The sequence below is a fragment of the Salvelinus namaycush genome, chromosome 9 (assembly GCF_016432855.1).
Source record: "Salvelinus namaycush isolate Seneca chromosome 9, SaNama_1.0, whole genome shotgun sequence".
NCBI lineage: Eukaryota > Metazoa > Chordata > Actinopteri > Salmoniformes > Salmonidae > Salvelinus > Salvelinus namaycush.
Window position 1 is genome coordinate 17,771,856 of NC_052315.1, and position 72,089 is coordinate 17,843,944.

At 42.6% G+C, this 72,089-nt stretch overlaps 1 protein-coding gene across 1 annotated transcript; it reads right to left on the reverse strand.

Annotated features, from left to right (window-relative positions):
- Nucleotides 1-17,680: 17,680 nt before the first annotated feature.
- On the reverse strand, nt 17,681-53,454 carry LOC120053173 (neurturin-like). Its single transcript, XM_039000336.1, has 3 exons — nt 53,362-53,454; nt 26,318-26,579; nt 17,681-18,099 (listed from the first exon to the last, which is right to left on the reverse strand). Exons 1-3 carry the CDS (start codon nt 53,452-53,454, stop codon nt 17,681-17,683), a joined length of 774 nt encoding a protein of 257 aa, XP_038856264.1.
- Nucleotides 53,455-72,089: the final 18,635 nt, after the last annotated feature.

Here is a 72,089-nt window from a genome sequence, read left to right on the forward strand (position 1 = left end):
CAGTCCATGAGAAGGAGATGCACTGCAGTACTTAATGCAGCTGGTGACCACACCAGATACTGACTGTTACTTTTGATTTTGACACCCCTTTGTTCAGGGACACATTATTCCATTTCTGTTAGTCACATGTCTGTGGAACTTGTTCAGTTTATGTCTCAGTTGTTGAATCTCGTTATCTTCATAAAAATATTTACACATGTTAAGTTTGCTGACAATTAACGCAGTTGACAGTGAGAGGACATTTCTTTTTTTGCTGAGTTTCTGTAGGCTACATTTGTCCTAGCGCTAACTGAGAAAAGATTGACGTAACACAGTGGTCATATTTTTCTAACTCTCGGCTGACAAACTACAATATGAATTAGCTAATAGCAATTACTATTATAATTAATCAAATCACGGGTGAGCTCACCACAGATCGAAATAATTGAGTAAAACACTTTCCAGAAATTGAAAGTAATCCGAAGATGGGTAGGTTCTGCGCGCCGCCATGCTTTTTTCTCACAGAAACCAAAGATAATACAGAAGACAAGATGAGTTTGGTCTGTTTATAGTATGCATGCTGAAGGGGGTGTGTCGTCTACCATCGTTCACATCCCACCATTCACTTCTGGAAGTTGAGTGAACCCTTACTCACCTCATTTTGTTATAGCATCTTTGGTCCGACAGACGATTACGTGACACCCAGAATGCATTGTATGTCAACATGGCTCCACACATAGCTGGAATTAGCTTAGCTCATCATAGTCAGTACAACCTTCAAAAAAATATTTTACACACATAATTTGTGCCCATTACAATCTATGCAAGAATTGTAATGCATGATGTGTCAATAGTACTTGAAAATGTGACTAAAACAGTAAGTATATAAATTATTACCACACAAAACATTTTCTGATAGTGATTTATTGATAAAAGTGGCTCGTGCCGGCAGTCAATCATGTAACCTCTCACTCCCACTCTGAGCCGTTCAGTGTTGTTGTTTATGTATGTAGCTAGTGAGCTAAGCTGTAGCATTAGCTATGTCTTTCAAAAGGAGACAACTCACAAATGCGGAAATTCTGGAGATTTTTTAAATGCTGACAATGAGTCTGAGTATGAAAGTCAGGAATCGGATTCTGATAGTGAGGAGCTGCCCCCAACCTTGCAGCCATTGAATTTGAGGACTCCTTGTCCACTGACGAAGTCCCAGGTCCCTTTGAAGATGCTGGTGGTGATGGAGGCAGACCGACACTGGATGAAGTACAGGAGTTCTGTGGTAGCTGGAAGGCCGCTAGCCATTTCACCCCTCCTGGCCCTGCTGTTTGCTTTGATGAGTCCCAGTCTAGAGTGCAACGCCCCTTGCCATTTCCATCTGAGGCAGAGTGCTTCAAGTTGTTTCTGACAGAGGAGCTGGTGGGAGACATGGTAGAGGAGACCAATCGCTATGCCTTGGAGCTACAGCAGAGCAGAGAGCCAAGAGTGAGGGGGAAACTCTAAATGGGTGACAACAACAATTAGTGAAATGTATACCTTCCTGGTGACAGTCCTTCGCATGGGGATAGTAAAGAAGAACTCCCTAAGAGAATACTGGAGCACAGATCCTATGTTTGCAACTCCCTTCTTTTCCACCCTCTTTTCCCAAGACCGCTTCCTAGTTCTGCTGCGATGCCTGCATTTCGTCAACAATGCTACTGCCATCCTAAATGACCCGTTATGCAAAATAAGAAATGTTCTTACCAGCCTGACATCAGCATTTGGTCAGGTCTTTGTGCCATACAAGGACCTATGCATTGATGAGTCCCTGATGTTATGGAAAGGTAGGCTGGCGTTCCGTCAATATATTCCCCCCAAAAGACACAGGTTTGGGGTCAAGTTCTTTGTCATGTGCGACGTGAAGACAGGATTTGTCCAGGACATTATAGTTTACACAGAGTCCACCACTGACATCCAACATTATGAGGGGCTTGGGGTGTCCGGGTCCGTGGTGATGACCATGCTGGCTCCTCATCTCAGCAAGGGACAAACTTTGTATGTGGACAATTGTTACAGCAGTTCCACACTCTTCCAGCATCTGCTCTCCAACAGCACAGGGGCCTGTGGCACAGTCAGGTCGACCAGGAAGGGGATGACGGCATTCGGATGCAGGAAGATGCAGAGAGGGGGGTGGAGTTCCAGGAGAACGGTCAACAGCTGGCAGTAAAGTGGCATGACAAACGAGAAGTCTTTGTCCTCTCCACTGTCTATACAGCAACCATGTCCGCCACAGGGAAGGTGGACCACCTGACGGGAGAGAGAAAAATCAAACCAGACTATGTGCTTGACTACAACCTCAAAATGGGGGCAGTGGATAAGGTGGACATGATAAACAGCTTTGTGGAATGCACTCGGAAAACGAGTGGTATAAGAAGATATTTTTCCATCTTATCAACACTGCTGCCCTCAATGGCCACATAGTTCACTGCCAAATAACAGGTGAGATGATTACTGAACAAGGTATTTTTTATAACTGGATGTACAGTTCAAATACAGAAACTATTATAACGTAATAAGGCACTTACTTTGATAGAAATGCAGCCTGGATTTGAACCAGGGGGTCTGTAGGGACATCTCTAGCACTGAGATGCAGTGTCTTAGACCGCTGCGCCATTTGAGAGTCATAAGGCCAGTATAGCGGCAAAATACAACACAAGCTAATACTTCTCTGACGCAAGTAGCATTGTTGTACAGAGCTAATAGAAGAATATAGCTAGCTACATAAACACGATTAAATATAACACCATAAAGGTTTAGGAAATGACGTTACCTCACGTGTCCGCAGTTAAGGAATATACACAAATATATTATGCTCCATAAATACAGTGAGCTACAGTAGAAACAACATAACACAACATACAGAAACTATTTTAACGTAATAAGGCACTTACTTTGATAGAAACGTATACATTTCCAAAGTTATTATTGGTAATGTAACGGTTGTCGTCGGTGGAAGGAGAGGACCAAAGCGCAGCGTGGTTAGTGTTCATCTTATGTAATAATAATCCAAAACTGAACACTTCAAATTACAAAACAACAAAGTGAAAACCGAAACAGTTCTGTCTGGTGCAGACACACAAAGACTGAAAACAACCACCCACAAAACCCAACAGAAAACAGGCTACCTAAATATGGTTCCCAATCAGGGACAACGATTGACAGCTGCCTCTGTTTGAGAACCATATCAGGCCAAACACAGAAATAGAAAATCATAGAAAAACTAACATAGACAACGCACCCAACTCACGCCCTGACCATACTAAAACAAAAGACAAAACAAAGGAACTAAGGTCAGAACGTGACAGGTAATGAAAACAAAAATGACTGTGATGCGGGCAACAGAAGGAAAATGTGAACACGTGTGTGCAGATACTGTTCTGACGGGAGATGCGAAAATGTCTGCAGACTTGAACTGCACAAACAATTGGGAAGTGCTTGGGGAAGTTTGTCTGGGTCAGAAATGTTTAAAAAATGAATTGTCCGCAAAAGTAAAATATAACTACTTTTATGTGAATGAGGAGGCGGAACACACCTCAATTCAAACTGTTCTTAGAAAATAAAAACTTGTTAGAAAATCATTTGAAATTGACAACTTGAAAACAGACTATAAATAAAAACAGGCTGCGTGCCTTGGTTTGAGGGCAGCACGGATTAAATGTACTGTTGCGTAACAATCACATTCTGGAATGGAGAGAACATTATAACGTCACGTGCATAAAAAAACTCATGCTGGGGACGACCGTTAGAGATACTTGGAACTCACATATGAAAAGGTTAAGGCACATGAAAGTTCACATGTTCCAGAAGGCATTTCTGCCCAAAAAACGCATTTTGATAAATAAAAAAACATTATGTTCAAATGACTCTCGTGTGAAGTAGTGACCCGCGACATAAGCCTAGTTTCCTGAAACGGGTCACCAAATAATTTATTCAAACACACTGTTTTGGTTTTCTACAGTAGCTTCAACAGCACTCTGCAGGGTAGCACCATGGTGTAGCCGGAGGACAGATAGTTTCCGTTCTCCTCTGGGTACATTGACTTCAATACAAAACCTAGGAGGCTCGTGGTTCTCACCCCCTTCCATAGACTTACACAGTAATTATGACAACTTCCAGAGGCCTCCTCCAACCTAACTGAACTCTTGCAGCATGAACTGACATGTTGTCTACTCAATCAAAGGATCAGATAATTAATCTAGTACTGAACTCATAAGCTACAGATAGCTAGCACTGCAGTGCATAAAATGTGGTGAGTAGTTGACTCAAAGAGAGAGAAAGACAATAGTTGAACATGTTTTAACTAAATTAATTTCTTCAAAAATGAAGGAGAAGCAAGTGAGAGAGAGAGCTATCTATATTTTTTTGTATTTGTGTTTCACTTTCACTTACTTAGCTAGCCAATGCAGCTAGCTAGTTTAGCCTACTCAATGACCTGGCTCAAACAGAGAGGGATGCTATGTTAGCTTGCTGGCTATGACTATCCAACACTGGAACTTTTCCTAGTCAAGGTAAGCTTTTGGTTTTATAAAGTTTTGCGACTGGAGCCCGCTGGTGTAACTGATAAACTGCTTGTTGACTGTACTCTGTACTGCATGATTGTAGCGGGTTTACTAACGCGTTAGTTATAGTAGCTATGTTAATTATGACTTTAGCTAATATGGTAACAATGATGTAGGCTGTGTGTAGCGGGTAGCGGTTATATGAAGTTTTGGCTTCAAAGGTTTTTTCGCCTGGTCACAGACAGCTGAAGTCCCCAAGTAAAGATAAAAGGTGAGAGGAGGAGAGCGGGTAGAGACGATAAGGAATTATACAACAATCAAAGGGACCATGCTGTTTGTATGTGGCTGCTATGAAAGTGAACTGTGCTTACACGTATGATCAGGGGCGTATTCATTCCGCCAATTCTGTTGAAAACAAAACGGGTATAAACAAACCTGAATGTGTCTAATAGAAACTCTCATTTGCAAAGCGGTATTGAATGTGTCAATGTTATTTCTTTACAAATAAAGTGTATTTATAATGTATTTCAAGTATACTTTTACAAATGAACTTGATTGACCAAGGCATCTTCTCAGACAATGTTAACATACTATTTACAAAGCAGTTGTTATCAAGGCACAAGGCGAGACCCAAATGCAGACACAGGAGGCAGATGGTTGGAGTCTTAAAATGTTTATTAATCCAAAGGGGTAGGCAAGAGAATGGTCGTGGACAGGCAAAAAGGTCAAAACCAGATCAGAGTCCAGGAGGTACAAAGTAGCAGACAGGCTCGTGGTCAAGGCAGGCAGAATGGTCAGTCAGGCGTGTACAAAGTCCAGAAACAGGCAAGGGTCAAAACCGGGAGGACTAGAAAAAGGAGAATACAAAAAGCAGGAGAACGGGAAAAACACTGGTTGACTTGGAAACATACAAGACGAACTGGCACAGAGAGACAGGAAATACAGGGATAAATACACTGGGGAAAACAAGCGACACCTGGAGGGGGTGGAGACAATAACGAGGACAGATGAAACTGATCAGGGTGTGACAGTTGTGGCTGGGGGAGCAATTTACAATGAATGTGTTTGGCAACTGTGCACCAGTGGCATTTCACACTTAAATTGTTCACATTACGATGATAAATTAACATTCAATAATATGTCATATTTAATAAGTACATTATTTGGTTTAAAAATTAACATCAAAACATTTGAATAAGCTAAATATGAGGAACAATATATTAGAAATCAAACTTCAGCTGCAGAAAGGGATGCTGGATAATATGGACACTTTTGGCACACATGTTTTTGAAAGTATACTTTAAATATAATTTGTGGACATTTAAGTTAAATATAGTTTTTGAAAGTATACTTAAGTATGTTTTCTTGAGATATGAAAAAGTATACTCTCAGGAAGCACGTTCCTCAGCTGTGCATGTTTCCTTATGTGGAATAAACAAACGTTATCATTGTCAACTGTCTCTGCACTCTTTTGAACAGGAACTCATTATTGGCACTGAAACTACGGCGCGTTGCAAAAGTATTCATACCCCTTGGATTTATTCACATTTTATTGTTACAAAGTGGGATTAAAATGAATTTAATTGCAATTTTTGAACAAGAATCTACACAAAATTCTCTGTAATGTTAAAGTGTAACACTTTTTGGGGGGAGGATTGAGAGAACTTAAATAACTAAAACATAGTCGTTGCGTAATACATGTTGACTCAGGGAGGCACCGAGTACCACAGTGCCCTCAAAGCTCATCACTAAGCTAAGGACCCTGGGACTGAACACTTCCCTCTGCAACTGGATCCTGGACTTCCTGACGGGCCCCCCCCCCCCCAGGTGGTAAGGGTAGCAATACGTCTGCCACGCTGATCCTCAACACGTGGGCCCCTTAGGAGTGTGTGCTCAGTCGCCTCCTGTACTCCCTGTTCACCCATGACTGCATGGCCAAGCATGACTCCAACATCATCATTAAGTTTGCAGACGACACAACAGCGTAGGCCTGATCACAGACAACGATGAGACAGCCTATAGGGAGGAGGTCAGAGACCTGGCAGTGTGGTGCCAGGATAACAACCTCTCCCTCAACGTGATCAAGACAAAGGAGATTATTATTTACATCACCGCCTGGTATGGCAACTACTCGGCCTCCGACCACAAGGCACTACAAATCACATTTATTTATATAGCCCTTCTTACATCAGCTGATATCTCAAAGTGCTGTACAGAAACCCAGCCTAAAACCTCAAACAGCAAGCAATGCAGGTGTAGAAGCACGGTGGCTAGGAAAAACTCCCTAGAAAGGCCAAAATCTAGGAAGAAACCTAGAGAGGAACCAGGCTATGAGGGGTGGCCAGTCCTCTTCTGGCTGTGTCGGGTGGAGATTATAACAGAACATGGCCAAGATGTTCAAATGTTCATAAATGACCAGCATGGTCAAATAATAATAATCACAGTAGTTGTCGAGGGTGCAACAAGTCAGCACCTCAGGAGTACCTGTGCCAGACCTGAAAACAGCAGGTCTGGCACAGGTAGCACGTCCGGTGAACAGGTCAGGGTTCCATAGCCGCAGGCAGAACAGTTGAAACTGGAGCAGCAGCACGGCCAGGTGGTCTGGGGACAGCAAGGAGTCATCATGCCAGGTAGTCCTGAGGCATGGTCCTAGGGCTCAGGTCCTCCGAGAGAGAGAGAAAGAAAGAGAGAAAGAGAGAATTAGAGAGAGCATACTTAAATTCACACAGGACACCGGATAAGACAAGAGAAGTACTCCAGATATAACAGACTGACCCTAGCCCCCCGACACATAAACTACTGCAGCATAAACACTGGAGGCTGAGATAGGAGGGGTCAGGAGACACTGTGGCCCCATCCGATGATACCCCCGGACAGGGCCAAACAGGGAGGATATAACCCCACCCACTTTGCCAAAGCACAGCCCCCACACCACTAAAGGGATATCTTCAACCACCAACTTACCATACTGAGACAAGGCCGAGTATAGCACACAAATATCTCCGCCACGGCACAACCCAAGGGGGGCGCCAACCCAGACAGGAAGATCACGTCAGTGACTCAACCCACTCAAGTGACGCACCCCTCCTAGGGACGGCATGGAAGAGCACCAGTAAGCCAGTGACTCAGCCCCTGTAATAGGGTTAGAGGCAGAGAATCCCAGTGGAGAGAGGGGAACCGGCCAGGCAGAGACAGCAAGGGCGGTTCGTTGCTCCAGAGCCTTTCCGTTCACCTTCACACTCCTGGGCCAGACTACACTCAATCATATGACCTACTGAAGAGATGAGTCTTCAGTAAAGACGTAAAGGTTGAGACCGAGTCTGCGTCTCTCACATGGGCAGGCAGACCATTCCATAAAAATGGAGCTCGGTAGGAGAAAGCCCTGCCTCCAGCTGTTTGCTTAGAAATTCTAGGGACAATTAGGAGGCCTGCGTCTTGTGACCGTAGCGTACGTGTAGGTATGTACGGCAGGACTAAATCGGAAAGATAGGTAGGAGCAAGCCCATGTAATGCTTTGTAGGTTAGCAGTAAAACCTTGAAATCAGCCCTTGCCTTAACAAGAAGCCAGTTTAGGGAGGGTAGCACTGGAGTAATATGATAAAATGTTTTGGTTCTAGTCAGGATTCTAGCAGCCCTATTTAGCACTAACTGAAGTTTATTTAGTGGTTTATCCGGGTAGCTGGAAAGTAGAGCATTGCAGTAGTCTAACCTATAAGTAACAAACGTATGGATACATTTTTCTGTATCATTTTTGGACAGAAAGTTTCAGATTTTTGCAATGTTACGTAGATGGAAAAAAGCTGTCCTTGAAACAGTCTTGATATGTTCGTCAAAAGAGAGATCAGGGTCCAGAGTAACGCCGAGGTCCTTCACAGTTTTATTTGCGACGACGGTACAACCATCAAGATTAATTGTCAGATTCAACAGAAGATCTCTTTGTTTCTTGGGACTTCGGCGTTACTCTGTTTTGTCCGAGTTTAAAAGTAGAAAGTTTGAAGCCATCCACTTCCTTATGTCTGAAACACAGGCTTCTAGCGAGGGCAATTTTGGGGCTTCACCATGTTTCATTGAAATGTACAGCTGTGTGTCATCCGCATAGCAGTGAAAGTTAACATTATGTTTTCAAATGACATACCCAAGAGGTAAAATATATAGTGAAAACAATAGTGGTCCTAAAACGGAACCTTGAGGAACACCAACATTTACAGTTGATTTGTCAGAGGACAAACAATTCACAGAGACAAACTGATATCTTTCCGACAGATAAGATCTAAACCATGCCAGAACTTGTCTGTGTAGACCAATTTGGGTTTCCAATCTCTCCAAAAGAATGTGGTGATCGATGGTATCAAAAGCAGCACTAAGGTCTAGGAGCACGAGGACAGATGCAGAGCCTCGGTCTGACGCCATTAAAAGGTAATATATCACCTTCACAAGTGCAGTCTCAGTGCTATGATGGGGTCTAAAACCAGACTGAAGCATTTAGTATACATTGTTTGTCTTCAGGAAGGCAGTGAGTTGCTGCGCAACAGCTTTTTCAATTTTCTTTGAGAGGAATGGAAGATTTGATATAGGCCAATAGTTTTTATATTTTCTAAATCAAGGTTTGGCTTTTTCAAGAGAGGCTTTATTACTGCTACTTTTAGTGAGTTTGGTACACATCCGGTGGATAGAGAGCCTTTTTTTATGTTCAACATATGAGGGCCAAGCACAGGAAGCAGCTCTTTCAGTAGTTTAGTTGGAATAGGGGCCAGTAAGCAGCTTGAATGTTAAGAGGCCATGATTATTTTCATCATTGTGTCAAGAGATATAGTACTAAAATACTTGAGTGTCTCTCTTGATCCTAGGTTCTGGCAGAGTTGTGCAGACTCAGGACAACTGAGCTTTGGAGGAATACGCAGATTTAAAGAGGAGTCCGTGATTTGCTTTTTGATCTAATGATCATGATCTTTTCCTCAAAGAAGTTCATGAATTTATTACTGCTGTAGTGAAAGCCATCCTCTCTTGGGGAATGCTGCTTTTTAGTTAGCTTTGCCACAGTATCAAAAATACATTTCGGATTGTTCTTATTTTCCTCAATTAAGTTGGAAAAATAGGATGATCGAGCAGCAGTGAGGGCTCTTCGATACTGCACGGTACTGTCTTTCCAAGCTAGTCGGAAGACTTCCAGTTTGGTGTGGCGCCATTTCCGTTCCAATTTTCTGGAAGCTTGCTTCAGAGCTCGGGTATTTTCTGTATACCAGGGAGCTAGTTTCTTATGACAAATGTTTTTAGTTTTTAGGGGTGCAACTGCATCTAGGGTATTGTGCAAGGTTAAATTGAGTTACTCAGTTAGGTGGTTAACACTTATTTATCTTAAAACTGCGTTGTTGGTTAAAACTTCTTAGGGCTGAGATCCCGCTAATGGGACTGTATCTTCACTAGGGAATGAGTTGAATAACGACCAACCTCAGATTTCCCATTTCCTGGTTGGATTTTTTCTCAGGTTTTTGCCTGCCATATGAGTTCTGTTATACTCACAGACATCATTCAAACAGTTTAAGAAACTTCAGAGTGTTTTCTATCCAAATATATTAATACTATGCATATATTAGCAACTGGGACTGAGTAGCAGGCAGTTTACTCTGGGCACCTCTGGGCACCTTATACATCCAAGCTACTCAATACTGCCCCCAGCCATAAGAAGTTAATATCAAATAATATCAAATATCCTCCCCAGACTCTAGTTGTGGTTGTTATTTCATTTTTGATAATGAGGAGTTTTTTTTTCATGCCCATGGATTTCCTTTGTTTATTTAATCTCCGGTAGTATTAACATATTACAAGGGGCAGAACGGTTTTTCCAAAGCTGCAAGAATACAAGTCTTTCATGCCAAATGAGGCAAGGTTTTCATTGCATTGTGCCATGGCATGCATGATTCTGGACTGAGGTTAAGGCTCTCATCTTGACCTCTTAATTTGATAGTCTGTGGAAAGGTCTGTAGCTTTCCTCTTCTACAAATAACATTTAGTATAATTTAACTTCAAATGCAGACAATTAGATCTGTTCATGTTACCTGTTGAAATTGCTGTACAATATGATCTTGTTGCCGTCTGATGCACATTCACATGTCATAAATCAGCACTGCAGAGCTCTCCCTGTACTATGCCGTGCCTTGATTGTATTATTGTCGATGATATCTGGAAATGTGCATGTACACCTTGGCCCATCTACTGTTGCTAGCCCCAATTCTGACTTATGCTATGATTTCTGCTTCACTGTTTTCTGCTCCTGTAAAAGCCTGGGTTTTCTGCACGTTAACACTAGAAGCTTATAAAATGGATAAATTGGAAGTGTGGGTTCAGAGCTCCAATCCAGATGTGTTGGTCATTACTGAGACGTGGTTAACGAAGAATGTTTTGAATACTGATGTTAAGCTTTCTGGTTATAACCTTTTTCGGCAAGACAGATCTTCCAAAGGTGGGGGAGTGGCAATCTTTACCAAGGATCACCTTCAGTGCTCGGTTGTCTCCATCAAGTCTGTCCCCAAACAATTTGATTTGCTGGTTTTAAGCATTAAACTTTCAAATAGCTCTTTGTTGACTATTGCTGGGTGCTATCGTCCTCCATCAGCACCGGCCTGTACCCTACCTGCCCTAAGCTCTCTCCTGGCCTCTTACACCAAGTCTGAATTATTCCTGCTTTGTGACCTAAACTGGTACATGCTTAGACCACCTGACCAAGTCCTAACGCAATGGGACTTTGGGACTCCCTAAATCTTTCTCAGATTATTACCAATCCCACAAGGTAGGACTCCAAACACCCAGAAAAGGCTACTCTTCTTGATGTTATCCTCACAAATAATCCTGATAGGTATCAGTCTGGTGTTTTCTGTAATGACCTTAGTGATCACTGCTTTACAGCCTGTGTTCGTAATGGCTGGTCAGGGAAACAACCTGTCCTGATTTGTCATAGATGCTTGCTAAAAAACTTTAATGAGCACGCCTTCCTTCATGAACTGGCCTCTGTAAAATGGTATAGAATCAGCTTCATCCCCTCTGTCGAAGATGCTTGGACCTTCTTTTTTGATATTTTCAGTGGTATTGTTAACAAACACCCCATAAAGAAAATGAGAATTAAAAACAGGTTCAACCCCTGGTTCGAACGTGATCTTGCAGAGTTACTCCACCTTAAGAATTGCATTTGGCGAAAGGCTCGGCACACGCATACTCAGGCTGACTGGCTATCGTTCAGGAAAATGAGAAATAAGTACACTCAGGCTATCCGGAAGGCTAAAGTTAGTTACTTTAAGGAGCAGTTCTGTCTCTCTCTCTGTGGGTCTAACCTCAAGAAGTTCTGGAAACCGGTTAAAGACCTGGAAAATAAACCCTCTTCCTCACAGCTGCCCATGTCCCTTAAAGTTGATGATGTGGTTGTTACTGACAAGAAGCACATGGCTGAGCTCTTTAATCACCACTTCATTAAGTCAGGATTCCTATTTGTCTCAGCCATGCCTCCTAGCCCGTCCAACATTTCCTCATCTCCCACCCCTTCTAATGCGACTATCCCCCATGCTTCTCCTTCTTTTTTCCCTGACCCGCTACAAAGTTTCTCCCTACAGACAGTCACTGACTCCAAGGTGATAGAGGAGCTCCTGAAACTTGACTCCAAAAAAACCTCTGCGTCAGATGGTTAGACCCTTTCTGGGGAGGTTCCCAGTGCTTGGAAGGTAGCCATGGTTTGTCCTTTATTTAAAGGGAGCAATCAAGCTAATCCTAACTGTTATAGGCCTATTTCTATTTTGCCCTGTTTATCAAAAGTGTTGGAAAAACTTGTCAATAATCAACTGACTGGCTTTCTTGATGTCTATAGTATTCTCTCTGGTGTGCAATCTAGTTTGCGCTCAGGTTATGGATGTGTCACTGCAACCTTAAAGGTCCTCAATGATGTTACCATTGCCCTAAATTCTAAGCAATGTTGTGCTGCTATTTTTATTGACTTGGCCAAAGCTTTTGACACGGTAGACCATTCCATTCTTGTGGTCCAGCTAAGGAATATTGGTGTCTCTGAGGGGTCATTGGCCTGGTTCGCTAACTACCTCTCTCAAAGAGTGCAGTGTATGAAGTCAGAAAATCTGCTGTCTCAGCCACTGCCTGTCACCTAGGGAGTACCCCAAGGCTCAATCCTAGGCCCCACGCTCTTCTCAATTTACATCAACAACATAGCTCAGGCAGTAGGAAGCTCTCTCATCCATTTATATGCAGATGATACAGTTTTATACTCAGCTGGCCCCTCCACGGAGTTTGTGTTAAATGCTCTGCAACAAAGCTTTCTTTGTGTCCAACAAGCTTTCTCCACCCTTAACCTTGTTCTGAACACCTCCAAAACAAAGGTCATGTGGTTTGGTAAGAAGAATTCCCCTCTCCCCACAGGTGTGATTACTACCTCTGAGGTAGTCACCTCATACAAGTACTTCGGAGTATTGCTAGACAGTACACTGTCCTTCTCTCAGCACATATCAAAGCTGCAGGCTAAAGTTAAATCTAGACGTGGTTTCCTCTATCGTAATCGCTCCTCTTTCACCCCAGCTGCCAAACTAACCCTGATTCAGATGACCATCCTACCCATGCTAGATTACGGAGACATCATTTATAGATCAGCAGGTAAGGGTGCTTTCGAGCAGCTAGATGTTCTTTACCATTTCAGCAATCAGATTTGCCACAATGCTCCTTATAGGACACATCACTGCACTCTAAACTCCTCTGTAAACTGGTCATCTCTGTATACCCGTCGCAAGACGGGTTGATGCTTGTTTATAAAACCCTCTTAGGCCTCACTCCCCCCTATCTGAGATATCTACTGCAGCCCTCATCCCCCACATACAACACCCATTCTGCCAGTCACATTCTGTTAAAGGTCCCCAAAGCACACACATCTCTGGGTCTCTCGTCTTTTCAGTTCGCTGCAGCTAGTGACTGGAACGAGCTGCAACAAACACTCAAACTGCACAGTTTTGTCTCAATCTCTTCATTCAAAGACTCAATCATGGACACTCTTACTGACAGTTGTGGCTGCTTTGCATGATGTATTGTTGCCTCTACCTTCTTGCCCTTTGTGCTGTTGTCTGTGCCCAATAATGTTTGTGCCATGTTTTGTGCTGCTTCCATGTTGTGTTGCTACCATGTTGTTGTCATGTTGTGTTGCTACCATGCTGTGTTGTCATGTGTTGCTGCCTTGCTATGTTGTTGTCTTAGGTCTGTCTTTATGTAGTGTTGTGTTGTCTCTCGTGTCGTGATGTGTTTTTTGTCCTATTTTTATATGTTATTATTTTTTTTATTTTTTTTTATCCCAGCCCAGTCCCCGCAGGGGGTCTCTTGCCTTTTGATAGGCCATAAATAAGAATTTGTTCTTAACTGACTTGCCTAGTTAAATGAAGGTTAAATCAAATTTTTATAAATAAATTATACAGAAGTATTAGAAGATTCATGATGGTCATTGGCAACTGTTATGTAATTTCCTTCACTGCAATCACATTGAAGAGAGGTCTGAAAATCGACTCCTTAAAGAGATTGAACAGGATCTTAAGCACTTACACATTTGTAGGATATTGTATGACTGCTTTTTTCTTTTCTTAAATGTTTTTTCAAAACAATTGTAGGATGTAACATATCATATAAAACTGATTTCTTTTTACAGAATTGTGCACAATTTTCGGGGACACGTTTTGGCACATGAGCGCTAAGTACACGTTTTGGCACATGAGCGCTAAGTACTGGATGAAATTATACAAAATGTCTGTAACATCACTTTAAGGGATGTGTGTGCCATTGTACATGGGAGTTTTTCGAAGAGAAGAACATACAATGTTATATTTTTAAGCAGATTAAGTTTATTCAACAGTAAGAATGTTTAGAATATCATACACTCCACTTTGGCACCAATAGTTCAATAAATAAACATGTTCCTCTTTTTCGATGATGCTATCTAAATAAATAACCATAACTTAAGCTCCAATAAATATACATTATCTTTAATACAGATGCATTGCATCAACTTTACTGCAGTTGGTCAACATAGTCCAACAATGCCAGAGCTGTAGGTTGTTGTTTGTCATTTCCCAAACATTCTCTTCTTATTTTGAGAGAGCATTCTAGGTAGGCCAAGAGAGGAAACAAAGGAATCCTGAGGGAATTTCAACCCATAGATATATTTTAACGCTGCGTAGTCTTAGTAAATTGTGATGGCAAATATAGGGGTTATGAAAATATATAATGACAAATACATATCATCAACATTAAGACAGCAATTTGTTTTCTAGTTGCTCTTTTCTCTTAAATTGTCAACCATTTGAACAGGCAAAACTAAATTGCATATCTTATTAGTCCTTAAAAAAAAGCCTTATTTGATTGAGATGTCCTCAACAACGTGGAGTATTTGTAACATGCCAGAGATATGCTCATTTCTATACATGCAAGGTGGCTTCAAAAGCCAGTTCAATTTAGTGCACAAACCTAGTAATGGTTCTGACTATATAGCATCATGTCACCTCAAGCTTGAAGAGCTCTAGGCATAATTATCCTCTCACTAGCAGCAGCTACAGCTAACCTGCATAGCGACTGTCTGTGTACTGATTGTTCAGAGAGTGTGGAATCCTTTGGTTTTTAAGCACATTTAGACATGAGGCTATTTTGGTCCCTGGCTGGACAGGCCTGTTTTCTTGGTTTAACGCCAGCATGGGCCTTTAATTACCTGTCTGCTCTAATTATTTGATTGATCGTAACTTAAAGAGCGATTGCCTTTCAAAAGCAACGAATCCCTTTGAAAATGGCCTATGTTGCATCGATATGAGTCAGAAACAGTTATTCTACTGTCAAAATTGACGACAAAGTGTAAATAGGGTAATTTTGGTCATGAAGTCAGTCTCGTCTAAAACGGGTAAATGAAGGTCAGATTTTGATTTGAGGATGTCCATTTGCCCACTAACATGGGGTGAACAGCTGCGGTGATTGCTCTCTATCCAATAGCATAGACAGTGAGACAGACCTGCCCAGCAGCTCCGCCTTTGTTTGCATAAGACAACACGTCACACATTTCTTTTACTTGAGAAATACTGCACCAAACACACTTAGTTAAATTGCACAACTAAAATATCCTCGACAAAAACGTCAAAATTAAGTACAGATTTCTTGAGTTATCTTAGATACATCCTGGGGATTTTGAGGAAGTATAATAGGTGCTCCTGTCTACAGTCTCTCATGGGGGACAAACATCATTAAACAAATGCAGAATCCGTCAGAAAACACCAATTCACCACTGAACACCGAGAAAACACAGACTGAAATCTCGTTGAGCAACAGAAAAACACACTTGCCAATCAGCGTGTTCAGTGGCTCTTGAAGAGGTACTCCCACTGGCTTCAGACTATTCCATTTAAACCTAACTGTACCTCACACTACACTGTAGATGCTCAGGTAAAATCTATAATTTCGATATAGCACTCAGTCTATAATAATTTGTTTACAGTTTTCAAGATTGAGAGATTTTTTCTGAACTCATGTCATTCGAGTTCATTTTTTTGAATTGCTCTTGAACTTTTCTAAGCTGTGTTATTTTAATCTTATTATAAATATATTTGGCCACAATTAATCTAATGAATGATTTCCATTTTGTTTTCAGACAATAACTCTGTTTGATGAAACACATATCAACACGTATTGCTGCTCAAACCTGTTCTGGTAACATTTATATTACATGTGTGGTTAAAACCAATGGCTAGTCCTTTACATCTCCAGTGTTCTAGTGACAAAAACAATAGCAATGCTGCATGGTGGCTTGTATTTCTCTCTCTTTCTCAGTGCTTTTGGACAAGTCAGTTATAAAGGAGGTAAGTGGATTAAGCTAGTCTATTGCGGGATTTGCAGAGGCTATTTCATGGTAAAACTGAAGCACAATCCCTCGCAGTCACATCTACAATGCAGCAGTCACCCATTTAATGCACCACTCTGTCTAGATGATCAAACAAGACTGCATTGCTGTATTACCATTTAAGTTATATTTCATGCGCTCATAGTGATCTTGCTGTAGAAGGATAGGGATTTTTGATAGCACATTGTTTTTCTGCTGGATTGTTCTTTCTGGGAACTGGCTTATTTATACAGCTATAGCCATTCTATTTGATTAACAAGCTGCTGTCATTAAGCCTAAATCACCCATAAAGTCTCTATTTAGCATGCATGGAACAGGCATGTGGCTGTGGGCTAGTTCTTTTTTTTTGTTTTACCCTACAGCTTCATATGCCAATATAGGCCATTATTTATTACTAAAATATCTCCTTTTAGTCTGGTCCTAGTGATGAATACAGAGGAAGCTGTTGAAGAACATGTATGTGTGTTTTTATATCGGATGTTGTCCATTATCGTTCAACATAAATGAGGTAGATTTTCATAGTTACTGATGAAGGCTAGAAATGTCATGATTCAGTTCATTACCTGTGATATGAAGGAGTGCCTATACACATAATATAATGGGTGAATCCTGCTATACATGTTTCTCCAAGGCTCTCGTCTTTCCTAGTACTGCTGTTGCTGCTCCATTGGACTTGCCTTAGTGATACCTCATGCGTTATCAATGGTGCAGATCAAGAAGTTGTGGAGAAGCACACTGTGGTAGCTTCATGTTGGTTTCATCCTTTTGTATACTGTACATGTCGTCCTTGGCATTCCCTATATTATTCTACTATTTTCCATGTACACACTTCTACACACTAATTCCTGAAAAAATAAACCAGGCCTCTTACAAGTGTAGTATAAGAACAGACTTGCAGTGTACAATGCACTAGTTATACCTTAGCAGGTCTTCTGTATTGGTAGTGGAGGCATTGCTACATAGTCCACAATCAAGCAACAAATCGTTGCTTTAACTGTGATTGCCCCATGATGACAAATGTATAATCCTAGGACATACAATGTATAAACCAACAGTGAAATATCCCATGAAAGGCAAAGAAAGCTAAACAAACAAAATGAATGAACAGATGGTAGAATAGATGATAGTTTCAAATGTCCGTATTCCCTGGCGTCATACTGTAGGGATCAATTCTTGTGTACTCCTGTTTTTTTGTAGCAGTAGTTGTTGCGTTTCCCATGTTCGATACAGTATCTGGAAAGTCAAAATGGCCACCATCGAGGTGTTATACACAACCGCACGCTAGAGCAGAAAACTCGTGGAGCGTCTGGTATCTGTTACTGTTGTCCAAGAAGGAAATGTCATCGTACTCCTTGGGCCGGCAACAGGGGCTCCTCTCCCTCTTTGAGATGCCTTTCCTCATCCATTTTTCCAGTATGAGGTCGTAGTTGCGGCGGCTAGCATTACAGTTCCCGCTACAGTACCTGAAGAGCAGCGTTTCGTCGCTGTAGTAGCCCAGACCCAGCTCACTGACAGTCACTTCCACCTCCCGCAGGGAACATGGCTTTGATGCTTTCTTAGCCCGTTTAGTCCTTTTGCTCTGCCTAGCCTCCTGCCTGGCCTCCTGCTGTGCCTTCTTCTCCACCAGAGTCCCGATCACCTTCTTCAGCTCACCCTCTGTAAAGCTCTGGAACATGTGCATGACTGCAGAGAAGAGATGAAGAGATGGTGTTATGCCAAAGGAATATATAACCATAAGAACCGTACAATACATCTGTCGTAGCTAAAGCATGGCTTGTGGTACAATGAAGACCTTTGAATGTCTGTGAAACCACAGTCTCAACCATTATGTCAGTTTGGAAAACAAAAAGATAAAAGATCCATACGGTTGTTGGTACAAGTTTTCAAATGATAGGAATGTGACAAGCTAACAGCTACATCACCTATACCTGTGAAATTTACTGGAACATACAGTGTAATGCTAGCTTTAGACTTTCCTTGACCCATTTTGTAGAGATTCATTGCAAACAATTGAAACATTTGAATCCTTGATTAGACCTGCATGGATCATTGGCTTGGTGAAGAATAAGTTCTTGGTGGCTTGGTGAACAATAATCATCATCAACGACCGGTGCGTCTAAACTAACAGATTTTCTCTAAGTGATTTTTAAAAAAACGGATAGTTTTAGGACTTTTTCATAGTTGACAAAGTATCTCTCATACTCCTACATCGGCAGTGACATGAGCCTTTTCCAATGTTAACAGTCCGTTGTGCAAATATTGAGCTTGGGTTTATCGCCAGTCCAGCTGCTAGCTTTGTACTTGACAGAGAAAGTAGACAATATTTTCTGCTGAGTCTATAGAAACAGAATGTCTCCTTTCAAACCATGGCAACGAGGTAGAGCAACTTTCCAAATATTGTTCAACATGTTAAACATCAGCACATTTACACATTAAATCAAATCAAATTTTATTAGTCACATGCGCCGAATACAACACCTTACAATGAAATGCTTACTTATAAGCCCCAAACCAACAATGCAGTTTAAAAAATATGAATAAGAATAAGAAATAAAAGTAACAAGTAGTTAAAGAGCAGCAGTAAAATAACAATAGCAAGACTATATACAGGGGGTACCGGTACAGAGTCAATGTGCGGGGACACCACCGGTTAGTCGAGGTAATTGAGGTAATATGTACATGTGGGTAGAGTTACTAAAGTGACTATGCATAGATAATAACAGAGAGTAGCAGCGGTGTAAAAGAGAGTAGTCTAGGTAGCCTTTTGATTAGATGTTCAGGAGTCTTATGGCTTGGGGGTAGAAGCTGTTTAGAAGCCTCTTGGACCTAGACTTGGCGCTACGGTACCGCTTGCCGTACAATAGCAGAGAGAACAGTCTATGACTTGGGTGGCTGGAGTCTTTGACAATTTGTAGGCCCTCCTCTGACACTGCCTGGTATAGAGGTCCTGGATGGCAGGAAGCTTAGCCCCAGTGATGTACTGGGCTGTACGCACTACCGTCTATAGTGCCTTGCGGTCGGAGGCCGAGCAGTTGCCATACCAGGCAACCAGTCAGGATGCTCTCGATGGTGCAGCTGTAGAACCTTTTGAGGATCTGGGGACCCATGCCAAATCGTTTTAGTCTCCTGAGGGGGAATAGGTTTTATCGTGCCCTCTTCACAACTGTTTTGGTCTGCTTGTTAGTTTGTTGGTGATGAGGACACCAAAGAACTTGAAGCTCTCAACCTGCTCCATTAGGAGTCAATGAACTTCTTTCCCATGCCCAATGCATTTGAACATCTGATCCAGAACCTCATGCCATAGGGATTACCAAATACCAAAACAATTCTGTCAAAACATGAGGTAAAACTTTATAGAACCCTGAGAATTGATTTACGTTTGTGTTCAATGGGCCGGTAGAGATCACATCATGTTTATGTGTTGACAGCATCAACGGTATAGACAAATAACACCTTTTTATTAATTGAAAGGGATTCCATACACATGGTCATACTCAAGGTTTATACAAACAGAGGCATATGCATATCAATTAAAGGAGCATCTACAGTTTAAACAAAAAACGGTCACCTCTCCTCTATTTTGGTTAAGAGCTGAGGGATGGGGCAGGAGAAATGTAACCATTCTCAAATTCATAGACATAACTATGGATGGAAGGACTGACCACCCATGAGATCAAGATTAGATTTAACCATGTTTTGAGGCTATAAAATTACATGATTTACAAACGATGGAGTAAAATATTTGTATATTTGGGGTTATGATGGGATACGACAGTTGAACTAAGATGATGAGGCATTTATAAGTTATATTCTGCAAGAATCAATGGGTATATATAATTAATTTAAAAGTTAACAAATTGATGAAGCAATCGCAGGTTACCCCTTTAATTATGTTTTCAGGTATTTACTTCACAAGATAATCAAAAATGATGCTCATCTGTCTGACAATTCTGTTCTACTACGCCCCTTAGGGTCACCGTGCTGTTCTAAAGATAGATAGAGCTGTAATTAACAGTTAATTCTATCCCCTCCAGGACACAACCTTTACTTAAAAGGCTTTTGAAACACCAGGGAGCTTGTTAAACATTAAACCCTACAAACTCAGACACTGCTTTAGCTTGCCGCACTGACTGACACTGTAATCAATGGTGGTCTTGAAGCAACAACACTTTGTTGTTCTTTGCATTCACAAATTAAACTGAAAAAGGCTTTCCCAAAGTGATTTTTTCCCAAATGGTTTGCGATTCAGTCGTTTGTTTTGTGTGAAGATCTCCCCATGGCCTGGCAGTAGCATGAAAGATTATGTGATTAGGCTAGGTGATTAGGCTAGCTGATCTTACTCTTGACCTCGCCTAGAAAATCTCTACTGGATGATCTGAATAATGGTCTGAGAGTCATACTCTGAGTCCGGGCCGGAAAAAGGACACCGGATAGACATTTCGGTCTAGTAAAAATGACTTTGGAGAAATTCCCCTCAGTCACGCTCAGTTTTGCAACCTACTTTGTGGTAGTTTGAAAATAGAATGTCCATCAGCAGATGAGAGATAACAAGAACCCTCAGTAATGCCCAGTCCAAAGCCAAAGGGACAGTGTGTAAGGACAGTGTCTTAACACAAGGTCAGGTGGCTCGTTTTTATTTTTATTTATTTTATTTAACTAGGCATGTCAGTTAAGAACAAATTCTTATTTACAATGACAGCCTACCAAATGGTAAAAGGCCTGCAGGAACGGGGGATGGGATTAAAAAATTTAAATATAGGACAAAACACATATCATGACAAGAGAGACAACACAACACTACATAAAGAGAGACCTAAGACAACATAGCATGGCAGCAACACATGACAACACAGCATGTTAGCAACTAGGGTTGCACATTTTTGGGAATATTCAAAGGTGGAAACTTTCCATGGGAATTAACGGGAATATATGTGAATTAACGGGAATATATGGGAATGAACGGAAATATATGCAAATTAATATAAATACCATTTAAATATAGATGTTTTTTTTGCATTGGATATACAGTTGAAGTCGGAAGTTTACATACACCTTAGCCAAATAGATTTAAACTCAGTTTTTCCCTGTCTTAGGTCAGTTAGGATCACCACTTTATTTTAAGAATGTGAAATGTTAGAATAATAGTAGAGAGAATGATTTATTTCAGCTTTTATTTCTTTCATCACATTCCCAGTGGGTCAGAAGTTTACATACACTCAATTAGTATTTGGTCCCATGGTGTTTATACTTGCGTACTATTGTTTGTACAGATGAACATGGTACCTTCAGGTGTTTGGAAATTGCTCCTAAGGATGAACCAGACTTGTGGAGGTCTACAGTTTTTATCTGAGGTTTTGGATGATTTCATTTGATTTTCCCATGATGTCAAGCAAAGAGGCACTGAGTTTGAAGGTAGGCCTTGAAATACACCAGGTACACCTCCAATTGACTAAAATTATGTCAATTAGCCTATCAGAAGCTTATAAAGCCATGAAATCATTTTCTGGAATTTTCCAAGCTGTTTCAAGGCACAGTCAACTTAGTGTATGTAAACTTCTGACCCACTGGAATTGTGATGCAGTGAATTATAAGTGAAATAATCTGTCTGTAAACAACTGTTGGACAAATTACTTGTGTCATGCACAAAGTAGATGTCCTAACCGACTTGCCAAAACTATAGTTTGTTAACAAGAAATTTGTGGAGTGGTTGAAAAATTATTTTTAATGACTCCAACCTAAGTGTATGTAAACTTCCAACTTCAACTGTATTTACCATATCATAGAGACAGAAACATAAACCTTTAAACCTTATCAAACGTAGATATAATTGCAAATGATTAAATCCTTCCAATAGAAATAAAAATATATATTTAGTTACGAATTGAACTTTAATTAAATGAGTTGACTCTTCACATGGGATGATTTCATTGAACAACAAAAGAAAGGGAATATTGAGTGATCCCAATGACCCATCGCATCTCCCAAAACCGTTTTCAACATACATCTGTAAAATGATATTCCAGAAACTAAAGCTTTGGTTGTCTTCCTCCCAGGCTTCCATGTCTTCTCCCTGGACCTCCTCAATGTCCACCTCTTGAACATCAGACTCTGAAGCCTCATCATCACTGTCACTTTCCAACCTTGTTGAGGATGGCTCGTTGTCAGGTTCAAAAAGCCTCAAATTTGCCCGGACGGCCACCAATTTTTCAACCCTTGTATTGGTCAGCTTGTTGCGTACTTTGGTGTATGTGTTCCCAAACAAGGACCAGTTGCGCTCTGAGGCGGTTTATGTTGGTGTGATTTGGAGGATGATGGAGGCAACAGGGGAAAGTGCCTCAGATCCACAAAGTCACTTCCACCAGGTGGCTGATGAGATATGTTGGCACGACTGCCATATTGCATCTCCATCCCAAAGCCCTTGCTTGGAAGTGTACTTCGCCAGACTTCCAAGAACCTTGCCCTCATCCAGGCCAAGGTGGCGAGACACGGTAGTGATGACACCATAGGCCTTGTTGATCTCTGCACCAGACAGGATGCTCTTGCCAGCATACTTGGGGTCCAACATGTATGCTGCGGCGTGTATGGGCTTCAGGCAGAAGTCTTCACGCTTTTTGATGTATTTCAGAACTGCAGTTTCCTCTGCTTGGAGCAACAGTGAAGTGGGCAGGGCAGTACTGATTTCTTCTCTTACATCTGCAAGCAGAGACTGAACACCAGACAGGATGGCATTGACTCCCTCAATGCGTGCAATGGCTACTGCTATAGGTTTCAGGAGTTTCAGGCTGCTTACCACTCTCTCCCAAAATACATCATCCAGGAGGATCCTCTTGATGGGGGCTGTCCATATCGGCAGACTGTGATATGGCCATTTCTTGGAGACTCCTTCCCCTCCAGGAGACTGTCAAACATGATGACAACACCACCCCAACGGGTGTTGCTGGGCAGCTTCAATGTGGTGTTCTTATTCTTCTCACTTTGCTTGGTGAGGTAGATTGCTGCTATAACTTGATGACCCTTCACATACTTTACCATTTCCTTGGCTCTCTTGTAGAGTGTATCCATTGTTTTCAGTGCCATGATGTCCTTGCGGAGCCAATGGGGGTGATGTGAGGGTAGGACTCCTCCACTTTAGACCAAGCAGCCTTCATGTTCGCAGCATTGTCTGTCACCAGTGCAAATACCTTCTGTGGTCCATGGTCATGGAGATGATGTCGTTAATTATTCCTTGCCCACGAACATTCGACCACCCATCAGAGATGATTGCAATAGTCTGCTTTCTCTATGATTTGCTTGACCTTCACTTAAATTCTGTTTATTTTCACCTTTATTTAACCAGGTAGGCCAGTTGAGAACAAGTTCTCATTTACAACTACGACCTGGCCAAGATAAAGCAAAGCAGTGCGACACAAACAACAACACAGAGTTACACACGGAATAAACAAACGTACAGTCAATAACACAATAGAAAAGAAACCTCTGTTGAACTCTGCATCCAGCAAATGAGTAGATAAAGCATGTCTGGCGAAGAACATTCAAAAATCTCTTCCAATACACATTGCCTGTGAGCATCAGAGGTGAACCAGTTTCATACACAGCTCGAGCAAGACGTTCATCAGCATTTCTCTGATGACGTTCCTCCATTGAGTCAAAAAAAAATTTGATTCCAGGAAGACCATGAGCTGTTGCTATTGATAAGGTGTCTGATTCATCATTTTCACCTCGAATAGATGTAGAGGGACTTTTGTCAGAGGTTGCTTGTGCACTTGGCCAGATGATTCTGCATCTTTGTTGCATTCTTCACATATGATTTGGCACAGTATTTGCAAATGTACACAGCTTTTCCTTCTACATTAGCTGCAGTGAAATGTCTCCACACATCAGATAGTGCCCGTGGCATTTTCCTGTAAAGATTAGGAAAAAATGAGTAAAAAATACTCAAATACAATTCTATGTACAGATAAATAGTTAAGCAGTTAGATTAAACAACTCATTTGTAAGATAAATGTTTTAAAATGAAACATGTATGGAAACAGGTGAATTACCACTCCTCAGTTAGCAGGCTCAAGCAAGCTAAAACCCACATGGTAGCAAAAACTAACTAGCAGAAATTGTTAACAAGTTAGAAATTATTTAAATACACTTTGCTGTAGGCTACTATTTATTAGTTAACAAAAAAAGAATGCCATGTAAAATATATTCACCCCACCCAGTATTGTAATCAAAACTTACCAGAAAGCATGCAGTCCTTGGCTCAGATAGTGTAGTAGTGTGGGCTCAGGAGCATTTCATTAGTGTGCAAGATCTTGAGAATCAGCTGTACATGTGATGGAAGAATGCACTGTGCATGCAGAGGTTTGCAATTCCATTGAATTGAGGATAGTTTAACCAAAATATGCCACAAGACCTAGAATTGCCTTATGTGTATCCCACAAAAAAAGGTTCACTGTTATAAGCTAACTTTTTTGATGAATTTAAGCATTATTCCCAAAATTCCCAGGCTTAACTTCCTATGGAATATTTCCGGAACAATTCTGGAAATTTACGGGAAAGTTTCCAACTCTTTGCAACTCTAGTAGCAACACAACATGACAACAACATGGTAGCAACACAACATGGAAGCAGCACAAAACATGGTACAAACATTATTGGGCACAGACAACAGCACAAAGGGCAAGAAGGTAGAGGCAACAATACATCATGCAAAGCAGCCACAACTGTCAGTAAGAGTGTCCATGATTGAGTCTTTGAATGAAGAGTTTGAGATAAACTGTCCAGTTTGAATGTTTGTTGCAGCTCGTTCCAGTAGCTAGCAGCAGCGAACTGAAAAGATGAGCGACCAGGGATGTGTGTGCTTTGGGGACCTTTAACAGAATGTGACTGGCAGAATGGGTAAGTGGAGGATGAGGGCTGCAGTTGATATCTCAGATAGGTGGGAGTGAGGCCTAAGAGGGTTTTATAAATAAGCATCAAATCAGTGGGTCTTGCGACGGGTATACAGAAATGACCAGTTTACAGAGGAGTATAGAGTGCAGTGATGTGTCCTATAAGGAGCATTGGTGGCAAATCTGATTGCTGAAATGGTAAAGAACATCTAGCCGCTCGAGAGCACCCTTACCTGCCGATCTATAAATTATGTCTCCGTAATCTAGCATGGGTAGGATGGTCATCTGAATCAGGGTTAGTTTGGCAGCTGGGGTGAAAGAGGAGCGATTACGATAGAGGAAACCAAGTCTAGATTTAACTTTATCCTGCAGATTTGATATGTGCTGAGAGAAGGACACATGGCGAGGCATGTCACATTTCTAGCCTCCACTGACCCACTTAGTGGGACTCTCTCTGAAAATCTTCTTATTCCCATCCTAACGGACATACTCCGAGACCATCACTGACATTTTACATCTCTGAATCTTTTATGTCACATTTTCTTATGAATATTGCATAGCCTCTAAAACCATATCAGGAGGTTACAGGTGTTTTATCACACTCATAGTGCAAATTCTCCTGGGATGATGAGATGAAGCTCCAAACCTTAATGGAGTAATCTGCTCCCCGGATGTCACATCATTTGACTTGATTACCCTGCCTGGGTGTAAGCTGCAGTTGGCCGCTATGCTCCGTCCGGGAAGGTAGCTTTATCTGTACAGGTAAACTAATAATGGCCCTCAAACAAAGACTGGTTGATAATTATCCAATTTACTGTTGACACTTTTTAACACATGAAAAAGTGCACATGAAAAAGTGTACATTCCCTTGACTGCTCTCCACCACAACGTTTTCTTTAGTGACCATTGAAATATGCAATCACATCAGAGCTTTAGCAAGGGCCAATCAGAACATCTAAACCAATCAGAACATCGAGACCAGAATGGTTGGTGACTGAAGATTGTTTTTTTTTGCTTACATTCTGTCAAAATGTTGCTGATGCCGTCTGTCGACCGTGCTTTGCGATGAGGTCCGATCAGGGAGGAAGAAGAGTTGGAGGAGGAGGTGGAGGCGGAGGCGGAGTCTGATGTCCGCGGCGAAGACGAGTCCCAGGAGGGGAAGTGATGCGGCGGCGTGGGAACCGTGATTCTAGTGAGGAAGAAGGACAGTGCTGTACCACAAAGAGTCAAGGCGATGGTGGCACACTTCCATAACTTCATCTTAGAATGAGCATTGACACTCTGAAAGACAAGGAAACACAAGGGAAGAGGTTATGGGGGAATGTTTTTACTGGAACACCCACAATGATGAAAGCACAGGAGTGACAGGACAAATACTTCATGCAATAAATGGCAAATACAGCTGGCTTAGTTCCATAGTATCACACATGTACATTACAGTGGGAATGGCCTCTTGTTGGCACAGGGGCCTCCATTTCAACAGATCTCATTCTCAAAATGTTATCACAAGTGTTATTGCCATCAACAAAATACTTTGTCCCTCTGCTCAGGCCATTCTGCAATGGCTGTTTCACAGGTGTGGATTGTCAGATGTGCTAAGTGTGGCTTTGCCCAGATACTCCATGTCAACACACCTGTGTTACTCAATTCCGGCAACCCATGCATGAAGTCCCTGAACGCATTTATTTATTGTTTTTATGTTTCAGTATATCAAAAGTGAGCAGAGAATAGCAGTCAGCGTACAGCTTGTGTAAACTCCCTTACAGAGCTTGCCCCTATTGTGAGCATAGATGGGATTCTCCTCTGGCATAGTGTCAAGCCCCAGATGAAAAGTCGATTACTAGCATGGTAGCCCTCAGAGGTCTCTCATTCCGCCACAAGATTGATCTCGTTCCAGATGTAGTCTCCCATTCGCAGTACAGAGACTTGTCAGGTATGTCTGTGTTTGAAGAGACAGCTTTGAATTTACAGTGGTTCTCACGTAAGCCTGCCATGCTTTAGTTTACAGAAGATACTCATCGCGCAGCGTTGAGCGTCACAAGAAACACCTAAATCTGTCATCTTGAAACCACCGACAAAGAAAAATTACGCAATTGTTCCTTGAAAGATCTGAGCGATAATAATTTTCCACGATCTTCTAGTTTGCTTTGCTCGAGGGATTGGCTACATAGTAATGGTTTAAACTGAACTATGCAGCAAGAGATTCCGTTGTATTACTTATCTACCCAATAGTGTTTTATCGGCTTCACAGTTTGATTTAGGCTCCCATTGTTGTGGGATCTCTCAGTGATGCCTCTGTGTGTAATCAATATTGTCTCACCCACAGGAGGTGGGTGCAACCTTAATTGTGGATAACAGGCTCGTAGTAATGACTGGAGTGGAATGATGTAAAAATACATGGTTTCCAGGAATTTGTTGCCATTCCATTTGCTCCATTGTTATGAGCAGTTCTCCCCTCAGCAGCCTTCTGTGGACTCTCACCATATTACATATTATGTTCTGCGATATTGTTTCTGAAGTCTCTTTTAAAGGCCCAGTGCAGTCAAAAACATGATTTTCCTGTGTTTTATAAACACTATCGTTCAAAAGTTTGGGGTCACTTAGAAATTTTCTTGTTTCTGAAAGAAAATCAACATTTTTGTCTATTAAAATAACATCAAATTGATCCGAAATACAGTGTAGACATTGTTTATGTTGTAAATGACTATTGTAGCTGGAAATGGCTGATTTCTTATGGAATATCTACATAGGCGTACAGAGGCCCATTATCAGCAACCTTCACTCCTGTGTTCCAATGGCACGATGTGTTAGCTAATCCAAGTTGATCATTTTAACAGACTAATTGATCATGAGAAAACCATTTTGCAATGATGTTAGCACAGCTGAAAACAGTTGTGCTGATTAATGAAGCAATAAAACTGGCCTTTAGACTAGTTGAGTATCTGGAGAGTCAGCATTTGTGGGTTTGATTACAGGCTCAAAATGGCCAGAAACAAAGAACTTCCTTCTGAAACTCGTGAGTCTATTCTTGTTCTGAGAAATGACGGCTATTCCATGCGAGAAATTGCCAAGAAACGGAAAATCTTGTACAACACTGTGTACTACTCCCTTCACAGAACAGCGCAAACTGGCTCTAACCAGAGTAGAAAGAGGAGTGGGAGGTTCCGGTGCACAACTGAGCAAGAGGACAAGTACATTAGAGTGTCTAGTTCGAGAAACAGACGCCTCACAAGTCCTCAACTGACAGCTTCATGAAATAGTACCCGCAAAACACCAGTCTCAACGTCAACAGTGAAGAGTCGACTCAGTTTATGTGACAAAACAAGCAATGTATAGTGTACAGCAGTAGAGGATGCTGAGAGAAGGATGGCTCATAGTAATGACTGGAATGGAGTGGATGGAATGGTATCAAACATGTGGCTTTCATATGTTTGATACCATTCCATTCATTACATTCCAGCCATTACACTCCATTCCAGACATTATTATGGTAATGCAGCCTCCACTGGTGCAGAGCACATGTCAAACTCATTCCACGGAGGGTCGAGCGTCTGCGGGTTTTCGCTCCTTCCTTGTCCTTGATTGATGAATTAAGGTCACTGATTAGTAAGGAACTCCCCTCACCTCGTTGTCTAGGTCTTAATTGAGAGGAAAAGACAAAAACCAGCAGACACTAGGCCCATGGAATGAGTTTGACACCCCTGGTGTAGAGTCATTGTACCATCTAAACCTCTATGAAATATCTTTTCAATAATCAAAACTATTGCATTTTCAGAAGTTTGTAGCTAGTGTACAGAACCAAAAGTAAAAGGCACAAAAACTAAACTTAAACGGGACACATAGAATTAACGCACATGGAACAGATCTACCACTTCTGAGACTTACTTTCATTGAGAATTACATATCTATAACTCACATTTCTATGCGAATTTGGTCGGGTTGCCCAAAAAGTTACATAGTGTAGCATTAATTGAAAACAATCACAGTAACATAGTTAATTGTTACCAATTAATGATGTGACATTGAGATAAAAACGGCTGCATTGGGCCTTTAAGTGTTTGGTGTTGTGTTGCATGCCACCATACTGTGATGTGTCTGTCTTGAATTATAACCTGTTCGGCTTTAGCCAAATAACATAAGCCAATATGTGCACAACAGAAAGCATTTGAAAACACCACTACTGTTCAGCAAGGTAGATATTTCACCATAGGCCTACTGCTAATCACATGGCCATGAATCTCAGCACTAATTTTCATACCTGGACTTGGACTGTCTAATTGTCAGTGTGGACAGCAGAGGAGGCTGGTGGGAGGAGCCGTAAAAGGATGGGCTCATTGTAATGACTGGAATAGAATAAATGGAACTGAGTCAAACATGTGTTTTCCATATTTTTTATGTGTTTGGTACCGTTCCATTTATTCCATTCCAGCCATTACAATGAGCCCGTCTTCCTATAGCTCTTCCCACCAGCCTCTTCTTGTGGACAGTAAGTGTGAAGCTAAACATAACAATCCTGTTACAGTGATGTTCTAGACACCAAAGACCCTTGACCTTTTCACTACTTTATGTTTGTCTGCTCACGCACCGGTGTTTGTAATTGTTTTCCCATGCAAATACATGTTATTGTACCACATTTTGCTTTCCACGTTCATTCCCACACTTTACCATTAACAGTATCAGTTGATTCAGATCCCTCCCATGTTTGAAATCTGTTTTTGTTTGTGCGGGGCAGGGAAGATGGTGGGGTGCAAAACATTTCTCCAGATCAGGAAATGGTAAACTGACAGTGGCTGAGGACATATCCAGATCAGCTCTGTCAAAGTGCTTTGCCAGACTAGGGGTGAGTGTGTTGGCCTCTGTAGGGCCTTCATCAGAGCCTGTGTTTCTGTCCCTCTCTGTAGAGTGGCCGACTAGGAGGGAAAATGTGGTTGGAAGTGAAAAGATCTGCGTTACAGTTTTCCTGGCAATACTCACCGGTTGTTTGCCTTTTACTCTGAGACACTATCCACTGGCACCGACAAACGTCTTTTAAAAGTCACTAATAGTCACTAAAGTCACTATTAAAACATTCCCCAACCAGAAACCGTGGATTAATTTCAGCATTCGCGCAAAACTGAAAGAGCAAACCACTGCTTTTAATCAGGGCAAGGTGACCGGAAACATGACCGAATACAAACAGTGTAGCTATTCCCTTCGCAAGGCAATCTGTCACAACTACCGCCGAAGTCAGGTCCTCTCCTTGTTCGGGCGGCACTCGGCGGTTGGCGTCGCCGGTCTTCTAGCCATCGTCGAGCCACTTTTCATTTTCCATTTGTTTTGTCTTGTTTTTCCACACACCTGGTTTCAATTCCCTCATTTACTTGTTGTGTATTTAACCCTCTGTTCCCCCATGTCTTTGTGTGGGATTGTTTATTGTAGTGCTTGTGCACGTTCCCCGTGAGCGCACGACGGGTTATTTTTGTCCCTATTTATGTTGTTGTTCTGGATGCCGTTGGTTTTACTTAATAAATCTCCGGTTATTACCAAGTTCTGCTCTCCTGCGTCTGACTTCTCTGTGTAGCGGGGTGAGTAATAGGCGGCAATCAAACAAGCTAAGCGTCAGTATAGAGACAAAGTAGAGTCGCAATTCAACGGCTCAGACACAAGAGGTATGTGGCAGGGTCTACAGTCAATCATGGACGACAAAAGAAAAACCATCCCCGTCGCGGACCACGATGTCTTGCTCCCAGACAAACTAAATTACTTCTTTGCTTGCTTTGAGGACAATACAGTGCCACTGACACGGCCCGCTACCAAAACCTGCGGGCTCTCCTTCACTGCAGCCAATGTGAGTAAAACATTTAAACGTGTTAACCCTCGCAAGGCTGCAGGCCCAGACGGCATCCCCAGCCGCGTCCTCAGAGCATTCTCAGCCCTCTCCTGTACTCCCTGTTCACCCATGACTGCGTGGCCATGCACGCCTCCAACTCAATCATCAAGTTTGCAGACGACACTACAGTGGTAGGCTTGATTACCAACAACGACGAGACGGCCTACAGGGAGGAGGTGAGGGCACTCGGAGTGTGGTGTCAGGAAAATAACCTCACACTCAATGTCAACAAAACAAAGGAGATGGTCGTGGACTTCAGGAAACAGCAGAGGGAGCAGCTCCCTATCCACATTGATGGGACAGTAGTGGAGAAGGTGGAAAGTTTTAAGTTCCTCGGCGTACACATCACGGACAAACTGAAATGGTCCACCCACACAGACAGCGTGGTGAAGAAGGCGCAGCAGCGCCTCTTCAACCTCAGGAGGCTGAAGAAATTCGGCTTGTCACCAAAAACACTCACAAACTTTTACAGATGCACAATCGAGAGCATCCTGTCGGGCTGTATCATCGCCTGGTACGGCAACTGCTCCGCCCACAACCATAAGGCTCTCCAGAGGGTAGTGAGGTCTGCACAAAGCATCACCGGGGGCACTACCTGCCCTCCAGGACACCTACACCACCCGATGTTACAGGAAGGCCAAAAAGATCATCAAGGACAACAACCACCCGAACCACTGCCTGTTCACCCCGCGGGGACCTAGAGACTGAAAAACAGCTTCTATCTCAAGGCCATCAGACTGTTAAACAGCCATCACTAACATTGAGTGGCTGCTGCCAAAATACTGACTCAACTCTAGCCATTTTAATAACGGAAAAATGTATGTAATAAATGTATCACTAGCCACTTTAAACAATGCCACTTTATATCATGTTTACATACCCTACATTACTCATCTCATATGTATATACTGTACTCTATACCATCTTGCCTATGCCATTCAGCCATCACTCACTCATATATTTTTATGTACATATTCTTATTCATTCCTTTACACTTGTGTGTATAAGGTAGTTGTTGTGAAATTGTTAGGTTAGATTACTTGTTAGATATTACTGCATGGTCGGAACTAGAAGCACAAGCATTTCGCTACACTCACATTAACATCTGCTAACCATGTGTATGTGACAAATAAAATTTCATTTGATTTGATTTGATTTAATGGTTTACTGTCTTGTAAATAGAAGCATCCTGTTGTTGAGTGTTTTTTGGTAGAGTCAGATACTAACAGTCCCATAGATCATCTCCTGAGGACTTACACAGCACGCTCTAAAGGATTACTCACTAATATGTACAGCACTTGGCAATGCTGCATGCATTGTAATTGGCACATAGGGAAAGGTGTGTGCTCATAGAAAACAGGCATTCAAACAATATAAAGTGTTCCTATTCATTTTCATCCATACCACACTACTATATTGTAGGCCTAATATGCTGATTCACAATGCCATGGTCTGACCTCCCTATTTGAGCGGTAGGCATGTCAATTTCTAGCGGAAACATGATTCATTGCGATGGTATTATTTTGTTATTACATTACATTATAGCCACAGCTTTCTTTTGAAGTTGCTCATGGTTTTGTGTTTCTGTACAGCACTGACACACAGGAAATGGTGTGGTAAAGCTAGCTAGACATCATAGCCAGAGTACCAGTCTCTTTAGCTAACATTCCACTTGCCACTCCTTGTCATTGACAAATGTCAATTTGCCATTGCCTTGACTTTGGCAATAACAAGGAGTGTTACCTGGGCTAAACTAGTCATATCCTCTGGTATAACGGCACAATAGAGTCATTACCTCCATAGTGGGCATGACCTACAGGTCTCAGTGGGAGAAAGGGTATAAATCCAGATACTGAATCACAGCAGCTTTTGTGCAGCTTAAGTGCAGTGGTGTCAGGTATTCTGTGTGGTGCTAGTAGTTAGGAAGAGAGCTAATGGTGTACTTGCCTAAATCTAAGACACTGATTGTGTCTTCTTTATAAATAATAAGATCCCCCACCCTTGGCAGCCTAAGGGGAGGACGTATATACATACAGTACCAGTCAAATGTTTGGACACACCTACTCATTCAAGGGTTTTTCTTTATTTTTACTATTTTCTACATTGTGGAATAATAGTGAAGACATCAAAACTATGAAATAACACATTTGGAATCAAGTAGTAACCAAAAATTGTCAAACAAATCAAAATATATTTTAGATTTTACATTCTTCAAAGTATGTACATAAATGATAAGACTACATGTCAAAGTGACCTTAAGCCCAAATCACACAGGAAAAGACACCCGTCAACCGCTCTTGTGCACGTGAGTAGAGAGCGTCAATTCACGTACACTGTCTATTGTATGCCAACTTAATTGTCATGAGAATCCATAGTAAACATTTGTATTTGTTATGTTTTCTATGTAGCCCTTGTGAATTATTGTTGTGTGTTTTGACTCACCTTATACGTCCTACCATTCCTGCCTCCTGATATGTTGGCTCAAGAATGTGAGGATAGTTGTACCTAATACACCCTAGCAGTTTATGAAGAATTTAGTGTTTTTATTTTTACATAGCAGTATTCTCTCTAAAAAAGAGTTCCTCGAGTTTCCCAGCTGTAGCCTGCCCAGGCTCTTATGCCTTTGCTCGAAATCAACAAAGGTAGGCATAAAGTTATTGTTTTCAAATATGCATTATTGGCATTGGCAGCTAAACTTATCAACACTAAATAGATATGTTTAAATATACAGTGGGGCAAAAAAGTATTTAGTCAGCCACCAATTGTGCAAGTTCTCCCACTTAAAAAGATGAGAGAGGCCTGTAATTTTTTTTTTAATTTTTTTTCTCATTTTGTCTGTCATAGTTGAAGTGTACCTATGATGAAAATTACAGGCCTCTCTCATCTTCTTAAGTGGGAGAACTTGCACAATTGGTGGCTGACTAAATACTTTTTTGCCCCACTGCACATGTCACAATTCCAGACATAACAATGCACAAACAGTCTATTTTCTGGCAATTTATCCGTTTACTTTACCAGCATTGCTACGCATAGACGTGAGAAAAATTGACTGCTGAAAGTGCCTGATGCTTTTTACGGCATTGAAGCTTGCAGCCCGTCTGTTTTATGTCATTCACTACCATGCATTCTAAATCCAGCAGGTACACGGTCGTTCACGTGCGTTACACCCCATTTTGTTTGATTTGGGCTTTAGCCTAACATGCTGACCACACTGCTCATGTCACGATCGTTATGAGACGAATGAGTGGACCAAGGCGCAGCGTGGAAAAAAGACATCTTCTTTTAATGAAGAAAAACAAACACTTACTAAACGAACAAAAACAAACGATCGTGAAGCTAAAACGAACTAAGTGCACACATGCAACATAGAACATAGACAATTACCCACAAAACCCAAATGCCTATGGCTGCCTTAAATATGGCTCTCAATCAGAGACAATGAACCACAGCTGCCTCTAATTGAGAACCAATCTAGGCAGCCATAGACATACAAACACCTAGACAAGACTCTGACCCATTAAACATACAAAACCCCTAGACAATCCAAAAAACACATACATTCCCCATGTCACACCCTGACCTAACTAAAATAATAAAGAAAACAAAGATAACTAAGGCCAGGGCGTGACAGCTCACGTCACGTGCGTGAGCGTTGGAAAATAAATGTACACATACATGTTATTCAATCATTGCACCCACACTGCTCGCGCGCGACAGCGAGGTTCTGGTCCAGGCGCTAAAATAGAAGTTGGTTCTATTTGTGACACTCAACACACTGCAAGTCCTGCCTCTCCCATCTCCTCATTGGTTTTTAGGAGCATATACCCATGTGCCAACTCCTAATTTGTTTTTAGGAGCATATACCTACGTGGGTGATTGAAAAATTAACTGCGGTCCACACTCAGTTCATCTTTGTGGTTGCCAATCGCCATATAAAGTCCAAAGAAGAAAAAGAAGCTTGAAGGAAGGAGGAGAGATGATGAGAAAGGAATTCGGTTGGCCGTTTTATCTATGGATTAATTGTCGGAGTAGAGGACCTTGTGCATTTCAGGTAAAATAACAACCCAATGTTTATATACCAGAACAAATTAGCTAGCAACAGCAAGCTAGCTAGCTAATTGTCATAAATGTTTAATTATTTCTGACCTGTCCCCAAATTAATATAATTGGTTCAGAGTTTGTTTTGATATTTCAACCTGCATGTCGTGTCTCCTGATCGTGTCTGGTGTATGTGAACAAAATCAACTTGCGCACGCATGCGGTTTGGTCAGCATGTGTGCGTCACAAAATAAATGTACACATACATGTTATTCAATCATTGCACCCACACTGCTCACGAGCATCTGCGTAGCCAGGCATTAAAATAGAACTTGTTTCTATTTCTGAAGCTCAACACGTTGCAAGTCCTGCCTCTCCGATCTCCTCATTGGTTTTTAGGAGCATATACCCACATCGATGATTGAAAGTTGAACTGAGGTCCACACTCCAGTACAGTCGGTAGTGGTAATGGACCGTAAAGTTGGTTGCCAACCGCCAAATAAAGTCCAAAGAAGAGGAAGAAGCCTGAAGGAGGAGACATTACTAGAAAACAAACATTTACCCTTTTATCTGTGGATTAATTGTCGGAGTAGAGAAACATGTGCATTTCAGGTAAAATAACAACCCAATGTTAATATCCCAGGACAAATTAGCTAGCAACAGCAAGCTAGCTAGCTAAATTGCCATAAAAGTGTAATGCTTTTTGACCTGTCCCCAAATGAATATAGTTGGTTCAGAGTTTGTTTTGATATTTCAACCTGCATGTTCTGATCACTTCTGGTGTGGGGGGACAAAATCAACGCACGCGCGGTCTGGTCAGCATGTAAGCATATTGGCTACTGTCTGTCATGTCCAGACCGATGCTGACAGAAGGGAGGCGCCAGAAAATGTAGCCAAACTTTAATGAGACTAAACTCCAGTCATGTTTGACACATAATGTAGGATAATTCATATTAATTTCTAAAGGCTTGATTCTGACATAGAAGAGAAAGGTCCGCAACATCACCCACCTTGCAATCTGAGCGGAGGCATTGAATGTTTTGAAACTATTTACCCATAAACGTAATGTCTTACCATGTTCTGACCATAAACATTTTAAGGGGATTATTTTATAAACACTTCCTCATATGCCATTGAAACCAGTAGGCTAATTCTCTCATGTTCTCAACTTTCTTTCATTGTTTAGCAGCCAAAGACACCATCCTAGTCATATTAACAACCCATGCAGTGAGCTTTGGAGAACAGTGTTTTCCTGCTAATTGCATTTTGGAACATTCGCGCTTATAGCCTATAGCATTGTTCCACTTGTGAATAAATAGCCTAATAGTTTATCAACATGTTAAGCTAAATGTTATCTGTTGCATCAGCCTCATTGCTTTAAAAAAAATTTTTTGATGTAGAGTGGTTGTAATAATTTGTGATCTATCCTCCCACAACTGTCCCAGAGTCTGTTTGGAAAATGTATTTATTGCACAGAAAGACAAGCTGACTGTCACACCCTGATCTGGTTCACCTGTCCTTGTGATCGTCTCCACCCCCTTTAGGTGTCGCTTATTATCCCCGGTGTATATATTCCTGTGTTTCCTGTCTCTCTGTGCCAGTTCGACTTGTTTGCCAAGTCAACCAGCGGTTTTCCTTGCTCCTATATTTCCCAGTCTCTGTTTGTTTCTAGTCCTCCTGATTTCGACCTTTGCCTGTCCTGACTCCGAACCCGCCTGCCTGACCACTCTGCCTGTTCTGACTACAAATCTGCCTATCCCCTTGTAGTGTTTTGGACTCGGATCTGGTTTCTGACCCCTGCCTGGCCTGTCCTCGAGACTGCCTATCGTCTGGCACTGTTTGGACTCTGACCTGGTTTATGAACTCTCGCCTGTCCCCAACCTGCCTTTGCCTACTCCCTTTGTTATAATAAATATCTGAGCTCTACCATCTGCCTCCTGTGTCTGCATTTGGTTCTCGCCTTGTGCCCTTATACTGACCAATAGAATAGGTCAACTTTTGTAATATAGCTGATGAAAAGTAAATGTGGACAGTTCTAACATCTTCAATATGCGCCTCAATTCTATAAGAAAGACATGCGCCATTGCATCCCAGATGTGTCTGTCTGTCTACACTAGTAGCCTACTTCAGAGCTTGCATGCCTTTGAGAACCCGATCACGTGACGGGCATTGGCTAATACGAATTTAGATATCTAAGAGAGCAATGTGAGTGAGGTGCTTCAGAGCAGGGCAAATTATTTGTATTTATTTTATTCAATTTTTTACAAAAGTAGTGCACTGGGCCTTTACAACTCCCGTATTAGCGGACCGATATAGCCGTCTGCAGATCAGGAAACTATTTTTTCTCACAAAAGTAGTGCACTGGGCCTTTACTACTCCTGGCCCCAATTTTTTTTATCCGAACCAAACATAGACACCTGTTATTGATTCAGATTTGGTCCGGACATGACCAAAAATCTATGTCCGTGGACGTTGAAATCAAGGCCGATCTGGACCGCACCAAATATGAACCAAACGTCTGTGTTTGGGCCAAATCAAGGATGGTCCACACCGGACCAAAAACCAAAGTCTGTGGACCAGGAAATCAAGGCCAGTCTGGACTGCACCCCAAAAAAAGACTAGTCCAGACAGGACCAAAATAACAACATATAAAAGACGTTGGCGTCCGTCAGTGCTTACTGGGGTGTAGCCTACCTTGTAGGCCTGCAATGGAACTTTATGAATGCCCATCCATATGTTAGGCTCAACATTTGTAAAACAGGCTGTTGCATTGGCTTTATTAGTCCTGATTCCTGTGACTAATCAATTTTAGGTATTTAAGCTCTGATTATCAGCTACCCAACTTTATCAGGAGTTATCCTGAGCCTATTTGCAATGTGTTTACACATCGGGAAATGCACAAGTATTTTATTTTTTCGCTATGATCAGCTCCTCAAAAATGTATGGATACAAACTTGAACCCACTGATCATGGTAAAAATAAGGGTTAAATAAAAAAATATATATTTTTAGATTTAGCCCACGGGGTGAAACTACTGGACATCAGTTGTGAGTAGCCGGATCATCCATTCCATATTGTCCATTTTATTTTGACTTATCCTGTTTTAAGGATATGTTACTGTTAAGATGTCAGCACATTTTTCTTTTGATTGGGCACCATTTAGGTAAGGCTATTTGATCGGAGAAACCTGCATGATGTAAAAAAGTGTCTGTCTCATTACATTGTCATACATTTTATCTCCAGCCTGTAGGCTACAGAAAAAGGCCACATACATCTGCTACATAATTTATGTAAATTTTTTTGACGGAAAGTTGGTGGAGTGTGGCAGCGATGGATCTCTCCAAAAGAGAGGTGCCCTGGGAATGGACAACCTAAATATTTTGCGCCCGCCTTTGAGAAAGTGGGCACTGCTTATCACAGGGCGGCATCAACACTCACCTAAAAAGCCCATTTGCCAACTGGTTGAGAGAAATTGTCATTGTTTTGGCACAGAATTATGTGGATTTTTATGTTGTTGGAGGTAAGTCTTGGTCAGTTTCTCAGAAAATGCTACCCTCTTCAGTCTGTTGCTATAGGCGGTTGCCTAATCCTGCTTAATGAGCAGGCCGGCCTTGCCTGTATTAGCGGACCGATATAGCCGTCTGCAGTGCGGGGTACTTTTTTTTGTCACAAAAGTAGTGCAGCCTCAGCTCCAAGTGATTTTAATTTTGGAAAACTGTTCCAAAGTATTCCCACACATAGAGAGATATTTGTGATCTTATACAAATGTAAGCAAAGTTTGAAATTATTATGTTTTAGTCAAATATGATATGTTTAGTCTTCTTGAGGTAAATTTGCAGTCTAAAAATTATTTGTAGTTATGTTCTGGCCCCCTGACCATCCTCTCAAGAAAAAAAGTGTGCGTGTGTGAGAGAAACAGAGCTAGTCCATCCACTCGTATTTCATTTTTTAAAGTTCATTCTTCTATAATGTATTTTTTAGCTGAGTTCTTCATCAACTACTCCACTGATATCAAGGAGAAGGCATTATTTTCTCATGGCGACCTTTTGTATATCAAATGAGCAGACTACAGTGAGACAGGAAAACAACTAGGGTTATTATTCATAGACCCCATATCCAAGGACACTACACCCTGTCCACTCACAAGGAGACAATTCAATTCACAAAGGAAGTTTTGGAAAATAAGCTGTAACTTTAAATGTCAGGCTTTATACATTTCTATTCCCAACCCAAAGGAAACAACATCAATCAACTTTGAGTATTTATAGAATAATTCCAAACAAACTAAAATAAGCCAAATTGTTCTTACTCCTATAGTCAAGTAGGTGATTCACATTTGGTACAGATCCACAATGTTCCAAGGCCACTCTTCCTCTATAGACATTCACAGGCCTCAACAACAATAGAGACTAATTCAGCCCATCTGTCTGTCTCATATAGTGTCCGTTGGTGTAATTTACGTGCTGTAATCACTTGAGTAAAAATACATGGAGACGTGATGAAGTGGGCTCTTTCAGTAACTAATAAACAAGTGTACGAAGGGGAAGTAAATCACTATGGGAGTTGTCCATACATGCAACCTTACATCATCAACTCAACTCTACAATGATCTGCTCATGTGCAGTGCAAGTCCCTGACATACAGTACATTAAAGTATTGCAATTCAATGAAATTAAAGCAAAAGTAGGTCTCACAAAAAACTATTCAGAATAAAGATTACCCCATATTTGAATTCTAGGACATTGATGTGCACATGCCATGCTCTTGGTAGAGATAAAAACACACAAGCATTGAGCTTTTGTCACACAATCTGCTGTTTAGTGCTTTACAAATTGGGATTAATTATGTTGAGGTGGATCACTGTGAATGGTGCACAATGTTTGGGCTGACTACTAGGCTCTATTCCATGGATCAATTGCAATATCATAAGAAAACCTCTAAAAAGTAGGAAGATTCCAAGTGCAACAAGAGAATCAAGTGTACATGTACAGTGATGTCCACAAGCTTTGGTCCTTTCAGGTTTAAATGTTTGGAGGAGGTGGAGAAGCATGCATAAGGGGACCCCAGGTTCAGTCCATCACTTGATAGACAAAGTTCAATTACAGTAATGTCAATAGCCACGCCTCTACAGAAGCACGATCATTTAGATCAAAGGTGCGCAAGGTCACCTCTGTAACTCAGCGAAACTCAAGCCAAAAAGACTCAAACTCGACACACTACACCGAGAACATCACAGCAGGAAAAGTGATACGGTACCTACATTTTCTCTTCCCAAGAGGAGAAGGCTTGGGCTGAATTCCTAATAGTTCGTGTTATTGTACGATCAGTTGTCTTCAAGGCCTAACGGCAGGGCAACAGGGGAGCAGCCTATAGAGCGGAGCATGGCTCCCAAGATCAGGCCTGGATTAGAACTGCTAATGCCTCCCAGTTTATTTCCATCACGTGGGCTGCAATTTACCCAGCGTGGCTGGAGGGAATCACCGCCTGGAGGTGTGGGGATGGAAGTGGGGGGTGATCTGTTAACCACCACCATGAGCCTCATCCACAGGACTCAGAGAGCACTCCACTACACATGCTGAAGATGTCAGTAACTATAGAGTGGTCCTCCATTGGGATCATCAGACTCAGGATGACACACACACCAATCTCTAAACCCCCACATCATAGCTTTGATATAGGTAAGGATAACTGGCTTCCATTATGTAGCCTACTATTAATGCAATTCATTCACCACATGATGTCTCAGCCAGAGAGAGGGGTAAAGGTACTTTGTCAATATTAGAGCTTTGAGGCATGTTGAAAGAGGACTAGATGGAGGGCATTGACCAGAGCTCCCATTATATGTGGTGCAGGTCAGGGGAAATACCAGTAGGCTCCCAAGGGTGGTATGCCTCATCCCAGAAGTCAACTCTGTCTTGTAGGGTGACTCATGTTCAAGTCTATTTTTCACATGCAAACGTACAGTGAAATGCTTAACTTGCAAGCCCTACCCAGCAGTGCAGTATTCAATATCAAAAAGTATAACTAATTACAAAATAAGAATACAATAAAAAACACGACAAATAAGAAATAAGAGAGGAAGCTAGATACAGGGTCAGTGCCAGAACCAAATTTACAATGTGCAGGGATACTGGAGTATTGAGATATATATGTACATGTAGGCAGGGATTAGGAGAAACTGACTGGTAGCAAGATAAATAATAATACATTTAAACTCTTCTCTGTCCTGGCACCCCAATGGTGGAACAAGCTTCCCCTTAAAGTCAGGACAGTGGAGTCCCGGCCCATCTTTCGAAAACGTCTGAAACCTTACTTCTTTTGAAGAGAATCTTAAATAACTCTCACGGCACACCCGACGCCCCCATGCAGTTGCCATACCAGACGGTCATACAAGTCAGGATGCGCTCGATGGTGCAGCTGTAAAAGTTCCTAAGGATCTTAGGGGCCATGCCAAATTGTTTCAGCTTCCTGAGGGAAAAGAGGCACTGCCATGCCTACTTCATGGCTGTGCTGGTGTGAGAGGAACATGATGATAAGTCCTCAATGATGTGGACACCGAAGCTCTCGAGCCCTCTCCACTGTGGCCCGTCGATGTGGATGGGGTATGCACCCACTCCTGTTTCCTGTAGACCACAATCAGCTCCTTGGTCTTGCTGACATTAAGGGAGAGGTTGTTGTCCTGGCATCACACTGACAGGTCTTTTACATCCTCCCTATAGGCTTTCTCACCACCGTTGGTGATCAAGCCTACCACCGTCATGTCATCAGGAAACTTAATTATGGAGTTGGAGTTGCGCGTGGCCACACAGTTGTGGGTGAATAAGGAGTACATGAGGGGACTAAGCACACAGCCCTGAGGAGAACCCATTTTGAGGGTCAGCGTGGCGGATGTGTTGTTGCCTACTCTTACCACCTGGGGTCGGCCCATGAGGAAGTCCAGGATCCCGTTGCAGAGGGAGGTGTTCAGTCAGAAGTTCCCGAGCTTGGTGACGTGCTTGGAGGGCACTATGGTGTTGAACGCTGAGCTGTAGTTGATGAACAGCATCCTCACATAGGTATTCCTCTTTTCTTGGTATTCCTCTTTTCTTGGTGGGAGCGGACAGTGTGGAGTGCAACTGAGATTAAGTTGTCTGTGGATCTGTTGGTGCTATATGCAAATTGGAGTGGGCCAAGGGTGTCTGGGATGATGAAGTTGATGTGTGCCTTGACCAGAGTTTCAAAACACTTAATTATTACAGATGTGAGTGCTACAGGGCGGTAGTCATTGTGGCAGGATGTCTTGGAGTTTTTGGGAACAGGAATGATGGTAGTCAGTTTGAAACATGTGGGGATTATAGGTTGTGGTTATGTGCATGGACACCAGCTAAATAAATGAGCCTCTGGGTGGTCTAGTATACATTAGATAACAACTTGAAGAAACCTCTGTTACTGCTGTATACCGTTGTTGGAAATTGTTATACCAATAACACTTTATCAGTTCAGTTCCTGTTAAGATAAAATGGCATCTAGCAGTTTTAGGACGTTGCAGGTGCTTATAGTGCATGTGGTAATATTTACAAAACTGGTACTGGTTGAGTCCAAAAATGACATTCAGAAGTTGCAGATAAAAATGACAAAAAATTTAAATAAAAAACAATAGCAATGAGGAGCAACCAAAAGGCTACAAAAGACAAAACACCTATAAAGCCCAGTGTTGTGAATCACTCTTCATGTTCAAACCATCCTAAATTATCTCCAAATGGATTGTATAACTCAATTATTTTACTTGAGATGATTTGGATATGAATGCTAATATTGACTTGCATTGGATTTGTGAGACCAATGCTAAAAAGTTATCATTTGAAACAGTGGCCAGGTAAACTAAACCAAAGCATGGGTTGCTGTCATACCTTGTTCATAGACTGCTACAAGGTAAGGAAACCAATATATAATTTTGGAATTTGGTTGAACTATCCCTTTAACCTTGGGGGGGGGGGGGGGATTACATTTTTTAACACCTAATAGCAAGAACAGCACCATCTAGTGGTCAGGACCTGGTAATATCAGAATGTAGGATGGGACATAAACCTAACAACTTCTATGACTAATTGTCTGAACAGGAGGGAGAAAAATAGCAAATTCACTGAGAATGTATTACATAGGATGAAGAAACAATACTCCGAGCCGTACTACGTATTGTATACTAGTTGTTGGGTTGGGATTGGTGTGGGGTGTGGGTTATCTGTGGGTGGCTTTTGACAATTTCTTTGGAACCCTCATGTCTTACTCATGTAAGTGTTGGTCCAAATCGGATGTTATGTACTATATTTATTGAATATTATATGAATCCTATCATTTAAAATGTCCAATTTGGGTGCAATCAATTAGCTTAATTTCTCAGAGATCAAATTATATTTCAACAAAATAATGTTGCAGGAATGCTAATCTTACCTGTTTCTAACTACAGAAACAATTTCAGAGCAGTCGGAGATGGTGGGTGTCATGGCTTGCTGAAATAACATTGGACGACCCACTACACTCTTAGAAAAAAAGGTTCCAAAAGGGTTCTTTGTCTCTCCACATAGGAGAACCCTTTAGGTTTTAGATAGAACCCTTTTGGGGTCCATGTAGAACCTTCTATGGAAAGTGTTCTAGGATGTCCCTTGTGGGTATCTGTACCTATACAGTGCATTCGGAAAGCATACAGACCCCAATGCAGGAGTGGCTTCGGGACAGTCTCTGAATGTCATTGAGTGGCCCAGCCAGAGCTTGGACTTGAACCCAATTGAACATCTCTGGATAGACCTGAAAATAGCTGTGCAGCGACGCTCCCCATCCAACCTGACAGAGCTTGAGAGGATCTGCAGAGAAGAATGGGAGAAACTCCCCAAATACAGGTGTGCCAAGCTTGTAGCATGACACCCAAGAAGACTCAAGGCTGTAATCGCTGCCAAAGGTGTTTCAACAAAGTATTGAGTATGTAAATGTGATATTAATATTATGTAAATGTGATATTTTAGTTTTTGATTTGTAATACATTTGCTTTGTCATTATGGGATATTGTGTGTAGATTTGATGAGGGAAAAAACGATTTAATACATTTTAGAATAATGCTGTAACGTAACAATATGGAAAAAAATCAAGGGGTCTGTATACTTTCCGAATGCGCTGTGTATGACATGCGCAGACTAGGCTAGTAAACATCCTGACACTAGGGCCTTGTCGTGCCTCCTTATTTTAGATAATACTACATGGTGTCAGAGTGGTTTTAACAATGACAAAAACGTGAAGGACTTACCACGTAAATCATAAATCCATGCTGACATTCTGTTTCATAGCAAGGAGGGCACAGTTTTGGAGATAAACAGCGCAGATCATCATTGGTCTTAGCTAACGAGCGAGGATTAAGTTACTGCTAGCAACATCTTACTGTCGGGATTTCAGGGTTGTCAACTCCAAGTTCAATGGGCACTCTCGCGAACATGAACAGACCAGTGGCTAGTGCTGACGGATTTCACATTAGCCCCACGAGAATTTTGATTGTATGGACATTCAAAACTGGCCAAAATGGATCAGGCGCTTTGAGTAGTTTCAGACTTAAACATGGCAAATCTGTCATTTCAAGTTAATACACTGATTTACTCTATAGGTGATGAAGCTGGGGATATATTAAATGTTTCATCGTTGACTGAGGAAGAGAAACTTAACTACAGTGCAATTAAAGACTGTTATGAAACGCATTTCGTAGGGAGACACAACATTATGTTTAAGAGAGCTAGGTTTAATGTGTGCAGAAGCAGGGTGAAACCGCCGGCAGATTTATCACAGCTGTTCAGAAGCTAGCGGAACATAGTCAGTTTGGCGCACTCAAGGAAGAACTGATCCGAGATCGGATTGTATATCAGAGAGACGTCAACTTACCGGCACAACTTACCAGCACAACCAGCACTACGACCAGGAATATGACTTTCCCAAAGCGGATCCTTTGTCTGCACCTCCGAAGGCATTTGAACTGATTCCAGAGGCCGACCCAAAACAACGCTGGAGGAGAGGGTGCCGGAGCGGTCTTCTAGTGAGGCTTCGGATGTGCGCACACCACCCACCGCTTCTGAGTATATTACTCGCTAATGTCCAGTCCCTAGTAAACAAAGTGGACGAAATTAGGGAAAGAGTTGCTTTCCAAAGAGATATCCGGGATTGTAACATATTCTGTTTCACAGAGACATGGCTAGCTGGGGACATGCTGTCGGAGTCCGTACAGCCAATGGGATTTTCCGTGCATCGCGCTGACAGGAACAAACATCTCTCTGGTAAGAAGAAGTGCGGGGTGTACGTTTCAGGATTAACGACTCATGGTGTAATTGTAACAACATACAAGAACTCAAGTCCTTTTGTTCACCTGACCTAGAATTCCTCACAATCAAATGCCGACTGTATTATCTCCCAAGAGAACTCTCCTCGGTTAACATCACAGCCGTGTATATACCCCTCAAGCGGATACCAAGACAGCCATCAAGGAACTTCACTGGACTTTATGCAAACTGGAAACCATATATTCTGAGGCTGCATTTATTGTAGCTGGGGATTTTAACAAAGCTAATCCGAGAACAATGCTACCTAAATACTATCAGTATATCGATTGCAGTAAACGAGTGAGAAACACACTCGACCACTGCTACTCTAACTTCTGCAATGCATACAAGGCCCTCCCCCGCCCTCCTTTTGGCAAATCTGAACATGACTTCATCTTGTTGCTCCCCTCCTATAGGCAGAAACTAAAACAGGAAGCGCCAGTGCTTAGGTCTACCTAACCCTGGTTTGACCAATCGGATTTCACGCTTCAAGATTGCTTCGATCACGTGGACTGGGATATGTTCCGGGTAGCCTCAGACAACAACATTGACGTATACGCTGACTCGGTGAGCAAGTTTATAAGGAAGTGTATAGGAAATGTTGTACCCACTGTGACTATTAAAACCTTCCCTAACCAGAAACCGTGGATTGCTGGCAACATTCGCACAAAACTGAAAGTGCGTACCACCACATTTAATCATGGCAAGGCAACTGGAAACATGGCCGAATACAAACAGTGTAGTTATTCCCTCCGTAAAGCAATCAAACAAGCAAAGCGTCAGTATAGAGACAAAGTGGAGTCGCACTTCAACGGCTGAAACACGAGATATATGTGGCAGGGTCTACAGAGAATCACGGATCACAAAAATAAAACCAGCCCCGTCGCGGACATCGACGTTTTGCTCCCAGACAAATTAAACAACTTCTTTGTGCGCTTTGAAGACAATACAGTTCCACCGACACGGCCCGCTACTAAAGACTGTGGTCTCGCCTTCTCTGTGGCCGACATGAGTAAAACATTTAAACCTCTTAACCCTCGCAAGGCTGCCGGCCCAGACGGCATCCCTAGCCTCAGAGCATGCGCAAACCAGCTGGCTGGTGTGTTTAAGGACATATTCAATCAAACCCTATCCCAACATGCTTCAAGATGGCAACCATTGTTCCTGTTCCCAAGAAAGCTAAGGTAACTGAACTAAATTACTATTGCCCCGTAGCACTCACTTCTGTCATCATGAAGTGCTTTGAGAGACTAGTCAAGGATCATATCACCTCCACTCTACCTGACACCCTAGACCCACTCCAATTTTCTTACTGCCCCAATAGGTCCACAGACGATGCAATCGCCATCAAACTGCACACTGCCCTATCCCATCTGGACAACAGGAATACCTATGTAAGAATGCTGTTCATTGACTACAGCTCGGCATTCAACACCATAGTACCCTCCAAACTCATCATTAAGCTTGAGACCCTGTGTCTCGACCCCGCCCTGTACAACTGGGTCCTGGACTTCTTGACGGTCCACTCCCAGGTGGTGAAGGTATGAAACAACATCTCCACTCCGCTGATTCTCAACACTGGGGCCCCACAAGGGTGCATTCTCAGCCCTCTCCTGTACTCCCTGCTCACCCACGACTGTGTGGCCATGCACGCCTCCAACTCAATCATCAAGTTTGCAGACGACACTACAGTTGTAGGCTTGATTACCAACAACGACGAGACAGCCTACAGGGAGGAGGTGAGGGCCCTCGAAGTCTGGAGTCAGGAAAATAACCTCTCACTCAATGTCAGCAAAACAAAAGAGATGATCGTGGACTACCTGTTCACCCCTATCCACATTGACGGGACAGCAATGGAGAAGGTGGAAAGTTTTAAGTTCCTTGGTGTACATATCACCTACAAACTAAAATGGTCCATGCACACAGACAGTGTGGTGAAGAAGGCACAACAGCGCCTCTTCAACCTCAGGAGGCTGAAAAAATGTGGCTTGTCACTGGAAACCCTCACTAACTTTTACAGGTGCACAATTGAGAGCATCCTGTCAGACTGTATCACCGCCTGGTATGGCAACTGCATTTCCCACAACCGCAGGTCCCTCCAGAGGGTGGTGTGGTCTGCACAACGCATCACCGGGGACAAACTACCTGCCCTCCAGGACACCTACAACACCCGAAGTCACAGGAAGGCAAAAAGGATGATCAAGGACAATAACCGCCCGAGCCACTGCCTGTTCACCCCGATACCATCCAGAAGGCGAGGTCAGTATAGGTGCATCAAAGCTGGGACAGAGAGTTTGAAAAACAGCTTCTATCTCAAGGCCATCAGATTGTTAAACAGCCACCACTAGCATAGAGAGGCGGCTGCCTACCTACAGACTTGATTTCATTGGCCACTTTAATAAATGGAACACTAGTCACTTTAATAATGCCACTTTAAGAATGTTTACATATCTCGCATTACTCATCTCATATGTATATACTGTATACTTCACTATCTATTCTTTGCTATCTATTGCATCTTCGCCGCTCTGTCACTGCTCATCCATATATTTTATACTTATATATTTTCATCCCATTTCTTTACTAGATTGTGTGTATTAGGTTTTGTTGTGGAATTGTTAGATATTACCTGTTAGATACTGCTGCACTGTCGGATCTAGAAGCATAAGCATTTCTCTACATTTGCAATAACATCTGCTAACCATGTGTATGTGACAAATAACATTTGATTTGATTTGATTTAGTGAGAATAGAAAAATCCCACTTTCTGAACAGTTACAGTTGGATTCACAGTTTACCTTGTCCAAAGCTGTAAACCAGGTTAGGCAGAGTGAGACAGTAAAAAAACAGCAGGCGATGCTGTGCAGTGGCAGCTCTATGTAGAGTGAAGAGAGGGAGGAAATACATGCGTTTTCATACCGTGCTAAAACAACTGAGGGGAACAGAGACAGATGTGGAGAAAACAATCACAGACAGGCCCAGTAGCCAGTTCAAGCATTTGTCGCAAATGTGGGAGATCCCCTTTCCACAGCTGGAAAGATTGCCTAGCGAAGGATGAGGAATGCAGGAAATGTCACAAGAGAGGACACTTTTCATCGGTCTGTCAATCAAAGCAAATGCATGAGGTCTCAGAGGAGGAACAGCAGTTACAGTAGGTCAGCATCTTTCTGGGGGAAGTCGGGGGGGATGCTGGCTGGCACTCCGACATTAAACTCAATGGGGAGGTGTTGTCATTTAAACTAGACACAAGTGTAGCAGTGACATAAATCCCCACTAGGCTGTATAGCTACAGTATAGATGGCTCCCTACAAACAAAAAACTGTACAGTCCCAGTAATAAGATATTACCAGTGGTAGGGCAGATTGTGTGTAAACTGGAGAGTAAAGAGAAGTGCCATCCAGACTGTATTCGTCATTGACTCTCTAGCCAGACCGCTGCCGGGGCTGCCAGCAATTGAAGCATTGCAACTCATTGAGAGAGTGAGTGAACTGGAGGACCCAGGGGAGGTTTTCAAAAATAAATTCCCAAAAGTGATTTCTGGCCTAGGAAGGCTAGAAAGTGACTCCAAAATCCACCTGAAGGAGGATGCAGTCCCCTATGCCCTTATCACCCCCTGCCGTGTGCCTATCCCTTTGGAAGGATGGAAGAAATTGGGTCTGTGTCTAAAATAGAGAGTCCCACTGATTGGTGTGCAGGGATGGTGGTGGTCCTAAAAGCCAATGGGGACATTACTAACTTGAATTAGGCACTGCAGAGAGAGACACATCTTACCATCAGTGGAGCAGTCACTGGCTTAGTTGGATGGTTCACAGGTCTTCACAAAGCTGGATGCCAGCTCAGGCTTCTGGCAGATACCCCTGTCATCAGAGAGTAGGGCGCTCACACCGTTTGGCCGGTACTGTTTCAGCGTTTTGCCATTTGGAATCGCTTCCGGTCCTGAGCATTTCCAAAGACGCATGTCCCAGCTGTTGGATGGGCTGAGGGGCATCATAGTCCACGTGGACGACGTGCTCGTGTGCGGACGGGACAGAGCAGAAGATGATTAAAGACTGGCCTGACACTCAATCAAAAATGCCCCTTTGCACAGTCAGACGTCTTGTTCTTGGAACACAAAATCAGTGCAGCTGGAATAGAGCCGGACCCGGAGAAGATCAGCGCTATCACAGACATGCCCACCCCCCAGAACGTGGCTGAAGTCAGGACCTTCTTAGGCATGGCCACATATGTGAGTAAGTTTCAGACACAACCAAACCCTTGAGAGACTGACTAGCCAAAGAGAATGACTGTTCATAGGGTCACATGCAACAGGCGGCATTTGACAAAATCAGAGGACACATGGCCTCACAGAGAGTGCTGGCCCAGTACCGCCCCCATGCTAAGACAAATGTGTCAGCAGATGCATCATCCTTTGGGCTAGGGGCAGTCCTCACACAGATGCAGGACAACATGGAGTGGTGTCCAATAACATACATCTCACAAAGCTTATCTGACACAGAGCAAAGGCATGCACAAGTGGAGAAGAAGGCGTTGGCTATCACATGGACATGTGAAATGCTCAGTCAATAGTTAATTGGCCTTCAGCTTACAGCAGAGACTGACCACAAACCACTGTTGGCTCTGTTAGGGACAAAAGCACTGGACGACTTGCCTTCCAGAGTTCTGCGCTTCCGCCTCAGATTGCTGAGGTTCACCTACAAGATGGTGTATGTGCCAGGGAAGGCACTGATCACAGCAGATGCACTCTCCAGGGCCCCAATTAAACACCCATTAACAGAGGAGAAGCAATGTCTAGAGGGTGAGGTACAGGTGTCTGTTAATGGAGTAAGAGACAGCGTACCTGTGTCTCAGACCCAACTGCAGCAGATTGCAGAGGAGCAACAGCGAGACCCCATCTGCCGACAGAGTACAGGAGTGCAAAAAAGAATGGCCTACGGCCTAGGCAGTAGGAACTGCCTCAGCTTCTGAAGCCCTATTGGGTGCACCAAAGTGACTTCCACCGTAATGGAGACCTTCTCATGAACAGACAACGGATAGTTATCCCAGAGACTCTACAACCGGAAATGCTAAACTGAGTTTATGAGGGTACATGGGGATATCCAAATGCAGACAGAGCTCTACAGTTGGTGTGGAGGCTTGGTCTGAGTACTCAAATTGCCACGCTGGTGGCCCAGTGTGAGGTGTGTGCAAAATGTCGACCTTATCATCCTGAACCAATGATGGCAACTGAGCTGCCAAAACAGCCATGGCAAAAGGTAGGGGTGGATATGTTCTCTTGGATTAGATTACTATTCAAGACACATTGAAATAGCAAAGACACCCATAACCACATCAGCTGGTGTTATCAATGGATTCAAATCATTTTTTCCAGGCAAGGTGTAGCTGAGGTCCTGGTTGCTTTTTCTGCATAATATGACTTCACACATGTGACCAGTAGCCCCTACCATGCACAGAGAAGCGTCAAGGCAGAGAGGGCTGTGAAAACAGTCAAGGGGCTGCTGAAAAAGAACAAGGATCTGTATAGGGCTCTGTTTGCTTACAGAGTCACACCACTGCATCATGGACAGAAGGCTACGCTCCCCAATGCCTGTCTCACCGGCTCAGGTTAACAAGCTCGCCCAAAAAGTGATGTGAAGCCACCAGAGTGGCTGAAAGACTGTGTTACGTGAATAGAATACATACTGTTGAGGGGAACATACCCAGCAAAAATAGTCAATACATAGTTCAGACTGTGTAATTTCATGCTTTCATGGTGTTTCAGAATGGGAAGTAGCATGTTAAAGAGAATAATAATTGTTTCAAAACTGCATTTCAGTTATACTTCAGTGATTATGCATGTTGAATTCTTGTTCATCGGAGAGGGGAAGATGTAGTAAGATGTCCCTTGTTCGTGTGCGTACCTATGTAAACATGCGCGGACTAGGCTAGTAAACATGCTGAAGCTAGAACCTTGTTGTCGTGCCTCCTTATTTTAGATAATACTACAGAAAGGGTTTTTCATAGAACGCAAAAGAGTTCCACCTGGAACCAAAATTGTTCTACCTGGAACCAAAAAGGTTTCTTCAAAGGGTTCTCCTATGAGTACAGCCGAATAAAGAGTTTAGGTTCTAGATAGCACCTTTTTTTCTAAGAGTGTAGAGTCATGTTTCAAAAAGAGTGATCACCTATTGCATGAGCTTCCACATTCGCTACAGTAGTGGAAAAGATGGAAAAGCGTTTATTTTCTCTGTAAATTATCACAGCTGGAAGATACATTTAAAGAGACGCAAGTGAACAAGCTTAAATCTGCTCCGTCTCCAACAAACAAATCAATAAATCTATAAGGACCACGGGTCTTAAGCATGAATGACCCAAGATGCTACCAAACTTTAAGTAAAGTTGACTGCCGACAAACGTATGTAGAATATAATGTTGGCAATGTCTTTTATGTCTGGTAAGCATGAAGCATGAATATTCCCTGTCGGTTTGGCATGGGTGGATTTCAGATATGTTAGCGCACATCCTACACTCTTCCTCTTCTCTCAACATAGTGTTGCAACATGTGTTCGAGACAATGGGGGGCACTAGTGGATTCCCATTTACTTATTATTGGGTAATTCCAATATGACCAGATTTAAGTGGTTCTACCTAGACATTAACTAAAAACATGCTGTTACGTCACATGAAAATCAAAATGTGTCATAATACATTCAGCTTTAGAGTCATGTGTCAATCATAGATCCATCGTCATTGGTCCGACCATGTTGTCCACACAAAGTAGTCTGCTGTGACCCTTTCTAACGCCGGAGAGTGCAGTTAAGGTAAATGACTGATTTTCCTGAAAGTTAGCAGCCTGCGCTATAAGCCGGATTGTTACAGGTTATGGCAGTTGAACAGCTCAGAGACAACTGGTTTAGCTTCCCATGCCTCAGACTCTCTCCATAGGTAGCTACTAATTTAAGTGAGATTTCAGTTCCTTGCATGTTGAATTTTACAATGCTGGCATAGCCCTTTCCTGTAGTCAATGACCAAAAGCATCCTCTTTGGCGTCATGGGTGGAAAGTTAAAAAATAAATACAGTTTTTCTATGTCAAACAGTTTTGTTATATTTCAGTCTTCTGAGATGTATATAAAGTGTAATATTAGGATGTAATACATTCAAACTCTATATCTGATATGGTACAGGTTTCATCTTTTTTTAAGCCCATAGACGTGTGTGAGGTGTATACCTTTGTTTCAGAGTAGATTTGTATAAGATTACCAATAATCACTCTGTGTGACCCTGACCCAGTAAAAGGTTAAAGTATCTTTCTGGGGTTTAATTGAGTGTTTATAAGGTTTTCCCTTTCAAATTGTTCTCTGGGACAGAGAATACAGCCAGCAGTGTTGTTTGGGGATTTACCCTATAATAGTATATGATATAGTCAGACTTATACAGGTCTGCTAAGCATGACACTACCAAACCAAATTTTTAACTGTAGCGCAATAACCTCTGGGACAGTGATTTTGACATAGACACTTAGCACCTTACGTAGTGCTGTTGGTCCGCTCATGTTTCATTTAAGACACTAACAGTGATTACCATCCTCCCACATAAGCCCCCAGTTTACACTGACAAAAGAGGATACCACGTGTCCTTACCGTTTGCCCGGCTTATCCAGACTGGTGTCTGTCTGTGTGTCTAACTTTTCGCTTGACTTCCAGGTGAGAACTGCATGGGATCAATATGGCCAATGCTCCTCCGTCTTCCGCTCAGGCGAGGCAGAGTAGATGAGAGAGGTGTATCAGCTCTCCCTTTAGTCCAGTAATAAAGCAGTCAGAAAGTAGCGGCGTTAGCCTTCAGGACTACCAGGCTGCTGCTGCTGCGTCTGTGCATCTGCTGAAGGCCATTGTCACACTTCCAGAGGTTCCGCTGGTGGAGGAAGATGCCCAGAGTCCCCATAGCCTTAACTTCAGGAGTTCAGAGTGACTTATCAAAGCCTAGGTGTTAGGGCAGATACAGGGCTTTTTTAGTAAGGGTATGAAACACAATGTCTGTTACTAGTGTAGTGTTGTTTCCTCCAGATGATTCTATCTCCTTCACACACAGCCAGACTGCCAGGTATGCTGAAGGAGACCTGCCAGACTTTCAGAGAGAGAATCTGCCCTAGAAATCCAGCAACTCTTATGGCAATCAACAATCAGCCCACAGCTTAACAATTTGTAAAACAACATAAATTGTCTAGAAATCTCCTGCAGTGCGTTGTTGAGTAAATGGAATGTTATTTACGCAGTACTGAAATATTTTAAAATCTCATGAGAGTACTTTTTAAACTCCAAGATCCAGATGAGTTCGATCAGTCTGTCCATTTCCCTGCGTTTAGAACACAACACTCTCTGAACAAGACGAGACGTTCCAAGACTGAGCTATTCACCTCACAGATTCCTTCAATGCGAGTTAATTACAGCTCTGTCCTCACAAAGTGAGAGAGAGAGAGTGACTCCAGCCTTATTCTAAGTTACACAATAATTTGCAAATCCTGGTGCTTCAGCGATGGAAGTTTCAGAGATACTGAGTGTCCCGGCTAAGTAGGCGCGCCGCTGATTGTAAGCACGGCAGCTGCTACCTGTCATCCACAGAGAAAGAGAAACAGGCAGACACTGAAACAATGTTCCTTCTGCAAATTCAAAGTATCCTCTTCTGTTGGTGTACAGTGTAGTGTAGTAGACTATTCTGCTTTGCTTAAGCCTGCTTGTGTCAGAGAGCACAGCTTTACACTGCTAAAGTACAGAGGGATGGGAGCGCAGGATGGACAAAGGGGGGAGCTAAGTGGAAGAAGGGGGTGAGGGATTGAATAGCTTCATCACTCTTTCGCCCCCTTTCTCCGCCTCCTCGTTTCCTCCCCTCCCCTTTAAGACATAAATACATTCAAATACACACACGCATGCACGCACACACACTCAGACACATTCACACACACCATTGGCAGACTCAAGTCTAATCAAAGGAGGCTGGCTTAGAATATCTCGGGACTGCAGTTGATTCACGTGTGTGTGTGCGTATGCTAGTGTCACAGTCTGCACTGACCTCTGCACAAAGGATAAAGATGCATTATGTATGTACATTTACATTAGCAGAGCCAAAAGAGTAAGTGACATAATGCAATCCTTTATATCCTGTGTGCTGAGGGCTGGTCTGATGATTTAGTCGTTAAAAAAATGATCCATCAGTCTTTTCATCTATAGGTTATACAATTTGCCTACGTTTTTCAGCCTAGTTACCGAAGGTCCAATCTGTTACTCAACATCAGGTGGGAAAAAGTGCATTATGCTGAACGTAAATATCCTGACAAGAACAGAGCAAAAGGAGTTGGTTTTGGGAGGCACATTTCTAATGCTTCCAGGGTGGGGTGCTTAACATACATAAACACATACATACACATAGCAAGACCTGACAAATACCTACAGATGTTTAGGGATCTGATTACCTTACCCCCGTTTACCTTCTACCTGCTTTTGACCAGCCCAAAAACTCCAGTACAAAACAAAGAGCCAATAAGCCTACGTATGCAGGCCCCACCTATAGGATAGGAGTGTTGTTTCAGTGATACTCTATTCATTTATATACATTTAATGGCCATTTTAAGCCCAACCCCTAACGACCCATAACTCTAGTTTAATCGCACATTAACACATCAATACCCAGTTGAGATCATGTTGATAAACATCATATTTGACCTTCAACAGTATTTACATAAACACATTCCTGCCGTGGAGCCACACGCGTCTCTAAGGAGAGACATTTTCTTAGTTTATGGACATGTGGATTTGAAAACAATCAATGATAGGGTTTTGTCGAAAGCTTCCCTCCAATGGGAGACATTTGGTAAATTCCAGGTGCAGCTTTTGGCACGAGTTCAAGGACTTTCACAATACTTCTACTTGTTTGGGATTACAGCGCTTAAAAGGAAAAATCAAAGCACTGTTTTCCTTTTTGGTTTCCAATAGATACAACGATATGTTTAGGAAGGGTGGTGGGTGTGGTCTAAAAGAATGGACAGCAGTAGTGATCACTTTGTTTGCTAAAACAACTCTCCTCTTGGTAAATAATGTTTTCAGTGAGGGCAGGAACTGAAAAGTGAATGTGAGAGAAGGAGTGCTATTCATGTGGTTTCCTGTCCGGTGTGTACACCCATATAGCTGCTTCATGACAACTGCTTTTATATAATCAGTGCATATCTGGGGCAACTGTATGGATTCTAGGGTAGGTCATATTGTCCACTGAAAAGGCATTGAGGTATCAAAATATTCTGAATAGGTCTCAATTCAATGAACAGCAATGGCAATGTTGTATATTGTTATATGTACAATGTATCTAAAAATGCTCTCTCTGTAAGATTATTCTAAGAAGGACCTTTCAGTATTAAGGACACTTTGGCTCACATAAAGTTACATTTGAATTGTGTTAGCATACTAAGTAATACACTGCATGATGGACACCTGGCTGGGAAGGATGTGGAAGTAAATGTGTTGAAAGAGCAAATGTCAAAAACAGCCCATCTAGCATGGAAAACCAACAAAGATGATTATTCCAAGCTTTTCCTTATACCAAACGATTGATGACAAAAATATTCAAGTATACAATTGAAAAGGTATTTCTGCAAAGAGACCGACTAAGTCGATCATTTGTTTTGGTACTGTCCATATGTAGCTAGTTTGTGGTCGCTGGTCCAAGAATTTTTGGAGAAGTGCAGCATTTACCTGGAGCTAACTCTGCAGATAGCACTACTGCGGGATTTGAAAAGTCATAGTCAATCGATCAATAATATAATAATACTTTAAGCAAAAATGTTTATCTTTAATTTACAATCTGTAGAAACTATGAAAATAGAAAGGTTCAGAACTTCAGAACAGTTGAAAAATATATGGCAAATATGGCAGAAGCTTTTATTTCCTTTAACGAGTCCGACGAGCCCGACGTGAATGACATACTGCTTTCCCATGAACAGGCCCACATCCTGTCCTTTGCGTGAAGAGAAGATGGCGAAAAAGAGGACAGAGGTTGGGCTGCCTTCTGAGATTTTGTAGGCGATCGAATAAACCCCCACTGCCTTCCATTCTACTAGCTAACACGCAATCATTGGAAAATAAAATCGACAACCTACGAGGAAGATTAAACTACCAATTGGACATTAAAAACTGTAATACCTTATGCTTCACAGAGTCGTGGCTGAACGACGACATTGTCAACATACAGTTGGCTGGTTATATGCTGTATCGGCAGGATAGAACAGCGGCATCTGGTAAGACAAGGGGGTGGGGGGGGGGGGGGGGCCGGACTATGTATATTTGTAAACAACAGCTGTAAACAACAGCAATATCTAAGGAAGTCTCTAGGTTTTGCTAGCCTGATGTAGAGTATCTCATGATAAGCTGTAGACCACACTATCTACCTAGAGAGTTTTCATCTCTATTTTTCTTAGCTGTCTATATACCACCACAGACCGATGCTGGCACTAAGACCGCACTCAATGAGCTGTATTCCGCCATAAGCAAACAGGAAAACGCTTATCCAGAGGCGGCACTCCTAGTGGCCGGGGACTTTAATGCAGGGAAACTTAAATCTGTTTTACCAAATTTCTATCAGCAAGATAAATGTGCAACTAGAGGGGGGAAAAAACTCTAGACCACCTTTACTCCACACACAGAGACGCGTACAAAGCTCTCCCTCGCCCTCCATTTGGCAAATCTGACCATAATTCTATCCTCCTGATTCCCGCTTACAAGAAAAAAACAAAAGCAGGAAGCGCAAGTGACTCGGTCAATAAAAAAGTGGTCAGATGAAGCAGATGCTAAGCTACAGGACTGTTTTGCTAGCACAGACTGGAATATGTTCCGGGATTCTTCCGATGGCATTGAGGAGTACACCACATCAGTCATTGGCTTCATCAATAAGTGCATCGATGACGTTGTCCCCACAGTGACCGTACGTACATACCCCAACCAGAAGCCATGGATTACAGTCAACATCTGCACTGAGCTAAAGGCTAGAGTTGCCCGTTTCAAGGAGCGGGACTCTAACCCGGAAGCTTATTAGGAATCCCGCTACGCCTTCCAACGAACGATCAAACAGGCAAAGCGCCAATACAGGACTAAGATCGAATCGTACTACGTCAGCTCCGATGCTCGTCGGATGCATTTGTACTTGAATTTGTATTTATCATGGATCCCCATTTGCTTTGGCAGCATGGATCCCCATTTGCTTTGTTGCTTTGGCAGCAGCTACTCTTCCTGGGGTCCAGCAAAATTAAGGCAGTTTATACAATTTTAAAACACTACAATACATTCACAACACACTGTGTGACATCAGGCCCCTACTCCACCACTACCACATATCTACATTACTAAATCCATGTGTATGTATAGTGCGTATGTTATCTTCTTATGGCTGCAGGGGCAGTATTGAGTAGCGTGGATGAAAGGTGCCCAGAGTAAACGGCCTGCTCCTCAGTCCCAGTTACTAATATATGCATATTATTATTAGTATTGGATAGAAAACACTCGAAAGTTTCTAAAACTGTTTGAATTATGTCTGTGAGATTAACAGAACTCATATGGCAGGCAAAAACCTGAGAAGTTTTTCTGGGGGTGCCATATTTTCAACCAAGCTCTCATTGAAAATACAGAGAGATATGGATGGGTTTTCACTTCCTACAGCTTCCACTAGATGTCAACAGTCAATAGAACTAAGTCTGATGACTCTAATGTGAAGGGGGATCGAAGGAGACAGAAATTAGTAATCACTGCCATGAGGTGACCATGCATTCAACACGCGCGTTCATGTGAGAGGCAGCTCCGTTCCATCTCTCAATTGAAGTCGATGTAATTCTCCGGTTGGAACGTTATTCAAGATGTATGTTAACAACATTCTAAAGATTGATTCAGTACATCGTTTGACATGTTTCTACTGACTGTAACGGAACGTTTGGACATTTCGTCACGTTATGGTGGTCGCGCTTTGAGACTTTGGTTAGGGTGTTTGGTAAACAATTCGAAAGTAGCTAATTTGACATAAATAACGGACATTAACGAACAAATCAAGCATTTATTGTGGACCTGGGATTCCTAGGACTGCATTCTGATGAATTCATCAAAGGTAAGGAAACATTTCTCATGTATTTTCTGGTTTCTGTTGAGTCCAACATGGCGGCTAATTTGGCTATTCATCTGAGCTCCGTCTCAGATTATTGCATGGTTTATTTTTCCGTAAAGTTTTTTTGAAATCTGACACAGCGGTTGCATTAAGGAGAGGTATATCTATAATTCCATGTGTATAACTTGTATTATCATCTATATTTATGATGAGTATTTCTGTTGAAACGATGTGGCTATGCAAAGTCACTTGATGTTTTTGCAACTAGTGAATCTAACGCCTCAATGTAAACTCAGATTTTTTTATATAAATATGAACTTAATCAAACAAAACATGCATGTATTGTGTAACATGAAGTACTATGAGTGTCATCTGATGAAAATAATCGAAGGTTAGTGATTAATTTTATCTCTATTCTGGTTTTTGTGAAAGCTATCTTTAGCTGGAAAAAATGGCTGTGGTTATTGTGGTTTTGTGGTGACCTAACATAATCGTTTGTAGTGCTTTCGCTGAAAAGCCTATATGAAATCGGACACTTTGGTGGGATTAACAACAGGATTACCTTTAAAATGATATAAAACACATGAATGTCTGAGGAATTTTAATTATGAGATTTCTGTTTTTTGAATTTGGCGCCCTGCACTTCGACTGGCTGTTGTCATATCGATCCCGTTAACCTTTTATGGCTGCAGTCCCGTTATCATAAGTGTGTGTGTGTGTATTCATGTGTCTGTGCCAATGTTTGTGTTGCTTCACAGTCCCTGCTATTCCATAAGGTGTTTTTTAATCTGTTTTTTAAATCTAATTTTACTGCTCCTCCAATAGTCTGTTCTGGACTTGGGGACTGTGAAGAGACCTCGTGTGGCATGTCTTGTGGGGTATGCATGGATGTCTGAGCTGTGTGCCAGTTGTTTAGACAGACAGCTCGGTGCATTCAACCTCTCATAAATAAAAGTAGTGATGAAGTCAATCTCTCCTCCACTTTCAGCCAGGAGAGATTGACATGCATATTATTAATATTAGCTCTCTGTGTATATCCAAGGGCCAGCCGTGCTGCCCTGTTCTGAGCCAATTTCAATTTTCCTAAGTCCTTTTTTGTTCCACCTGACCACACGACTGAACAATATTCAAGGTGCGACAAAACTAGGGCCTGTAGGACCTGCCTTGTTGATAGAGTTGTTAAGAAGGCAGAGCGTCGCTTTATTGTAGACAGACTTCTCCCCATCTTAGCTGCTACTGCATCAATATGTTTTGACCATGATAGTTTACAAATTATTATATATTTTTTATTATTATAATTATTAACATTTATTTAACCAGGTAGGCCAGTTGAGAACAAGTTCTAACTTACAACTGTGACCTGGCCAAGATTAAGCAAAGCAACAAAAACAACAACACAGAGTTACACAAGGGATAAACAAACGTACAGTCAATAACACAATAGAAAAATCTGTATACAATGTGTGCAAATGAAGTAAGGGGGTAAGGCAATAAATAGGCCAGAGTGGCAAAGTAATTACAATTTAGCAATTAACACTGGAGTGATAGATGTGCAGATGAGGATGTGCAAGTAGAAATACTGGTGTGCAAAAGAGCGGAAAAACAAAAACAAATATGGGATGAGGTTGGTTGGATGGGCTATTTACAGATGGGCTGTGTACAGCTGCAGCGATCGGTAATCTGCTCTGACAGCTGATGCATAAAGTAAGTGGGGGAGATATAAGTCTCCAACTTCAGTGATTTTTGCAGTTTGTTCCTGTCATTGGCAGCAGATAACTGGAAGGAAAGGGGGCCAAAGCGGGTGTTGGCTTTGGGGATGACCAGTGAAATATACAGTTGAAGTCGGAAGTTAACATACACTTAGGTTGGAGTCATTAAAACTCGTTTTTCAACCACTGCACAAATTTCTTGTAAACAAACTATAGTTTTGGCAAGTCGGTTAGGACATCTACTTTGTGCATGACACAAGTAATTTTTCCAACAATTGTTTACAGACAGATTATTTCACTTATAATTCACTGTATCACAATTCCAGTGGGTCAGAAGTTTACATACACTAAGTTGACTGTGCCTTTAAAACTTCTTGTCAATATGGGGGCGCTGTTTTCACTTTGTAAAAATTCGTTCCCAAATTAAACTGCCTCATACTCAATTCTTGCTCGTACAATATGCATATTATTATTACTATTGGTTAGAAAACACTCTCTAGTTTCTAAAAGCGTTTGAATTATATCTGTGAGTAAAACAGAACTCAAGTTGGAGCAAACTTCCTGTCAGGAAGTGAGAAATCTGAAATCGGGCACTCTGTTCCAGGGTCAGTTTATTAATTTTCATGTATTCTATTGGTCGACATGCACTGCATACGCCTTCCCCTAGATGTCAGCAAGCAGTGAGAATTGGAATGGAGTTGCTAGGCAGATCTGAGGCCATATAAAGGGTCTTGGAACGTGGGGTGCACTCTTTTCAACGTTCGCCATGACGCGAGACAGACCTCAGGATGGCATTCTGGAAAGCTCTCGTTATAGGCCTTAGATATATCCGGCTCTGATTTTATTCGATATAGGTGTTAAAAACGTCATAATGTAGTTATTTTAAACAGAGTTATATCATTTTATATCAGTATATTGCGATTTTCGGAATTGTCTTTGTGCTGCGTAATGAAGAGTTGGACACGTCTGGGCCACATAGCTAATGTTTGCTGCTAATTCCTAAACTGAAGACTACATTCTACAGCCGGAGCAACGGTTATTCTGGACAAAGGACAACTTGCCCAAGATTCTGATGGAAGCTCATCAAAAAGTAAGAACTATTTATGATGTTAATTCGTTGTTCTGTTGAAAAATGTTACACTACTATTCCGCCATTAATTTCGGTGCGGTCTCGCTTTAACACACGCTGTATGTCGTAGTAACGTTAATTTTAAAAATCTAACACAGCGGTTGCATTAAGAACTAATGTATCTTTCATTTGCTGTCCAACCTGTATTTTTTAGTCAAGTTTATGATTAGTTATTGATTAGATTGGGTGCCTCTCCCAAGATTTCTCCCGACATTTTCTTTGCAGCTTGGCTACTATTCTCATTGTATAACCACGATTTGTGCCGCTAAATATGCACATTTTCGAACAAACAATATATGTATTGTGTAATATGATGTTATAGGACTGTCATCTGATGAAGTTTTGAGAAGGTTAGTGAAAAATGTAATATCTTTTGCTGATTTATTCACTATCGCTAACGTGCATGAATCAATGCTGCTGTGTGGTTGGCTATTGTAGTAAGCTAATATAATGCTAAATTGTGTTTTCGCTGTAAAACACTTAAAGAATCTGAAATATTGTCTGGATTCACAAGATCTTTGTCTTTCATTTGCTGTACGCTGTGTATTTTTCATAAATGTTTTATGATGAGTATTTAGGTAATTCACGTTGCTCTCTGTAGTTATTCTAGTTGCTTTGGTGAGAGTTGTCATGGTGGCTGCAATGTAAAACTATGATTTATACCTGAAATATGCACATTTTTCGAACAAAACATATGCTATACAATAAATATGTTATCAGACTGTCATCTGATGAAGTTGTTTCTTGGTTAGTGACTATTTATATCTTTATTTGGTCGAAATTGTGATAGCTACCTATGCAGGAAAAAAATGGTGGAAAAAAAAGTTGTGTCTTTTGCTATGGTGGGTAGCTAATAGAAATACATATTGTGTCTTCCCTGTAAAACATTTTAAAAATCAGAAATGATGGCTGGATTCACAAGATGTGTATCTTTCATTTGGTGTCTTGGACTTGTGATTTCATGAACATTTTATTATATGATATCCCTGTGGCTTTAGGCTAGGCTATGCTAGTCAGCTTTTTTGATGGGGGGGATCCGGGTTTGTGACTCGTAAGAGGTTAAACAGCTTGGAAAATTCCAGAAAATGATGTCATGGCTTTAGAAGCTTCTGATTTGAGTCAATTGGAGGAGTACCTGTGGATGTATTTCAAGGCCTACCTTCAAACTCAGTGCCTCTTTGCTTGACATAATGGGAAAATCAAAAGAAATCAGCCAAGACCTCAGAAAAAAAACTGTAGACCTCCACAAGTCTGGTTCATCCTTGGGAGCAATTTCCAAACGCCTGAAGGTACCACGTTCATCTGTACACAAGTATAAACACAATGGGACCATGCCGCTGTCATACTGCTCAGGAAGGAGACGCGTTCTGTCTCCTAGAGATGAACATACTGTGGTGCGAAAAGTGCAAATCAATGAGGTAGGAAAATGATGTGGATATATTGAAGCAACATCTCAAGACATCAGTCAGGAATTTAAAGCTTGGTCGCAAATGGCTCTTCCAAATGGACAATGACCCCAAGCATACTTCCAAAGTTGTGGCAAAATGGCTTAGGGACAACAAAGTCAAGGTATTGGAGTGGCCATCACAAAGCCCTGACCTCAATCCTATAGAACATTTGTGGGCAGAACTGAAAAAGCGTGTGCGAGCAAGGAGGCCTACAAACCTGAGTCAGTTACACCAGCTCTGTCAGGAGGAATGGGCCGAACTTCACCCAACTTATTGTGGGAAGCTTGTGGAAGGCTACCCGAAACATTTGACCCAAGTTAAACAATTTAAAGGCAATGCTACCAAATACTAATTGAGTGTATGTAAACTTCTGACCAACTGGGAACGTGATGAAAGCTGAAATAAATCATTCTCTCTACTATTATTCTGACATTTCACATTCTTCAAATAAAGTGGTGATCCTAACTGACCTAAGACAGGGAATTTTTACTAGGATTAAATGTCAGGAATTGTGAAAAACTGAGTTTAAATGTATTTGGTAAAGGTAAACTTCTGTAAACTTCTGACTTCAACTGTATATGCTGGAGCGCATGCTACAGGTGGGTGTTGCTATGGTGACCACAATCTAGTGTTACTCCATGCAGTTTAGTCATCTCAGGTGTTTTCAGCAAGGCCCATTGGTCACAGGTGTTTAAAATCAAGCACACAGCCATGCAATCTCAATAAACGAACATTGGCAGTAGAATGGCTGTACTTAAGAGCTCAGTGACTTTCAACGTGGCACCATCATAGGATGCCACCTTTCCAACAAGTCAGTTCGTCAAAGTTCTGCCATTCTAGAGCTGCCCCAGTCAACTGTGAGTGGTGTTTTTGTGAAGTGTCTAGGAGCAACAATGGCTCAGCCGCAAAGTGGTAGGCCACACAAGCTCACACAAAGGGAACACAAAGTACTGAAGCGCGTAGCGCATAAAAATCGTCTGTCCTCAGTTGCAACACTCACCTCCGAGTTCCAAACTGCCTCTGGAAGCAACATCAGCACAATAACTGTTTGTTGGGAGCTTCCTGAAATGGGTTTCCGTGGCCGAGCAGCTGCACACATGCCTAAGATCACCATGCGCAATGGCAAGCGTCGGCTGGAGTGGTATAATGCTCACCATCATCGGACTCTGGAGCAGTGGAAACACGTTCTCTGGAGTGATGAATCTCACTCCCCCATCTGGCAGTCCGACGACAAATCTGTGTTTGGCGGATGCCAGGAGAACGCTACCTGCCCCAATGTATAGTGCCAACTGTAAAGTTTGGTGGAGGAGGAATAATGGTCTGGGGCTGTTTTTCATGGTTCGGTCTAGGCCCTTTAGTTCCAGTGAAGGGAAATCTTAATGCTACAGCATACAATGACATTCTAGACGATTCTGTGCTTCCAACATTGTGGCAACAGTTTGGGGAAGTTCCTTTCCTGTTTCAGCATGACAATGCCCCTGTGCACAAAGCGAGGTCCAGAAATGGTTTGTTGAGATTGGTGTGGAAGAACTTGACTGGCCTGCACAGAGCCCTGACCTCAACCCCATCGAACACCTTTGGGATGAATTGGAACGCCGACTGCGAGCCTGGCTTAATCGCCAAACATCAGTGACTGACCTCACTAATGCTCTTGTGGCTAAATGGAAGCAAATCCCCACAGCAATGTTCCAGCATCTAGTGGAAAGCCTTCCCAGAAGAGTGGAGGCTGTAATATTTTGGAATGAGATGTTCGACGAGCATGTGTCCACATACTTTTGTCCATGTAGTGTATGTTGGACATGTAAGTGTAAATTTCCCCTAAAATGCCGCAGGGGATGGAAAATAGAAAGGATTCCACCTCAGTGAATCCTTAGCTACTGCATTTCAGTTTTAATAATTTATTTCACAGCCAAGGTTTATAACTCTACTCTGTATTGTATTTGGCAGTGTCAGACAAGCCGCCAGGTAAGCTCCCTCTTCCCTCTGATCTTAGCTAAAATAAACACTTGAGCAAAGTAGGTAGGGCGCTATGCACTAAAAATAAAAAGTCCCTATGCCTGCACTTGTTCCCTTGGTGCAGAGGTAGGACAATGCGTCCAGATAGAAGAATACTCAAGCTGAGTGGGTACAGTGGATGTGCATACTGTTGAACCAATAAGGTGGGGTGTGATCAGAAGAGGGTCTGTTGGTGGACAATGATTGGCTGATGGTTGTGGATGACTGGCTCTGTATATGATATGATTGGCTGCTGGATGGGGATGACTCTGTTGAAGGTGTTGGTTTTTTGACACCCTCTCATCAATTGTCACCTCAACCAGCACTTGAAACTGTTCAGCAGGAGCAGGCAGAGTGCACTGATTGGAGATAAAATGAGGACATGCTCTGTGTGCTTTTAGCCCTGCTTTTACCCTTGTGAAACATAATCTTCAGTGCTGTCTGTTTGAAATGCAGTTGGTCTGTCTTTTTATTATAGAAGCTGTTTCTGTAGTAGTACAGGGATTGGTGTAACAGTAGTGATAAAAGTACTGGTAGTATCTATCCATCATATTTCTTCAATGGTACAAATCAATCATATTCTGTTCCAGTAACTGGGAAATCTTTGTTGAAACAAGCTGGCACTTATAGAAGCAGCCATAACCTAATTGGATCCAGCAGCTGTGGGAATTAGAAAACATGGGATGTGTTACATAAAGAGAGAAAACTGCCGATATTAAAGCTACTGTGGTTGGCACCTCATCAGTAGACCAAAGAAAATAAGATTCAAGAAAACACTTTTCCATTGAAACTACTTATTTGAGGAAAAAAGAGAATTATATTATTTTATTTTGCCACATTTCACATGGATCTGCTGTCCATAAAGGAGAAGTCTGGTTATTTTGCAATCAAAGTGTTGGCTTGAATGTCAGACATCTCTTAATTGTTTAAAGCACACTGTTTTAGCCCAGTCATTATAGTAAAGGAAAACATATATATCTGGTTGGCAACTATTAACATGTCCAAACGGTGGCACCACATGTGACACCAAAAACAAAATAACTTGTATGAGATGTCCTGATTTTGTTTTCATAACTTGAGTTTTCCAAACCCTTACCCAGAGTTTTCCAACACTGACACCAATTTCCAGTCCAATTGGGCATGTGTGGTTAATGTGGTAGACTAATGAGGGAACATAACTTCTCGTTAACTCTGTGGCATCACGGTCTGGTTACAGAAGATTAAGCTTTCAACATTCGTTGACGTTTTCACACAAATTCACCAACAGTATCTTGAACCAGAAATAGTTTCATTAGAAACAATCACCTTAAGGGAAACTGGTAGAAATGTATCCCCTGGACCACCATTCAACATTCAGTACATCCTTTCTATCACAAAATCAATAAAGTACACCACATAAAACCTCTAATTATTTAAAGAATGCAGATGTTTTCAGATACACATATGGCTCAAATAAATTCAAACAAAGTCAGCCAGTGATTTTTGGATGGTATGTCATTGCGCAACCTGCACATTGATTGAATCCATCTGCCATTGAACTTACAGATGGTGTACACTTGTAGCTGTTGAGGACCATTGGACAGACTGACATGTGTGGTGATGGTGACCACAGTTATTGGAGACTCCTGTGTGGCTGATCTCATGTGGTTCTCTACACTTGGAGTGCAGTAACACTGTATACTACAGTACAGTAAGACCTGAACATTGTAATACCAGATGCAATGTTTCAGATTGTTCCTCTGGGCAGAGTTACTGATCTGCTGTGACAAATCCTGACAGGCAGAGAAAATACAGGTCATCCTCTTGTTCTTTGGTTGGTCTTTGATGACTCACAGTTCATAATCTATGCATAGTCACTTAATCCCTACCTACATGTACAAATTACCTTGACTAACCTGTACCCCCGCACATTGACTTGGTACCGGTAACCCCTGTATATAGCCTTGTTATTGTTATGTAATCTTATTGTATTACATTTTTTACTTTAGTTTATTTGACAAAAAATGTCTTAACTCTATGTCTTGAACTTCATTGCTGGTTAAGGGCTTGTAAGGAAGCATTTCACAGTAAAATTTGATTTGTTGTTCTGGGATTGATTTGCACTTTTCGCACCAAAGTACGTTCATCTCTAGGAGACAGAATGCATCTCCTTCCTGAGCGGTATAATGGCTGCGTGGTCCCATGGTGTTAATACTTGCGTACTATTGTTTGTACTGATGAACGTGGTACCTTCAGATGTTTGGAAATTGCTCCCAAGGATGAACCAGACTTGTGGTCTACAATTTATTTTCTGAGGTCTTGGCTGATTTATTTTGATTTTCCCATGATGTCAAGCAAAGAGGCACTGAGTTTGAAGGTATGGCCTTGAAATACATCCACAGGTACACCTCCAATTGACTCAAACGATGTCAATTAGCCTATCAGAAGCTTCTAAAGCCATCACATCATTTTCTGGGATTTTCCAAGCTGTTTAAAGGCACAGTAAACTTAGTGTATGTTAGCTTCTAACCCACTGGAATTGTGATACAGTGAGTTATAAGTGAAATAATCTGTCTGTAAACAATTGTTGGAATAATTACTTGTGTCATGCACAAAGTAGATGTCCTAACCGACTTGACAAAACTATAGTACGTTAACAAGAAATTTGTGGAGTGGCTGAAAAACAAGTTTTAATGACTCCAACCTAAGCGTATGTAAACTTCCTACTTCAACTGTATGTGTTATAACAACACCTTGGTGAATTTTTCTTGCTGGTTCCCTTTTTCTCTGCTTTTATCCAACTCTAACTTTAAACTGGGCTTTGAAAGGCTGCTCTTTGTTCATGTTATGCTGGTGAATGAGGACCCAAAAGCGACGTAATAGAAACAGAGTCTTTATTCCAGTATTAAACAAACAATGATTCTCCTGGATATTATCAAAGGTAAATCCAAAACAGGAAACTGAAATCCTCTCGTCAGAAGAGAGGAACGACTGGAGACGCGACCACAGACTGCAGGTCGCTTCAGGAAGGCACAGGCCGTAGCTGACATAGACACCTGCTCACACGCAGCATCTGAAGAAGGCAAAAACACGACAGGGCGGAACAAGGACACAGAACAGCAAACATCAAACAAGAATCCGACAAGGACAGAAGCGGAAAACAGAGGAAGAAATAGGGACTCTAATCAGAGGGCAAAATAGGGGACAGGTGTGAAAGAGTAAATGAGGTCGTTAGGAAAATGAGAAACAGCTGGGAGCAGGAACGGAACGATAGAGAGAGAGAGCGAGAGAGGGAGAGAGGGAGGGGGAGAGAGAGGGATAGAAAGAGGGAAAGAACCTAATAAGACCAGCAGAGGGAAGCACAGGGACAAGACATAATGATCAAAGACAAAACATGACAGTACCCCCCCACTCACCGAGCGCCTCCTGGCGCACTCGAGGAGGAACCCTGGCGGCAACGAAGGAAATCATCAATCAACGAACGGTCCAGCACGTCCCGAGATGGAACCCAACTCCTCTCCTCAGGACCGTAACCCTCCCAATCCACTAAGTACTGGTGACCACGTCCCCGAGAACGCATGTCCATGATCCTCCGTACCTTGTAAATAGGTGCGCCCTCGACAAGGACGGGGGGGGGGGGAGGGAAGACGAACGGGGGCGCGAAGAAAAGGCTTGACACAGGAGACATGGAAGACAGGGTGGACGCGACGAAGATGTCGCGGAAGAAGCAGTCGCACAGCGACAGGATTAACGACCTGAGAGACACGGAACGGACCAATGAACCGCGGAGTCAACTTGCGAGAAGCTGTCGTAAGGGGAAGGTTACGAGTGGAAAGCCACACTCTCTGACCGCGACAATACCTAGGACTCTTAATCCTACGTTTATTGGCGGCTCTCACAGTCTGCGCCCTGTAACGGCAAAGTGCAGACCTGACCCTCCTCCAGGTGCGCTCACAACGTTGGACAAAAGCCTGAGCGGAGGGAACGCTGGACTCGGCGAGCTGAGACGAGAACAGAGGAGGCTGGTACCCAAGACTACTCTGAAACGGAGATAGCCCGGTAGCAGACGAAGGAAGCGAGTTGTGAGCGTACTCAGCCCAGGGGAGCTGTTCTGCCCAAGACGCAGGGTTTCGAAACGAAAGGCTGCGTAATATGCGACCAATCGACTGATTGGCCCTTTCTGCTTGACCGTTAGACTGGGGATGAAACCCGGAAGAGAGACTGACGGAAGCACCAATCAAACGACAGAACTCCCTCCAAAACTGTGACGTGAATTGCGGGCCTCTGTCTGAAACGGCGTCTAACGGGAGGCCATGAATTCTGAACACATTCTCACTGATGATTTGTGCCGTCTCCTTAGCGGAAGGAAGCTTAGCGAGGGGAATGAAATGTGCCGCCTTAGAGAACCTATCGATAACCGTAAGAATCACTGTCTTCCCCGCAGACGAAGGCAGACCGGTAATAAAGTCTAAGGCGATGTGAGACCATGGTCGAGAAGGAATGGGAAGCGGTCTGAGACGACCGGCAGGAGGAGAGTTACCTGACTTAGTCTGCGCGCAGTCCGAACAAGCAGCCACGAAACGGCGCGTGTCCCGCTCCTGAGTAGGCCACCAAAACCGCTGGCGAATAGAAGCAAGCGTACCCCGAACGCCGGGGTGGCCAGCTAACTTGGCAGAATGAGCCCACTGAAGAACAGCCAGACGAGTAGAGACAGGAACGAACAGAAGGTTACTAGGACAAGCGCGCGGCGACGCAGTGTGAGTGAGTGCTTGCTTTACCTGTCTCTCAATTCCCCAGACAGTCAACCCGACAACACGCCCTTCAGGGAGAATCCCCTCGGGGTCGGTAGAAGCCACAGAAGAACTAAAGAGACGAGATAAGGCATCAGGCTTGGTGTTCTTATTTCCCGGGCGATAGGAAATCACGAACTCGAAACGAGCGAAAAACAACGCCCAACGAGCTTGACGTGCATTAAGTCGTTTGGCAGAACGGATGTACTCAAGGTTCTTATGGTCAGTCCAAACGACAAAAGGGACGGTCGCCCCCTCCAACCACTGTCGCCATTCGCCTATGGCTAAGCGGATGGCGAGCAGTTCGCGGTTACCCACATCATAGTTGCGTTCCGATGGCGACAGGCGATGAGAAAAGTAAGCGCAAGGATGGACCTTATCGTCAGACTGGAAGCGCTGGGACAGAATGGCTCCCACGCCCACCTCTGAAGCGTCAACCTCTACAATGAATTGTTTAGTGACGTCAGGAGTAACAAGGATAGGGGCGGATGTAAAACGCTTCTTGAGGAGATCAAAAGCTCCCTGGGCGGAACCGGACCACTTAAAGCAAGTCTTGACAGAAGTCAGAGCAGTGAGAGGGGCAGCCACTTGACCGAAATTACGAATGAAACGCCGATAGAAATTAGCGAAACCGAGAAAGCGCTGCAACTCGACACGTGACTTAGGAACGGGCCAATCGCTGACAGCCTGGACCTTAGCGGGATCCATCTGAATGCCTTCAGCGGAAATAACAGAACCGAGAAATGTGACAGAGGAGACATTAAAGGCGCACTTCTCAGCCTTCACGTAGAGACAATTCTCTAAAAGGCGCTGGAGTACACGTCGAACGTGCTGAACATGAATCTCGAGTGACGGTGAAAAAAATCAGGATATCGTCAAGGTAAACGAAAACAAAGATGTTCAGCATGTCTCTCAGTACATCATTAACTAATGCCTGAAAGACAGCTGGAGCATTAGCGAGACCGAACGGCAGAACCCGGTATTCAAAATGCCCTAACGGAGTGTTAAACGCCGTTTTCCACTCGTCCCCCTCTCTGATGCGTACGAGATGGTAAGCGTTACGAAGGTCCAACTTAGTAAAGCACCTGGCTCCCTGCAGAATCTCGAAGGCTGACGACATAAGGGGAAGCGGATAACGATTCTTAACCGTTATGTCATTCAACCCTCGATAATCCACGCAGGGGCGCAGAGTACCGTCCTTCTTCTTAACAAAGAAAAACCCCGCACCGGCGGGAGAGGAAGAAGGCACCACGGTACCGGCGTCGAGAGAAACAGACAGATAATCCTCGAGAGCCTTACGTTCGGGAGCCGACAGAGAGTATAGTCTACCCCGAGGGGGAGTGGTCCCCGGAAGGAGATCAATACAACAATCATACGACCGGTGAGGAGGAAGAGAGTTGGCTCTGGACCGACTGAAGACCGTGCGTAGATCATGATATTCCTCCGGCACTCCTGTCAAATCACCAGGTTCCTCCTGAGTAGAGGGGACAGAAGAAACAGGAGGGATAGCAGACATTAAACACTTCACATGACAAGAAACGTTCCAGGATAGGATAGAATTACTAGACCAATTAATAGAAGGATTATGACATACTAGCCAGGGATGACCCAAAACAACAGGTGTAAAAGGTGAACGAAAAATCAAAAAGGAAATGGTCTCACTGTGGTTACCAGATACTGTGAGGGTTAAAGGTAGTGTCTCACATCTGATACTGGGGAGAAGACTACCATCTAAGGCGAACATGGGCGTGGGCTTCCCTAACTGTCTGAGAGGAATGTCATGTTTCCGAGCCCATGCTTCGTCCATAAAACAACCCTCAGCCCCAGAGTCTATCAAAGCACTGCAGGAAGCAGCCGAACCGGTCCAGCGTAGATGGACCGACAAGGTAGTACAGGATCTTGATGGAGAGACTTGAGTAGTAGCGCTCACCAGTAGCCCTCCGCTTACTGATGAGCTCTGGCTTTTACTGGACATGACATGACAAAATGTCCAGCAGAACCGCAATAGAGGCAAAGGCGGTTGGTGATTCTCCGTTCCCTCTCCTTAGTCGAGATGCGAATACCTCCCAGCTGCATGGGCTCAGTCTCTGAGCCGGTGGGAGGAGATGGTTGAGATGCGGAGAGGGGAAGCACCGTTAACGCGAGCTCTCTTCCACGAGCTCGGTGACGAAGATCTATCCGTCGTTCTATGCGGATGGCGAGTGCAATCAAAGAGTCCACGCTGGAAGGAACCTCCCGGGAGAGAATCTCATCCTTAACCTCAGCGTGAAGTCCCTCCAGAAAACGAGCGAGCAACGCCGGCTCGTTCCAGTCACTGGAGGCAGCAAGAGTGCGAAACTCTATAGAGTAATCCGTTATGGATCGATCACCTTGACATAGGGAAGCCAGGGCCCTG

Coding starts and splice junctions, on each gene's coding strand:
- LOC120053173 (XM_039000336.1), bottom strand. CDS start 53,454: ATGGGGACTCTGGGCATCTTCCTCCACCAGCGGAACCTCTGGAAGTGT. Junction 26,580..53,361: donor GACGCAGCAGCAGCAGCCTG/GTAGTCCTGAAG, acceptor CTTGTCTTTCAG/AGTGTCAATGCTCATTCTAA. Junction 18,100..26,317: donor CAGCAACATTTTGACAGAAT/GTAAGCAAAAAA, acceptor TCTTCTCTGCAG/TCATGCACATGTTCCAGAGC.